Source organism: Sinohyriopsis cumingii, chromosome 15 (genome assembly GCF_028554795.1).
Source record: "Sinohyriopsis cumingii isolate HCF-2022 chromosome 15, ASM2855479v2, whole genome shotgun sequence".
NCBI classification, from domain to species: Eukaryota; Metazoa; Mollusca; class Bivalvia; order Unionida; family Unionidae; genus Sinohyriopsis; species Sinohyriopsis cumingii.
Window position 1 is genome coordinate 39,576,085 of NC_142975.1, and position 72,089 is coordinate 39,648,173.

General features: G+C 36.1%; 2 protein-coding genes across 3 annotated transcripts; one reads left to right on the forward strand and one right to left on the reverse strand.

Annotated features, from left to right (window-relative positions):
• Positions 1 to 18,117: 18,117 nt before the first annotated feature.
• Positions 18,118 to 21,869, forward strand: LOC149781658 (uncharacterized). Its single transcript, XM_089934772.1, has 2 exons — positions 18,118 to 18,709; positions 21,306 to 21,869. Exons 1-2 carry the CDS (start codon positions 18,616 to 18,618, stop codon positions 21,860 to 21,862), a joined length of 651 nt encoding a protein of 216 aa, XP_089790898.1. The 5' UTR covers positions 18,118 to 18,615; the 3' UTR covers positions 21,863 to 21,869.
• A 202-nt stretch (positions 21,870 to 22,071) lies between these two features.
• Positions 22,072 to 60,213, reverse strand: LOC149781659 (uncharacterized). 2 transcript variants are annotated; one of them, XM_089935733.1, is made up of 7 exons: positions 60,114 to 60,211; positions 54,072 to 54,136; positions 50,198 to 50,289; positions 49,333 to 49,422; positions 43,479 to 43,661; positions 35,501 to 35,564; positions 22,072 to 26,154 (listed from the first exon to the last, which is right to left on the reverse strand). In XM_089935733.1, exons 2-7 carry the CDS (start codon positions 54,109 to 54,111, stop codon positions 24,428 to 24,430), a joined length of 2,196 nt encoding a protein of 731 aa, XP_089791859.1. In that variant the 5' UTR covers positions 54,112 to 54,136; positions 60,114 to 60,211; the 3' UTR covers positions 22,072 to 24,427. The 2 variants fall into 2 exon arrangements, with proteins under 2 accessions (XP_089791859.1, XP_089791860.1); XM_089935734.1 differs by lacking the exon at positions 54,072 to 54,136 and having other exon boundaries at positions 60,114 to 60,213.
• Positions 60,214 to 72,089: the final 11,876 nt, after the last annotated feature.

Genomic DNA, 72,089 nt, shown 5'->3' on the forward strand with positions numbered 1-72,089 from the left:
GCTGGACCTAGCGGTTCTGGCAAAACAGAATTCGTCAAACGTTTGATCGAACATAAACATCATTTGATCGATCGGCCACCTCAACGGATCGTGTGGTGTTACAAAGAGTGGCAATCGGCGTACAGCCTCTTGCGAGAAAGTCAAGGCGATTCCATCGTGTTTGTGGAAGGCATTCCTAAAGAAGACGACGGCATCGTCTCTGACTCCCGTCAAACCCATTTGGTCACTTTCGACGACATGTTAGGAGAAGACGAAGAAGAAATTAAACTGTGGTTCACGCGCAAAGGGCATCACCGTAATGCCAGTGTCATTTACATCACCCAAAATTTGTTTCAACAAAGTAAAGCCCATCGCACCATCAGTCTCAATGCGCATTACGTGGTCTTGTTTAAAAGCCCTCGAGATAAATCGCAAGTGCAAGTCTTAGCCAAACAGTTAGGAACACCTTGGCTGACTCAGGCGTACGACGATGCCACTCAAACTCCACACGCCTATTTACTCGTCGATTTGAAACCTACGACTCCCGAGGATTTGCGATTTCGTACCCACTTGTTTCACCACTGGTGCCAAGACGGAGGGCCTGTCCTGTACACGTCTCCGTCCTCGACTTCATTTCACTCCGCATAAAAAAAATCTATAAAAACCTCAGACCCTTTTTCGTCTGTCTCACACAGTGTGAACATGACGTCCCTTCAGTCGCATCTTCCCGTCAAATTGATTCGTGCCTTGTATGGCATCAGTCGAGAAAAAGATCCACAAACACGAGCTCGTGTCTTAGAAGCTAGTCTCAAAGAAGTCTTACGATGGTTCACGGTGACGGCACGTCAATTACTCCAAGGAATCATTCAGATTCCTCATCAAACCAAACGCTTTTTCGATCGAAACAAAGTCGCTTTGGTACAACTGGCCGATCCCCGCATTGACACTCAAACCAAAAAACAAATCATTTTGAAACCTGAAGGGAGCGGTACTCTAGGAGGGGTCATCATTCGCTCACTCTTAAGATGGGATCCTAATGCCCCCAAAGTTATCCCCAAGACAAAAGTCCAACGAAGCCCCAAGAAGAAAAAGAAAAAGACCAGGTCCCCAAGAAGAATAACTTCTCCAGTGGCAGGACCCTCTTCTTACCAGACACCACCAGCACCCCGGAAAAAGAAAAGAAGCCCCCAGAAAAAGAAACAGAGAAAAAGTCCCCAGAAAAAGAAAAGTCCACAGAAGAAAACTAGTCGCAAGAGAGGCACTTCGGCCAGGACGCAACCTTACACTCGCAAACCACGACCTGCCACGGCAGTGACTGCGTCTCCGGCATCCTCACGTTCATCCACTTCTCCGTTGATGACACCCAGAACTGAAGAGTACTTGGAGACGTTGATCACACCAAGAACATCTCCGTTGATGACCCCCAAAAGAACTTCCCCAGTGGCAGGACCCTCCAATTTAGTGGCAGTGGCTGCTGCTCACAAAGTACCTTCTCCCAAAATCAAAGTCCAAGAAAGATCGGGCATGTTACAAAGTTTACTGGATTTGTCCAAGCAAGAACTGGCTCGATTTAGTCCGTTGCGTACCCCTGCACGACGTGTCATGCCTGTCCTCAAACTGATACGACGTAAAGACAATCAGTGGCGACGCGTTCCAGTATAAAAAGAGCCTGTGACCAAGTCGGGGTATCAGTGAACTTGTAAAAGATGTCACCTCCAAGAAGCCACAAAAGAAAGAGACAAAGGCAGACGCGTCATCCGACAAAGCGCTTAGCCAAGCATCGACATTACCCTAAGAAAAGACACAGTCGTTCCAAGAAAAAGAGGCGTCAACAAAGGGGAGGATTCCTTGGCGATTTTGGGAAAAACATTGTCACCTTTATGACAAAGCGATAGTCCCAAAAAAAGATAAAAGGGTGTGCGTTAAGTCATCGACGTTAGTGTCTGTTCGGTGAATGTCCCGGAACCCACAAGCAAAAATGTCACCCTCCAGAAAACCCCAAGGAAAGAAAAGGAAAGGACTGCCACCACGTTTAGCTAAACATGGGGACATGTTATCTGTCCTGTCCAAAGCTTCTCCACCCCTACGAAAAAAACTCATTCAAACGGCCTCCAAAGAGGTCATCGATACCGTGTGCGAATGTTGTTTGAACGTTTTGAAAGGCACGATCCCTTTGTCCAAACACCAGAAACAATGCTTAGGCAAACATCGTCACGTTCTTCGCCAAAGGATTCGAAAGAAAATTCCCATTCGTCAAAAAAAGAAGATGTTGGTCCAACGTGGAGGCATTTTACCTCTCTTGTTAGGCCCCATACTGAAAGGAGTCTTGGGAACCATGTTGGGAGGACTGGTGGGAGCAAGATAAAAAGGCCCTCGGAAGTCCCAAGATCTCAGAATCGACCCCTGACAACCCCATGGAAGGACGAAAACTAGCTTTAGTGCCTTACAACGATGGATGGAATACCATCGGTGGCAAGAACAACGCACCCCGCATTTACCTCCCAATCCCAATTTGAGCGAGATGTCCCAGTTACAACACGAATTGCAGTCCTTGATGGATCGCCAAGATTTGTCCGAAACAGAAAAATCGCAAAAGTACGGTCAACTCTTGCAACGACTGCAACTCTTTCACCAGAAAGCTTTAGACGAAACAGCTCTATCCACTTTGAAAGATTTTAAGACCTTGATGAAAAGTTCAGCACCATCACCAGTACCAGTACCAGTGGTCAAGACAGAAAAAGGAAAAGAAGAAGAAGAAGAAGGGTTTCAAACTCCACCAGAAAAAGTACGCAAGTTAACAACACCACCTACCTCCAGAATTGGATGGATTAAAAAGATGATGGCCACCCCTTCTTCATCACAAGAGAAAAAGAAAGTGAAGACAGAAGTGAAGACAGAAGTGAAACAAGAAACGATATCCCCCGCTCAGACATCCTCCTCCTCTTCAACACCTATTGCCGGTCGCACACGCAAAGCCTTGCAATCCAAGAAAATACCCCAAGAGAAAAAGAGTAGCCTCTTCCAAGAGTGGGTGCCTTATTAACACACAAACACAAAAAAATGGAAAAAGTCTTAGCCAGCACTTACTACGATCCCTCGCATCCTGCAGGTTACGCAGGAGTTCAAAAATTGTATCGTGCTGCCAAAACTCGACTGAAAAGTCTCCGTTTACCTCAAGTGCAACGATGGTTACAAGAACAAGCTACCTACACTTTACACAAACCCATTCGACGCAAGTTTACCAGAAGTCGCACCTGGGTGGAAGGCATCGATCATCAATGGCAAGCCGATTTAGCCGATGTCTCTCATTTGGCCAGCTACAATCGTGGCTACAAATATTTGTTTTGTGTCATCGACGTCTTTTCCAAATTTGCCTGGGTCGTGCCCTTGACTTCCAAATCGAGCAGCGAGTTAGTGCGAGCCCTGCAACGGGTGTTGAAACAAAGCGGTCGTCACCCTCTTCGATGGCAAACGGACAAAGGCACCGAATTTCTGAACCAAGCTTTCCAAAAAGAAACGTGACATTCATTTTTTTACCACCGAGAATCCCGAAACCAAAGCCAGCATCGTGGAACGTTTTCAACGCACTTTGAAAGAACGCATGTGGAAATATTTTACGCATCACCACACTCTGAAGTACATCGACATCTTACCACACCTGGTGCAAGCGTACAACCAATCTTACCATCGAAGCATTGGACGTGCCCCACAAGACGTGACTCCCGAGAACGAAGTGTTGGTGTTTGAGCGCCTGTTTGGTACGTCCCCGACGAGGGCTGTCCCCAAGAAAAGTGGAGAGTTGGTCGTAGGAGATTGGGTGCGCATTGGCAAAACCAAACGTACTTTCGACAAAGGTTACTTACCTAACTGGACGACCGAACTGTTTCGCGTCACTGGACGAGTGCATGGCCGTCATCCTGCCGTCTATAAATTGGAAGACATGAACGGAGAAGTACTCAAAGGAACGTTTTATTTGCCCGAGTTACAACGTGTCACCAAAAAAGAAGACGAAGTGTACGACATCGAAAGCATTCTCGAACGCAGAACCCGTAAAGTGGGCAAACGACGTGTCAAAGAAGTCAAAGTACGTTGGAAAGGATATCCACCCAGTTTCGATTCTTGGATCGACGCTTCGCAAGTCATCGACTATAAAAAGAAGAAGTGACCATCATGCCCTTTCACACATCAGACGCAGCTACGTCGACCACTCCTTCTTCACCTAGTTCTTCTGTGCAAGATTTACAAAAACAACCCTTGTGGGTGTGGTGTGGAGAACGTGTGCCTAAAACGCAAATCGTCTTTTTCTGCCAAATCTTCGTGGTGTATTGTGTCATCGGGGCAGCCATTGCCAATTTGAGTTTGCAACAAGGAGACAAACAATTGTGGACCATTTTATTGAGCAGTTGCATCGGTTTCCTGCTTCCCAATCCCTCCCTGAAATTCTCCTCGAACGGGAACGTTGTGTCTAGTGCCAGTGCCAGTCACCACTCCAACAACAACAACCACAACCAGAACCCCATTTTGGGCGGAGACACGCCTCTGACATCCACTAACCCCTCGGACAGCCACAGAACTCTGGAATTATGAGTCACGAAAACCAATTTTACTTAACCTTACCCAGTGACAGTTCCATGGAGGTGTTTCCCAACAACACGTTGTGCTGTTACACGGCTAAATTACCTCAAGCCATCCCGTTAGATCACGAAGCCCATTGGGAAGTGGCTTTACTAGAAATGATTCACCCTACACAGATCCAAAACATCACCGAAAAGCAAAACACTTTTGAGGTCGAAATCATGAACCAACAATTACAAGAAGCCATGAATGACATCGGGTTTTCAGGGATCACAAGACCATCCACCAGCAATCCAGCCTTCAAAATCTACACCTTCAAAATTCCAGCAGGGTTTTATTTTAGTGGCCAACATTTGGTGGACACTATTGCGGACAGGTTCGAGTTCACCTTTGGCAAAGCCCTGAACAGAATAAAAAAAAGTGTCACCCTGGAGTACCATAAAGTGGCTCGTCGCATACTGATGAAATTTCAAGATACCCAAACGTTGTCCATCAGTTTTAATCGTGACTTGTTTGATATTTTAGGTGGAGACACAAACATGGCTCCAAATTTTAATCCGAAGATCAACAGCAATACGGAATTTTACAAGTTTTTTCGATTCCCTGTAGAACTGAACCAAGGACTGAATTTAATGTTCGTGTACTCCGATGTGGTGGAGTATAACGTGGTGGGACACACCTCTGTACCGTTACTGCGTGTCATTCCTTTCAAAGTGGATAGTACCACGACCAGTGACCAGGAAGGTGGAAACACCTATCACGTCCACCGGGAATTTGTGCATCCTCATTATTTGCCGGTCAGCAAGTCGTATTTGGACACGGTCAACATTGCTATAAAAGGAGATTTGGGACAAAATATTCCATTCACCAAAGGAAAAGTCACGGTGAAACTCCATTTTCGAAAACGGTTCTCTCACGATTCGTAAGTAAGTCATGTATCCAGTGTACCGAGGGGTTGCACGACAGCGAGGACACGGTTTAGGAGATATGTTAAAATCGGCCTTTCGTTCGGTGGCCCCGGTGTTGAAACCGATGGTGACACGCGGATTGCACGCCTTGAAAGATGCAGCACTGACGCAAGGCAAAGAATTTCTCCAAAATGTCATCATCGACAAACAAAACCCTAAAGAAGCCTTCATGAGGGCAGGCAAAAATGTCTTGCTGCAAACGGGTAAAGACATTTTGGGCCGACGAGACACACCTATAAATGCCCTGCACGCTACCGAGTCAGGCATTCAGCAAGGACAAGGCAGAAAGAGACGACGAAGAAAACACCCTTTCACCAGACTTCAAGCTAGAAAGGCCAAGAAAAGAAGAACCGTTCGAGACTTAGACGTTTTCGATTATTGAGACACAGCAACAAAAAAATGATGCACCGAGAGTCTTGCGCTTGTTCCAAGACGGAACTGGATCTGTTTGCCATGCCCCCCACCATGATGACCATGCAAGAATCCCAATGGGTGGAATTTCACCCCGTCTCCTCATTGACCGATTCCGCTCCCATCGAGTTTGAAATCAAGGGACAGCCCGAAGATTACATCGATCTGAATAGCAGTTACTTGTACTTGAAAGTCAAAGTTCTAGATAAGGATAATCGTGAAGTAGCAGACACTGAGCCAATAGCTCCCGTCAACAATTTCATGCATTCCTTGTTCAGCTCAGTGGACTTGTACTTGAACAACAAACTGGTTAGCAGCAGCATGGATACTTACCCTTACCGTGCCTACCTGGAAAATCTCTTGACGTACGGAATAGATGCCAAGAATACTCATCTCAATGCCTGTGTGCTGTGGGAACCTGATGAAGCGAAGGCATTTGAGGAAACAGATAAAGACAATGACGGCTTTGTGGAAAGACGAAGCAAAATCCTAGGTGGAAAGAGTTTAGAACTGATGGATCGTTTGCATTTGGACATGTGGTTGCAAGAGAAATATTTGCTGAACGGGGTCAATGTCCGCTTGAGACTGAATCGTAGCAGTGCCGCTTTCCATTTGTTGGCTGATACTGCTGCTGGCAATCCTAAAAGCCAAATTTAGAGGCCAAACTCTACGTACGACGCGTGGAAGTGTTACCCAAAGTGGGTAACGACATCAGTCAAACGTTGAGCAGAACGACCGCCAAGTATCCCATCCGACGTGTGGAAGTGAAAACGTTCACCATTCCCAAGGGACAGCATTCTATGATCGAAGATCATCTGTTTCAAGGACAGTTACCCAAGCGTTTAATCCTTGGTATGGTCTCGAATTCAGCCTTCAACGGAGACTTCGCTCAAAATCCTTTCAACTTTCAACACTTCGACGTGAAGAAAATCGAAGTCAGTCGCGATGGCAAGACCTTGTGTACCCGACCTTTCGAACCTGACTTTGATCCCACAAAGATGAATTACTTGAGATCGTACTTGTTCCTGTACGAAGCCACCGGCCAGTTAGGAACCAACACCAGTCACGGCATTACGTACGACGATTACGCAGGAGGTTATGCTTTGTGGGCTTTCGATTTCACTCCAGACCAAGGCAGCGACGAGGGACATTTCCACCCTATAAAATCTGGCCAGATTCGTGTGGAACTTCAGTTTGCAAAAGAACTACCAGCAACAGTGAACGTCATCCTGTATGCAAAATTCGATAATACCATAGAAATCAACAGTTTGAGAGAAGTCATTCTAGATTATTAGAAACCATGGAAGACTGTTATCCCTCTTTACCTAGTGGAGAGACTTTGGAGATGAAATGTGAGGAGACCGTGGAAAAAGAAGAAGAAGAAGTAATCATGATGAAATCGAGATGGCCAGAACAAGAAGCCCATTTAGTCTCCTGTTTTGCCAAACACTTGGTCGACAAAATGACGGAATTGATCAAGAAAAATTGTTATGGATGTCAAAACGATCATCCCAGTCAAATTCAACACGATAAATGCCTGATGTTGAGTCAAGAAGAAAAATTGGACGAGTATCTGGACGAAGCTTGGAGTCTCATCTCGAACAAAGACGTGTTGCACCAGTGGCATAAAGACTTGCGTGAACATTCTTGTCCACCATTAACCACTCAAGAGATCCATCGTATCGAAGCTCTCCTGAATCAGAGTGAGGAAACAGAACGAATAACCGTTTATTCGTCAGACATTTTCAAGCAAAAAGTCAGGATCGAATTGACAACGTATTATTACCTGTGAAGAAGAAAAAACACACAAAACAATGGATACCTGGGAACTTTATTACCTTTTGAACCACAGTTCGTATACGGCTTCTTGGAATCCTGTCGTCTGTGCTAAAGATGAACTCCCTCATCGCAAACCTAAAGACCATCAAGCTTACGTGATCAACACGGACGACAGTCATCTCCCAGGAACCCACTGGGTAGCCGTCTACTTTCCTCAAGAAGGATGTGTGGAATATTTCGATTCGTACGGATTGCCCCCTTTGGAAGACGATATCATTGACTTTATGAGAAGAAATGCTCAGACTACCCGATTCAATAATGTGAAATTACAAGGCACAGATTCCTTGGTGTGTGGACAGTACTGTGTGTATTTTCTGCATCATCGAAGCCTAGGCTATTCCTTAGAACATTTAGTGACTCATTTTGATCCTCGTTCTTCTGCTAGAAACGATGTGAAAGTAGATCGATGGTTTTGTGACCATTATGCTTCTCTTTTGTCTCAAGCTAGGAAACGTAGTGTCCATCAATGGTCTAATGATTTCCAACAGTGGAAATCACAATTTCATTCACAACGTTGTCAGCCCTGTTTAAAGTAGATGGTTAATTGAGAAAAAAATGTTTGTGATTTGAAAAAAAATTGTTTGATGTTATAGTGTTGGATTATTGTTAAAAATGTTAGAGTTGTTGTTTAGTGTTAAGTGATTTTTGAATAAAAAATGTTGTGTTTTGAAAAAATGCTTTTGTCTTTTGTTTAGCTATAAGAATGTTGAATTGATGCTCTTTCATTTCTTACTATCCCTCGCATGAACGTTGCGGCTCGAAAAAACCGTGTGGGGGATGTTTTCCTTCACGTCCGCGCTTTGACTTTAAGAACCGGTTTGTTCCCAGTCTAACCATCCATTGTCGACTCATCCTCCTAAGAAGATGTGCTCCAAACTAGCTAAGCTCAACGAAGCCTACGTGAATTTGCATAGGGTCAGACACAGTCTGATACCGAAGCCAGAAGAAATAGAGAATGTGAGAATGTTAAAAATCACTGAAGACCTGATAGAAGAGCTCTTCAGAGAAGAAGTTAACAGGGAGAAAGAAGAATGGACAGAGAAGTACAGACTTCAAAAACAGCAGCAACAGCAACAACAACAGCAGCAGCAACCTGAAGCTGACAGAGGCTTTGTCGATTGCCGTATCGACACCAAAGAGTTCTTCTTCTCTTTCCGAAGAAGCAGACCTATCGCCAGAAAGTCTATCCTCAGAGGACATCGCATTCTTAGAAACTAAAAAAAGAATGCCATAGCAAACCAAAAAAAAACAGCCCTTTTCAGGGCTACCCAATACTCTAGAAAAGAAATAACTATTAATTTGCCAATGTGTGTAGGTAGGTTAGTGTGAAAATAAGCACTAACTCTTTATGAATAGTGGAAGTGTATGTGTTTGTGTGTTTGTAAGTGCTCACGTAACTTGGTATGGATAGCAGATTAAAATGATGTTAGTTTTTTTTGGCTGTTAGAGGTGTATATTTGGGGTTAGATTGGATTGCTTTGCGTATGTGGATAGTCTATTGAAGTGATTTATAAAAAAATTTAGAATAGTGATGGGTAGCATAAAAAAGTGAGTGAGTGTTTCTTTTAGGTCCGCGCGTTGTTGTTGATTTTGGTCACGATCTAGGTAAGATGAATTTTATGTTTTTAGGGAGATGTTTTCCTTCACGTCCGCGCTTTCAGTATAAATTGAAACTCGTTCGGCAGTCCAGCTACCCTTGTTGATTGATCAACACAGCCAGAAGAATGAATAGCAGAATAGTGAAACTGTTAGAACTCCAGATGCACCTGGAATATGACAGGCGCATAGTAAATGAACTATCAGCGGAGGCTATCGTAGAAGAAGCAAGAACAAAGAACGAAGAGGAGAGAAGACAGAGGGAAGAGGAAGAAAAGAAACTAGAAGAGAGGATGTCATACAATATTCCCGAGACAGAGGATTGGGGTGCTGAAGCGAATCATCCCGCCTCTGCACTCTCAAGACAAAAAGTAAAAAGAGACTGGAGTCAAAGATGCGTGTGCGGCGCCAGGCCTGGAAGGTGCAACCATTAGATAGGTGCATCTGGAGTTAAAAAACAGCCCTTTTAAGGGCTACCCAATACTCTAGAAAAGAAATAACTATCCATTTGCCAATGTGTGTAGGTAGGGTAGTGTGAATATAAACACTAACTCTTTATTTATAGCGAGAGTGTATGAGTTTGTGTGTTTGTGTGTTTTTGTTTGTAAATGATGAAGTAAGTTTGTGTGAATAGTAGATTATGGGTTTATTTATTGATTCTTAGCGTATGTAGAGAGTATAGTTGTGGTTATATTATATGAAATGAGAAAGAAGGGGGATGTTTTCCTTCACGTCCGCGCGATGTTAGGTCATGATCTAGGTAAGATCAATTTTATGTTATTAGGGGGATGTTTTCCTTCACGTCCGCGCTTTCACTATAAGAACCCACAGTGTTTGTTGTTCAAACCATTCTGCAAAGAATAAAAAGAAGATGGCTTCAAACCAAATGGACAAAATACAAACCTTGCAAGACGTTTTAGACAACTTAGGAATAATGGAACAGATGCTAATAAGACTGGTTGAAGACCATTATTCCTATAGTCCCCATCGTGTAAAGATGGAAATTAATAACTTAAGAAAAGCAAAGGACAAGATTAGTTGCGTTATGAAAGAGATAAAGGAGGAGAAGGAGGATGAAGAGGAAAGAATAAGAATACGCAAATGGAACGAAAAAATTGAAAAAGAAGAAGAAAATGAAAAGAGGAAGAAAGAAGAGGAGGAAGAGAAGAAGAAAGAAGAAGAAGAGGAGAAGAAAAAAAAGAAAGGGAAGAAGAGTGTAGGAGATAAAATAAGAACTTGGTTGAGAAAAAGAAGAAATTAGAAGAAGAAGAAAACCCAAAGGCCCTTTTCAGGGCCCCCATATTTCTCGAAAAGAGATAGCCTTTGAATTGCCTACCCCTTTTTTATTTTATTTTATTTTTAAAAAAAATAGAGACCCTCCCTGTTTCAATTTTACATAGACCCTATACAGTCCCAAGGGTTTTTTGGCCATGTTAAATTTACATAGACCCTATACAGTCCCATAGGTTTTTGGCCATGTTAATTCCCATAGACCCTATATTGTCCCAGGGTTTTTGGCCATGTTAATTCCCATAGACCCTATATGTTCCCACGATTTTTCTCCATGTTAAATTTACATAGACCCTATATGTTCCCAAGGGTGTTTTTAATGATAAATCCCATAGACCCTATAAGATCCCCCTTCACTACTAACATGAAAACAAAATGTGCTCTGCAATAAGGTAGATGCTACGTTTACCAGTCGCTGTTATTCTAAACAAAATTTTAAAAACGTAACTCATTTTTGGAACTTAATATTATTTTCCTTTATCAGATAATGATAATATTATCATTTCGGGATACATTTGATGTAAAGCATTATTTGCCGTTTTATGCGGTTTTGTAAATTGAGACAAATCTTAGTTGCAGACAGACCACCAATATGAAAAAGCACCAATACAGTTAAAACTTGCAGAAGCATGAATGAATATATGCCCCTCGTAGTACATATTTTTCAACTGCTACCAACAAGTTACAAATAAATATATCAGCGGAAGTATCTCATCATACACAGGCTTAAACTGTCAACCTTTTGTTTATTTATAACTGAATCGTAGGGCTGTTTATGACCCGTTAGAATTCGTGCTTAAAGTTTGATGCTAAAAAAGTATATCAATACTGTACTCATGCAACTCTAAGAATTTTCAGAGACGTGCACTTAGCGTCTAACGTACAGTTCACTGGCTTGGTTATTGCCTGTTGTTAAAACCTGAAGTTTGTCTTTATGGAATTACTTCAGAATACATGAACAAAAAAGAAAAGTGAAAAATCAGTGCATCATTCCTGTCGAATGGAGTATTTTATCATCATAGTCCTATTGAATTTTCAAGTTCAAGATTGTCAGAATCAAGTAATATAAATCAATTGCAGTGTTTTGCAGATGCGACAATTTACTTATTTAAAGACAAATATCATAAAAAGGTATAAACTAGTATACCCATATATTAAAAACATGACTCAAATAAACACTGTTACTACAAAGTATACATGTAAGGTTTCTAAATTCTTTTAATGAGATTCTCTCATTGAGGTATGTCATATAGGAAATAAACGTTTTTGAAGCTAATGAGCTGTTTCATGCTTTAAACCTTTATTATTCCTTTTTCATTGCATGTTTTACTTGTTAATTCTTGCCAGAGAAGATTCTGACCAAGCATTATTCTAAGAAAAATACATTCCATAAATAGGTATATATTGTACCACCAACCTAGTCAACCCACATTACCACGTTATCTGTTCCCTTAATGCATCTTAAAACACGAGTATGCTCATTTACACGAAAATCAGTATATTATAAAATGTTGAAACTTGATATAAAATAATGGTAAAACACATACAAACTTCAATTACACAAAAGTCAGTATATTATAAAATGTTGAAACTTGATGTAAAATAATAATAAAACACACACAAACTTTAATTACACGAAAATCGGTACATTATAAAATGTTGAAACTAAACTAACGGTAAAACACACACAAACTTTAATTCAAAAAATCATCTCTGACACTTAAAAACACAATCATGCAAATTCCCAATCTTCTCACAGTACACCACTCCCCAACTTGCACATACTTGATGAAAATGACCGTACTGTGTAGTGACACTTTAAACAAACACTCAGTATTTCTTTAACTGACACAGTATGACTATTACAACGAAAATACTTGTGATGACACAGCTTGAATTAACTGATTTAGTGCTATTTCTCTATTGCCAAAGCATTTTTGTATTACTTTCGCCATCTTGAATTTCTCCATTTCTATCGACCATTAAACGGTGCGTGTGTGCCAGGCCTAGTGTGTGGATCATCATGACAGGCGAGGGTACCAGGCTACTATTTTTCAAGCATTCCTTGCCTCATTTTTAACCTCACATTATGGAGTTTGTCCTATGAAATGTCCTTTTTATTCAGGAGAATATAACGCCTGATCCTCAAATTGGATATATAACAATTCACACATTTCCTGTGCAATAAAATAATGTTCACTGAACATTATATACCAGTGATATCTGGCATTGTACAGTCTGATTGCACCGCTAATGTTCGCAAACATTGGCAACACAATTCATGTTCCTAAGACTGGTCAGTTGATATCTTGCTTGAAATATAAAGTCAGCTCTGCCATACCACACACACACACACACACACACACACACGCGCGCGCGCGCACACACACTCATACACACACGTGTGTGCACTCATAATGGTTGTGACTTGCACCCGTGTTCATATGGATGAAACGTGTCTAAAAACTTAAACAAGATGACCATGTCATTAATTGAAATTATGCAGACAAATGTGGACAACGGTCCCCAGAGTACAAACGTAACATTACTCTACAAGAACATGTACAAGCGTAACAGTTCCCTAAGAGGACATTATCAAACATTCCCTAGTGTGCAAACATTGCATTTCTCAATAAAAAAAAATTCCAAGCAGTATCCTGTATAAATTAATTGTTGCAGGCCCCCAATATAATATCAAACAGTTCCCAGTGCGCAGACGCTGCAGTTCTCTAGAGAAAAAAAAAATATAAAACAGTTCCCAGTGTGCAGACGTTGCAGTTCTCTAGAAAAGAAAACCCCATTATCGCACAGTACACAGAGTACAAATGTTGCAGTCCCTTAAAATAACGTTATCATACTATCCCAATAAAGAACGCTGTTGTACACATTTCTGCCTCATCTCTCAAAACATAACGAACAAGATGACGTGCAAGATAAACATTTATAAGACGCACGCTGATTCATGTTTTTGTCGGCCTGTCATGTGACCTTTATGTAGACAAGTGATTCGCTTGGTCATGTAACGAAAGTAAAAAACAATAACAACTAAAATCAAAATATAAACAAGATTCTCCTACACTCAGTGCTGCGTTCAAACATGTGCAACATTATGAGCAAACGCCCTCCTTTCTCACACAAAATACATAACCCTTTCACTGTCCCCAAAAGGCTGTATTCTCACTAGATGAATTGAATTGTAGAAAAACATCGTTCGTGAAATGTTTAACAAACAATCTGATTAAAGTCACATCCACACTTTCAACATCCTTACAAATTTAAAGCTTTAAGACCAACGCCATCTCTTCCTCTGCAATGTCGACAAACAAAATTTTCTTCTGCAAAATCATTTCAAACTAGAATTATTACACTTTCTATCTGGCATTATAAAATCACCGAAATTTAAGGTCCACGAGAATGTTTTCGCTAGACAAGCGGACTTGAACATTCAGCGCTATACAAACCCCACACGTTTTTATCGAGAAATGTAAGCTATGTACCTGAAATTATAAGTTAACGAAATTATAATTCTAAATGGAGATAAATATAACGGAGAAAAGCGCATACCACAGGATCCTCTTAGATTTTTATACATTGGTATCAATTTATAATTATAATTTCAACACTAATTTTTTTATATTTTGGATCAACCGCAACCGTAATAGGGCCAGACTTAAATGGACAGTATAAAAAATGTTATTTCACTTTCATAAAATTAAAAACAAATTCTCGACAAACTGAAAGTGTTGTTCCGTTTTCTGATGCTGGCTGATTATTCCGTGTTTTATTAATTTTTATTATATTAATAGAACATTGCGGTATTTAGACCGAGAAACGTGCAGGGTTGTCTCGATCTGAAAAAAGTGTCGTGAAATATTCACATGTTACGAACCATGAGGAGGAAATATCACCTTGTTACCGGTCATACGACACTTGTAGAGAGCTTGTAGGCATCTCGAGTGAAGATCAAAGTAAGGTAATAGCAGGTATAAAGCTCACCTGTTTAATGTAGACTTGCAGTAAGTAAGTCAGCATCGACAAGAGGTGTGCGCTTCAAACAGGTAGGGAAATTTGTCTCTTCTTTCATACATAGGAAAACGCCATTCATATTTTGTAGCACCAAAAAGGAATATACATAGTGTCAAGGATCTCAATGATGTTGAAAGTTAAACGTTCTTTGAAGGAATTTAGTATCAAAACTTCATCTAGCAGCGAGTCCTATATAAAAATTACTGTAGATTAAAGAATTTTATTTAAAAAAAGTACCAAAATAACTATAGCTTTCATCAGATTTAATTGCTGTTATAATTCTTGCTGAAATGCCTGTAAGGATATGATATCATGCTCTCTCTCTCTAGTAACATCTAATCTTTTGGATTCAGTTGTTCTTCGTGTTTTGTTTTATTGTTGTTCTTTATCTTTAGTTTGTCAATTTCTTATTCCGATTTTTAAAACAATTGTAACACACGGGAAAGGCATTAATACATCGTTTCCAATCCCAAATTGCCACATATTCATCAATGAAATAGCAATGTCAAAGTATTATTTTTTAATTTAAAAATCTTTACTTGAGGTAATATAGTTGTTCTCAAAGTTCAGAAGATATAGCCAAAATCCTTTAGTGATAGTGGGGTTTGTTCTCTGAGCTTGTTTAATAAGTACATTCTAGCATTCTTGTTAAGTTAAACAGCTAATTTAGTGACATGGGAAGCACACAAATGAAATTGATCATCGTGCTTAAAATGTATGTATAAAATACTATATTATCGGACCGAAACCTTATTGGGAGCCCTCAAAATATTCTATTGTGCTAAAAAAAAAAAAAAAAAAAAAAATCCGCGCTGGGCGAATAAAGAATATATGTTCATAATATAGCATTATGTAGATGTAGGCCCAGTTTATAATTACATGCTTCCAATTTTCTGTTCTGAGAGAATCTTTTAGTATTTTGTGCGCCAAATTTGAGTTGTTTCTTTTTCCCATGTTGATAAAAAAAAGTCTCTGTAGTTCGACTGGGCAAATTCGCAAAATATCACAAGATCAAAAAGTTAATATAATTTCATTTAAATATGTAACGATTCATACCTATTCATACATATCGCATACATTATTAACTTAAAAAGGCTAGTCTCGATGAAAAATTACCTTGCAGTTTGATGGATCGATTTTTTAAATATTCTATGTCTGGACACTTTTGGAATAACGCGGTTGTAGAAATCCTTTAACGCAGAATTCTCGCGGTACCTCGCTGACGAACGACATAGTGCTTGCGATGTTTTGTCTTACTTTAACTTAGGAGCTTGTACGGAGGTTTTGATACCGAGTTGCTGTGGCGCCCACATGAAAGACGACATCGTGTTTGTAATGTCTTGCCGTGTCCTTTGCGTATTCGGAGTTATGATCTTGTACAAAAAAGTTTAACACGATTGGCCACGGCGCTCCGCGGACAAACATGATGCTCGCAATATCTCGCATTTTCCTCAGGTAAAGGAACGATAATAACAAAATCGCAATGGTGGGAACATATCCATCTGAGTAGAGCTTTGAACAGTTTTAATATGTGACACAGGGTCCAGTCCAGAAAGTGGCCAACGTTAGTCGCATAAATTTTACCTTTTTTGAGAATGGGTATATATGGTTTCCGGGTTGGGTTCTCGAAAGAGTCCAAACACAATCACTGTGGTGTGAATACATCAATATCTGTGCATGTACTCTCCCGTACATTAATACGGGATTATTTCAAAATAGCTTTGAGAATCTTTTGGATTAAATCATTTCTAAATGAAGTTTCAGAAACTTAAAATACAAATATAAAAAAGAAATTGGCCGTTCTAGTCGCAGTTTTATCAATTAGTAATTCCCATAATATAATCAACGTAATCCTATCAAATAAAATTAAATATATTATGCTGTGCTTATTTAAAATCATCTGACCCAAACACACGGTGTGATAGCCAAAATGGGTACATACACCACAAACATTGAATTCAGTTTTATCACAACATGTATGAATTAAGGGGTGACCATTGAGCTTCTAACCCTTCCCCCTTGTGAGGTGAAGTTACTTTGATTAAAACAGTCCATGGTCCTTAAAGGTTAACAATAACAATCTTCATTAAATTCATAACGGCTTAGGTTTAAAATTGTCGATTTGCATAAAGCTTTTCAGCGAGTTGACTTCTATTGCATTATGTACATTGTAGAAAATAATCCCCTCCCTTAAATAAACATATATAAAAAAATAAGCAAAACTTGCTTCGGTGATAGACTGATAATATTATACTATATCAAATTATCTCAAGTTCCGAATTAGAGTTGAAAAATAACAATCTGCAGACAATTATCGAAAGAGGGTGTCGATGGATAGGTAGAAAGATGTATCAGATTAGATTAGATAGATAGATAGATAGATAGATAGATAGATTGATTGATTGATTGAAATGTCTTGCACCAAGCTAAAACACTGAGATGTCGTTGCCGGCATCGACGAACCAAATCATGCTCGCTTTGTATGGCATTTTCCCAACCGAACATGGAGAAACAAATATGTTATATTGGTAATCATGAAGAAAAACTACTGACCAATCAGATGTCAGAAGTTTAAGCTGAATCTTTTTTCAAGCTTGTGAATTGTTGCAAACTCGGGGTCTGAGATTAATTTCTTTTGTCTGGAATTCAGCAATTTGATTGGATGAAATTAAGTCTAGAATTTAGCATCTAACTAGATGAAATTTAAGTGTACCTTACGTTTAACCAATAAAATGTGCCAAATATAGGCTTAACTGTTTAACCAATAAAATGTGCCAAATATAGGCTTAACTTTAAGAAACATTGGTAAAACTGTAGCTAGGTCAACTATTTTAAATATGTTGTTGTTGTTGTTGTTCTAGGGTTTAACGCCATTTTTCAGCACAAGATAGGCTATACATGGCGGCCAGTATAACTGGTGGAGGAAGAACTCTGGAAAACCCAGGGAAGAACCACCGACCCACTTTAAATATGTTGTGGTCAAGAAGCTCTAAATCAGGGTAAAACATATAACAAATCAAATGTGTTGCTTTAAGTATATACCAACTGAATCAACACGGAGTATTTAAGTAGGGGAAGAAAGTTTCATTTGCAAGATTCTAGCTTGCTTTAGCTAAAGCTCGAGGTTGTCAATTAGACACATTTTGCATTGAACTAGATCTAGTGTCCTGCTGAAAAAGTTTAAATACAGGACAATGTCTGTTAACTACAGCTCACATAGGAGTCTCTGCGAAACGATATATAGAACACATAAGCTTTACACCAAAATTAGCACCATTACTGGTTGAACTCTATCATACGCATGGCACGTAGCCCGAATCTCAATCATCTCCATTAAAACATATTATACACAATTATATAAAGAAGACAATCTAAATCCATTACTTTTCAATGATGTTACATCTATGAAAATGAAACAAAAATGATACAACAATATTAGCGTTTGAACCCAGTCACTATGGGAGCGGTTGACTGGTGATATATGCTATACAAGACATGCGCGGGTCCAGGTAAAGCAAGTTGTTCCTACACAAGTTGGCAATACGTCTGTGGTAAGAAACCTCTAGCAGAGAATAAGGGACAAATACTCAGAAGCCCTGACATTTTAAGCGTTTTCAAAGCATAATTTTAAGCAAATAACTGTAACGAAAACTTAATACAGGAAACCTTCCAGTTGTTTCGCGCTCGAACACATATTTAGCAAAGGGGAGGACATAAATCTTAAACTGTTTAAAGTATGTTAAACATTTTAATCCTGGATTCTTTATGGTTTCTTTCAAGAAAAAAATACTTTAAAATGTTTAAAACCATAGATGAAACATCTAAAAAACCTACGAATGTTGCACAGACATTCTAGAAACAGCATTCTAAACATTTTAACAGAACGGGTTACCTTGCCTTAACGAAGAATGGTTATTATTCCAGACTAATAATGACGGTATTGCTGTTCATGGCCTGTTGGCTGGTGGTGTCCGAGGCTACATTTCAGATCATCAAAGTTCCTCCGGGAGCCACAGTGGAGATAGGTCTCTCTCTCTCTCTCTCTCTCAATAAATTATCAATTGAATGCACCAATTCGGAAGTTTAAATTGTCACATCAGTATCTTAAGTAGACAAGTTTAAATAGTCCATTCCACTAAGTATCCTTTATAGACAACATAGGCACCCCCATATAGGGTGGGGGTGGGGGAGACCTTTCTCCAAGATTAAAAGCCCCCCACCCCACCCCACCCCGATTGCACCGCTAAACATGTTTTGGCATACATCCGTAAAACTCAATAGCTGACCACTACAAGTTTGCTCCCCACCACCAATAATTCTGCGGGCGCCCCTGCTCGACAAACTGAAAAAGTTCAACAAGTATCCTCTACAATATTAAATGGCTGTTAGTGTCCACGATTAAAGGGTCAAATGATTATCATTTACAGACACGATTAGTGGTACAATGAGTATGTGTTATATGTACAAGTGTCATTCTACCATATTGCTTGAGAAGTGCATGCCCTAAAAAACATAATTCTTTCAGTACATCAAATATCATCCAAGTCTGATATGTACTACATCTATAGAGCCAGATTTGTAAATTTCGAAATTTCCACGATTCTAACTTTATTTAAAGTGCTAAAATATCATAATTTCTGGAATTTAAACATGAACTTGAGTTTAGTGCATCCCAAATTTTGTCAAAAATATAATAACCAGAATACAATGCAAAGAATCAGGGCAAGCATAATGCAGTGCAAAAAACCACAACAACAAGCATACAGGACAAAATTCAATGATAACCAGAATATAGTAGAAAAAAACAACATTACAACCAGAATACAGGACGAAATATTATGATAACCAGAATACAGGACAAAATTCAATGATAACCAAAATATAATATAAACAACACTACCATCAGAATACAGGAAAAAATACCCTGATAACCAGAATGCAGTGCAAAATACCATGATAACCAGAATGAAGGAAAAAAACATTGTGATATAACAAGAAAACCATGCAAAACACCATGATAACCAGAATAAATAACAACATTCAAAACACCATGATAATCAAAGTATAGAGCAAACTACCCTAATATACTACAGAGCAAAATAAAACAGTAACCAGAATACATAAAAAAAAATTCCACGGTAACCAGAATACAGTGACACACACCATGACAACTTGAATACAGTGAAAAACACCATGATAACTAATATACTGGACAAAATGTCGTGATAACCAGAATATAGGACAAAACATCATGATAACCAGAATATAGGACAAAACATCATGATAACCAGAATATAGAACAAAACATCATGATAACCAGAATATAGGACAAAACATCATGATAACCTGAATTCAGGGCAAAACACCAGGATAACAGGAGTCAAGGAAATATCACAACAAGAATATATAACAAGTCACAATGAAAACCAGAATACTAGGCAAAACAATAACCAGAATGGTACAAAAACTTATAACTAGAATATAGGACAGAATTTCATGATAACCAGAATACTGGGTAAAACACCATTATAACCAGAATATAGGGTAAAACACAATGATAACCAGTATATAAAGCAAAACACTATGGTAACCAGTATATATGGTAAAATGCCATGATAACCAAAATACTGGGCAAAACAATGATAACCAGTATATAGGGCAAAATACCAATGATAACCAGAAAATAGGTCAAAATACTATGATAACCAGAATACAGGGCAAAACATAATGCTAGCCTGAATACAACAAATTTCAATGATAACCATAATATGGAAAAGACACCATGATAAACAGAATAAAGGGAAAAACACCATGATAAACAGACTCAGGGCAAACCAAGGTAACCAAAATACATTGTAAATTGTCATGTTAAAATAGAACACAATGCAAAACACTGTGATAACCAGAATAAATGACAACACACCATGATAAACAGACTACGTTGTAAAATGTCATGATGAACTAGAATACAGTGCAAAATACCACAATAACAAGAATAAAGGGCAAAACTCCATGATGACCAGAATACAAGATAAAGCACCACAATCACCAGAATGCAGGGCAAAATTCCATAATAACTAAAATATAGAGCAAAACAAAATGATAATCAAAATACATGGCAAAACACCATAATAACCAAAAAGCAGGGTAAAGTAACATGATAACCAAATTATAAGTCGAAATTCCATGTTAACCAGCACACAGGACAAAATATGATAACCAGATTACAAGGCAAAATACCATGAAAACAAGAATACAGGGTAAAATATCATAACCAAAATACATGACAAAACATCATGATAAGCAAAATACATGCCAAAACACCATAATAACCAGAATGCACAGAAAAACAGCACGATAACCAGAATATAGGGCAAACACCATCATAACCAGAATAAGTTCAGGCACTGTTTGACTTGGAATTAAGTGTTCTTCAGTACTAAGTTCAATACCATCATCAGATGAAACTTTAGATATGCAAAACCAAGTAATATTTTTTAAAGCCGCTTGCAATGAAATCTCATTACTTATATTGAGTGATCAACATCCTTAATGATAGAGCTTTAGTTTGACAACATAAAAATAATTTTTCTTTTTGTTAAAAGGTTCTTTCTTTTATAGAACCCCCTGAAGTTGAGGGTCCACCGCCAACTTCTTCCCCCATGAGTGGAGCAGGTACACGCATGGATGGAGCAAGTCCTATGGTGGGCAGAGGAGGAGAACCAGTGATGGGTGGGGCAATGCCTATGATATCAATGCCCCAAGCAGTGACAGGCATGATGGGCCAGCCGATGAAAATGATGCCAGACAGAGCTATGGAGATGATTGGAGGGCATACGGGCATGATGGGACCTATGCCTGAGTCAAGGATGGGGCCAGTAATGGAACCAATGCCAAGACCAATGCCTCCTATGACTGTGATTGACATTCTGACAGCAATGATGGGGGCGATACCCCCTCCCATGATGCCTGGTGGGCAGTCCATGCCAGCCCCAGAGGAGCCATGTTCTTGTGCTGCTCAATGCTGTTCTATGCCAATGGAACCAAAACGTCATCTTCCCATACTTCACCTTCCAAATGTCAACCATGTTGGCTGTTGTGGTTGCATCAACTGTCCACCATCACTGCTTCCTGCTGTGGCTCAGATGTTGATGCTGATACAAACAAATCAAATGTAATATTAAATTAAAGCTCATTAAAATACTTGTTTTTGTGTAATTATATAATCTCTGAAAATAATATCCATCTCTCTGATAATAACATTAATGGATAAACAGACCTGAAGACAGGCAGTTAAATCACAGATAGATGACATTAAAAGAATAGAACAAAAATCTGTTCCTATGGGTACTAAAGGACATGGAAAAAAACAAATCAACCACACTGCTCACCCTTTAAATAATTTAATCAATATCGGAAAATATATGCATTCAAAAAGACAGCTTTATCAAATTAGTTATAGCAACACAATGCAAATATTTTGCAATTAGAAAGTCATTCTCAGAATAAGAATTTCCTGTCCCCTCTGAAAACTTACCTAAATATCAGCAAGTGAGCACCTACCATGTTAGCAATATGCATATACAAAGTTGGTTGACTTTGACACTAAACATTCTTTAGAAACTGACCTTAATGCAAAACTGATCCAGGGTCACAGAGTACGAAAAATGTAACTATGACACAAATTTGGGCAAATAATACTAACCTGAAAATTGCATGAAGCATGAAACCCACTAAACACAAAAAAAAATGTAAATGCAAATCTTAATCAGTCACTGATGCATGAAACTTAAGTCACAGTTACCTACATTGGGTGAAATGGTATTGCTCCACCAAGATGCATCTAGAGACAAGTTTGCATTACTATAAATAAAAAAATGAAAGAGATCGACCTAACCAGAGAACTTTTATACAGGTGTGCCCAACAGATGGATAGATAGATAAGGGTAAAAATATTTACATGTTTTATCAAAGTTAGTGCCTGATGTAAGACGGTCTTGATGCATCGTAACTTATACCTAATGCAACTGATTTTATCAAAAGTGTAGAAAAATGAAGGAAATATATGACTAAATTTGTGAAGTATAACTTTCTGGGGGACTAACTGACTTTACAACTGAAAACAGTTAGGATATTGTCTTCTGGTAGGAAAAGAAATACAAAAGTCCCCCCTCTAATTGTACTCAACATGCTACCAAATACAGAAACGTGGAATTCATAAAAAGTGACAAACAACAGTTTTCAGTAAGATATACAAGACACTTGAAAGGGTATTATCTTCATACAGTGAAATACAGATAATATTATCACTGCACACAGTTAACACAGATAATATGATCTCAGTACACAATGAAATAAAGATAATATGATCTCTGTACACAGTGTAATACAGATAATATGATCTCTGTAAACAGTGTAATACCGATAATTTATTTTATGCTTAGCAGTGAATTACTTGATTTTGTAATTAAAATAATATTGATATTTCACTGTAGTGAAAAAATAACAATATTTTTTCACTACAGGAACTACTTTTTGGGTCAGAACATACTTACCTCCCTTTGATTTTGCACCTTAGCAAATTAATAATTAATAATTAATTATTAGCAGATTAATAATCCCTGTCTGTTATCCTTGAAACTTGTAGTTTGTTATTCTGGAAATATCAGTTAATTTTTATCAATCTGATGTGGAACTAATTTTGTGCGCAGGTACACAGAGCACAGCAGAACATGTACAGTAAACAGCTGACATTACCGTAAAAAATCTGCTAATTCACTGTGTCACAAACTTTAGGTAGCCAATGTATGTGAGCATAAAATAAAAAGAATATTTGCTTGAAATGAGTGAATAACGGATACATTTCATCTTGTGGGTGAAAAACTCTAGCATTTTCACTCGTGGCTATGCCACTCGTGAAAATACTGATTTTTCATCCACTCGATGAAATATATCCGTTATTCACTCGTTTCAAGCAAATATCCTCTATATGATCTCTGTACACAGTGTAATACAGATAATATGATTTCAGTACACAATGAAATAAAGATAATATGATCTCTGTACACAGTGTAATGCAAATAATATGATCTCAGTACACAATGAAACAAAGATAATATGATCTCTATACACAGTGTAGTGCAGATAATATGATCTATGTACACAGTGTAATACAGATAATATGATCTCTGCATACACTGTAATGCTGATAATATGATCTCTGTACACAGTGTAATACAGATAATATGATCTCTGTACACAAGTGTAATGCAGATAATATGATCTCAGTACACAGTGAAATAAAGATAATATGATCTCTATACACAGTGTAGTGCAGATAATATGATCTATGTACACAGTGTAATACAGATAATATGATCTCTGTACACAGTGTAATACAGATATGATCGCTGTACACAAGTGTAATGCAGATATTAAATATGATCTCTGTACACAGTGTAATACCGATAATATGATCTCTGTACAGTGTAATACAGATAATATGATCTCTATACACAGCATAATACAGATAATATGATCGCTGTACACAAGTGTAATACAGATAATATGATCTCTATACACAGCATAATACAGATAATATGATCGCTGTACACAAGTGTAATGCAGATAATATGATCTCAGTACACAATGAAATACAGATAATATAATCTCTATACACAGCATAATACAGATAATATCATCTCTGTACATAATGTAACAGTGACTTAATACAAGCATTATCATCAGTGAGTTATGCTTTTCCCCGACATATCTGCCAGTGTAGTAGCTGCCTGTTTTTCTTCATCTGTGTTCATTAGCTGGATCACTGCACCATCCTGCTTAAGAAGCAGTGAATTCTCATTTCTCACAATTACTGAACTACTACTGTTACTTCCGACAAGTACTGTACTGCTAGTTTCAGTGTTTTCTTGATCAGGAATTGAAAATGAAATTTGTTCCCCAAAGTTAAGTGTTCCATCCTCTAGCACTACTGCAGAATTACTTGTTAAAAGTAAACTAATTTGATTGTCATCCTGAGCTTGATCCGATTCAATATTGTTATTACTTCCTGAGCTGTCTCCTGCAGAACACTGATGTTTTTGGCAATCACTGAATGTTGGAAATAAAAAGTTACAAGCTGCACACAAGAAATATGTATTGTGGTCCAAACCCTCAAATTTTCCTGCTTTCTGGGCACATGTGTGCTTTTTTAGAGATGAGGCTGCTGTGTAAATTTTTCCACAATCTTTGCAAACATGTTTTCCAGTATTAGTATGCAAGGTTATATGACTATCCAAATTTGATTTGAATTTAAAACCTTTGTTACAATGACCACAGACAAATGGACATTCCCTAGAGTGAACCATTCCATGCCGCTTTAGACCAATTTTGTGTGCAAAGGACATGACACAATTCGGCTCCTGACATTTGTAGGGTCTCAACCCAAAGTGTGTATTCATATGATCTTTACATGCAGCCAGATTGTAAAAGGTGTGATTACAAATGGAGCATCTGTGTGGAAGACTGCGATTTTCTGGAGATTTATGACTCTCCATATGAAGTTTCATTTTTGTTCGTTCAAAAAATTTCCATTTGCAGATAGGACATTCATGATTTCTTAACCCCAGATGACGCTTGAGATGAGTTGCCAAATATCTCTTCTCCTTAAAGGACTTGCCACACTCTTTGCAAACATACCCACCAAGATCACCCTCTGAAGTTTTGTTAGCATCCGATGTATTGTCCATGTCTTCTATGGAAATGGGGGCAATCACATCGACCAGCAAAGGACTTTTGATTTTTTCCCTTAAATCTGATTCCTTTTGACTTTCATCTATCTCTGAGTATTCCTCCATACTTTCTTCCATCCTTTCATATGTGCTAGAGTTTGTGGAAACAGTATCAACACCACCTCCTGTGCTTAATGTAGTTGTTTGTGTACTACTTTCAGTCTGAACAGACACCGAACTTTTCAATGTGTGGATTGGTGCCAAGGAACTCACAACCTGAGGTGCCTCCACTGAAAATGTTGCTGGAATATCAGTATTGTCCATTTGATCCTGACATACAAAATTATTTTCTAAACCAGTCTTTTGAACAACTAAAAAACTTGAAGTCTGACCTGCTTGTGAAGCACTTGATACCTCAGAAGAAAATGAAATTAACTTTTTAGTAGGGTCTGGATTATCAGCTCCCACAACTGGTGATAAAACAGGAGTATCTGCTGATGCTGTCAACTTCATTTTGCCTTTAACTTGTTTTTTAGTATGCATATTTGTCAATATTTCATCAGCACCTCTAACTGAACTTGTCAAATCTGAGGATTTAATGAGAATCTGTACACTTTTCTTTCCTCTTTGGACATTTATTGGTATCTCAGAATTTTGGGGTTCAGCCATGGTGGTGGTGGGTTGATAGGCTATTGCTTCTGTCTCCTCTGATAAAGTCTTCTCTGCATCTCCAAAGTGACCTTCAAAGTAAAATATAATCACATGACTTGAATTCAGAGTGGCTTCAAAGTAAAATATAATCACATGACTTGAATTCAGAGATGCCTTCAAAGTAAGATATAATCACATGACTTGAATTCTGAGTGGCCTTCAAAGTAAAATATAATCACATGACTTGAATTCAGAGTGGCCTTCAAAGTAAAATGTAATCACATGACTTGAATTCAGAGTGGCCTTCAAAGTAAAATATAATGACATGATTTGAATTCAGAGTGGCCTTCAAAGTAAAATATAATCACATGACTTGAATTCAGAGTGGCCTTCAAAGTAAAATGTAATCACATGACTTGAATTCAGAGTGGCCTTCAAAGTAAAATATAATGACATGATTTGAATTCAGAGTGGCCTTCAAAGTAAAATATGATTACACAAGGTGAGTTTGGAGTGGCTTTCAAAGAAAAATCTAATTAAATAAAGTAACTTTAGATTGGCCTTCAAAGTAATAAGGTGAATTTCTGTTAATTTTCATCTGGGAAATGGAGAATGGTTCTGACAGTTTGGAAATAATAAAATCTCCCACATGTGAGATAAGGTCTGTACCATTGATGATGTCTGCATAATCCTTGGTGCAAATCCCCTGGAGAGATTCTTCCTACTCTGCATACAAAGTTTCCTTTTACACGTATATAGTATGTACTATGAAGCAGTGATATCACAACATATTTATAGCAAGATTTTATATTCAGAGACCATAAATAAATATCATAGGATACACTTGATCTGCGGTCTTCAAGTCCAATGGTTACAAAATGGAAATGGTAAGGGCACTTTATATCAAAACAGCCCCTTCTTTTCTGAGAAGGGACCTTTGTTCAGTCTCAAAGTCAACAATTTTTATAATTTAATAATACAAATTTACATAAGATAAAACAATGTGAACATATATTTTTCCTATCCGTATGACGGAATGCAGTGATTACTTTGTACACAGACATTAAATGTTAACCATGAAAACAACAATAATTATAAAATAATAATAATAACTACAAGGGAAAAAAGAAAATATTCCATTTATAATTAAATTCCTATCACCACATATCATCTACATGGTGACTTAATAAAAAAGATATGTGTTTCAGTGTAAATTATCATAATCAACCAAATAAGCACAACAACCAGCAGAAGTGCCCCCCATCTCCCCTTTACTTAATTTTTTGGTCTTTTGGTCAAAATTTTCAGGTAGTTGATCTAATTTCCATCTTAGAGGCCTTTTCTGACCCTAAAATATAAATGTGAATAAAAGTCACATGCATTTTATTACTAGATTTCTTGAGGCGTTACCCTCTGCGGATTTTTCATATAGTGTGCATTTGCTGTGGTATGTACAAAAACCTGGTTATATCTATTAATGTGTATATATGCTGTTTGTGTATGCTTCTGTATGTATGATAAACCTAGTTATCTCTATTGTTGTTTGTATATGCTTCTGTATGTATGACAAACCTAGTTATCTCTATTGCTGTTTGTGTATGCTTCTGTATGTATGATAAACCTAGTTATCTCTACTGCTGTTTGTATATGCTTCTGTATGTATGACAAACCTAGTTATCTCTATTGCTGTGTGTATATGCTTCTGTATGTATGATAAACCTAGTTATCTCTATTGCTGTGTGTATATATGTCTGTGTGCATAATAAATCTGGTTATCTCAATTACTGTTTGTATATGCTTCTGTGTGCATGATAAATCTGGTTATCTCTATTGCTGTGTGTATATATGTCTGTGTGCATAATAAATCTAGTTATCTCTATTACTGTGTGTATATGCTTCTGTGTGCATGATAAATCTGGTTATCTCTACTGCTGTGTGTATATGCTTCTGTATGTACAATAAATCTGGTTATCTCCATTACTGTGTGTATATGCTTTGATATGTATGATAAAACCTGGTTATCTCTATTATATTGTGTATATGCTTTGATATGTATGATAAAACCTGGTTATCTCTATTATATTGTGTATATGCTTTGATATGTATGATAAAACCTGGTTATCTCTATTATAGCGTGTATATGCTTGGATATGTATGATAAAACCTGGTTATTTCTATTACTGTGTGTATATGCTTGGGTATGTATGATGAGACCTGGTTATCTCTATTATAGTGTGTATATGCTTGGATATGTATGATAAAACCTAGTTATCTCTATTACTGTGTGCATATGTATAGTGCAGCTGAAATAGCATTCTCTGAAGTGGCAGACCTTGACCAAGAATTGAAAAAGTAAATCCAATGACTTTTCAGTATGTATGGTCTTAACCTAATGATACCCTGTTATGTAATGTGTCATCCCCATGACTCTCCTGTGTATACTGTAAATACTATTCTAACCATGTACTTATTTCATGTATCATCCGTGCAAAGGGGTTGGCCTTTTAAAAATGACAATTTACCTCAAGTATTTACATACTTATCCAAAAATGAAACAATCCAATAAAACCAGTACAACTACTTCCTGAAGATAAAATAAAAATAAAAGGCAAGGTGTGTGCAACACCAATGTTATTAATAACAAAGTAGGAAAGCTTGTACACTTCTCCTTCTTCCAATTAGGTACAAAACCACACTATGGTGTATTTCTGTACCATGTAAAATTGCACAGGCTGAGCAAGAATATCATGTCCTGGTTAAAACCTATGTACAGTGCAGTTAAAAACAGTACTTTAAAGCTTAGCACTGCACTGCTGGATGGCTCACACCTGTGATTTGAAGATGTCCAGGGAGGCACAATTAACTGCTGTCTATGACAGAGTGCTCCAGAGTCAAATACCATCTGGAAAGAAGGAGTGCTTGTAAATGTTTGTCCTTCCAAATAGGACCATGTATTTCTGGCTGTGGCTGTGCATAGATTGTGTTGGTATTAGGTATCATAATGGTACATCAACAAATTTGTGGACAATCTGGAACCTCATTATGACTCTGCCTTATACTCTTCTCTCATGGAGGGCAGGCAACTGAAGCTGTTGTAGCATAGTTGTAACACTGCTAGTTCTGTGTTGATCTCCAGTAAAAAAAACATGCCGCTATGAGCTGGACCATCTCCAGTTTGTTGACGTATTTCTTGGTATGTGTATCCTATATTACTCCTTCATCTTCCATGATGGGACAGACAAGTGTCTTATAGCATACTCTTTATGTCTTGGCTGGAATTTGGAAGATGTTTCTCGGTATAAAAGCTACAGCCTACTCAGTGGCACTGATGTGTTTTCCAGCTTAGAGATTTATGGATTCTGAGTCTGAGGTATTTTGCAGTGTCTGCAGTATCTAGTGTTTGGCCATAGATGTTATATGATTTGCTAATGCACTTTCTCATATTGGTAACATCGAGAACTTGACAATTTTGGGGACAGAACTCCATAATCTAGTCCTTTTCCCAGTTCTGAAATTTGTCAAGGTCAGCTTATTGGACTTAGCATCCTCTACTTAATCTTTCTGTACAGAATGCAGTCATCAGCAAAGGGACATGCAATGGATTGCTTGGATATGGGTTCTGGTAGGTCATTAATGTACAGTAGGAACAGCTGGGGGTCCAAGAACACTCTCCTGATGAGCTCCTGACTCTATGGAGGCTATTCCTGAAGTTGCTCCATCAAGAACGGCTTGCTGAGTTCTGGATTCCACAAAGTCTTTTATCCAATGGTGTGTGCAGCCCCTGATGCCATAATAATCAAGCTTGTAAAGCAGGTGGTGGACCTTATCAAATTCCTTAGAGAAATCGAGAAGGATGATATCAGTTTGTTCAATGTTGTCAGTTGAATTGGCTGTCTTGGAGAGTGAGAATTGAGATTCACATAATCTACCTTTGGGGAACCCATGTTGTGCATCTGACAGTATCTTGTTAGAATCCAGGGGCTTAATAACAGAGTTTGTGATAATGTGCTTAAGGATTTTTCAGGTTTTTGTAACTGGAGGCAGGTCAATGGTTCTCTGCTTTGTTTTTATCTCATTTATTTAATATAAGGAGGACATGCCACAGTTTTCCACTCCTACGGTATAGTGCCACTATTGACTTATGCCTTGAAGAACAGAGTGAAAATCGCGGAGTTCAGCTGCTAGTTCTTTCATGAGCCATGTTGGGAGTTGATCTCGTCCTGTAGCCTTATGTGGATTTCAGACACAGAGATGTTATCCAACACCAGCTGGGATTATGTCAATATGGTGCATCTTGGTGTTTGGGCCGGAGCCTTTGTTCCTCATCATGGAGGTGTTCTTCTTGCTGAAAGCTTAGTTGAACCTTGTGTTCAGGATGTTGGCTTCAGTTTTGCTATCAGAACAGGTGATCCCATCTGAAGCTTTCAATGAAGCAACTTCAGTATGGTCACACATTTGCTTTTTTATTAATAACCAAAATTGTTTCAGATTGTCACTAGATTATGAATCTTCTATAATGTGCATATAGTTCTTATTGGTGAGTTTGCATACTGATCTTCCTTTTTTGATTTCTTTGTATTTGGTGATATCAGTTAAGTTTCCCACCTTCTTGGTTCTTCTGAGGAATTATTGTTTCTATGTGTAAGCCATTTAAAAATATGTGCTAACCCACAGTTAACTATATCTTGTAGAACTCATCTTTGGTGATATTCCTTGCTCTAGTAATCTCTGGAGTGAAGACTAAATATCATCCCACATTTTAGTAGCAGAGCTGAGAGAAACTTGTTGAAATTGAGCGACTGCTGTTTCATGCCATCACTGTTAGCTTTCTGTCCCATTTTTTTCATTGATATTTTGGCAAATACTGCATCTATGTTATTGGCAGTGGGTAGCCCATCCTGATCAATTATGTATTCCCGCTTAATGGCAAGAAGGACACCACCATATACATCCATTCTGTCCTGGGGCCCCGAGTGGTCTAAAGCGCTCTCCGTTATGGATCACTGCCATCTCATCTCTGTCTGCGTGGGTTAGAGTCTCGGATTCAGCTAATGTGGGTATGTGAGAAAGTTTGCCAGTAGCTTCTCGTGGGTCAGTGTTTTTTTCCGGGTTCTTCCTCCACTGTTAATACTGGCCGTCATGTATAGCCTATCGTGTGCTGAAAACTGGCGTTAAACCCTACAACAACAACAACAACCATTCTGTCCTGTGGCAGAATTTCAGAATCTGGTGGGAAGATTTCAGATGAATTTATACTGCTATTTAGTCATTTTCAGGTGCCTATTATGACATTTGGGTCACTCGAGTCAATCAAATTTCAATCTCATCAGTTTTATTCTTAGCATGTTAATATTATATATTTTGATATTGTTCTTCTTTACTCTGTTCTGCTGTTGTGACAATAGGAATGAGGTATGAGTAGGTTGCCCAGGATTTCTTGCCCGGTCAGAAGATAAGCACCATCATACATACTAGGACTATTACAAATGGAATTCAAATTGAGAGATGAGAATCTGTTGTAAGTACTTGTAGTATGAACTAATTTGAATGTTGAGAAATTTGGCATACCAGATCTATCACAATGCCACAACATGTTATTTAAAGTTGTGTAAATGGTGTCTGGCATATGCATACAGTCAGCATGATACCACCAATGATAACCATTGTAGGCAACATCTTGCTGCTTCCAGTTTACTGCCCAATTGCATATCTGGCATGGGTTCTTCCGTGTTTGTTTCTAAAAGTGCAGTGAGCATAAGGGCTAAATACCCATCCATCAGTTTTCGACTAGGGTTTTCAACCTGTTCAAGCAGGTTACATGGACACAACCTTGAATAAAAATACTGCTGGAAACAACATTGTATGACAGGTTTTAGGTCATAATAATCATCCTGAAAATCCAGTAGGTCTCTCTTGTCTATGGAAATGCACACAAACTAATACAAGAGTCAATAAAATGTCAGGTTTCCTGTTCACAGTTAATCAGGAAAAGAATTCTGTCTTGATGTTTACATTTTCACTGTGAAACTGGAAATGGATTGAATATGATCATAATTATCAGAGACAAATGAAATTCTACTGGACAGGTATAAATTGATTTTGATTGTCAAATTCAGATTATTGCTAAGCCTGGGTGTTTTTATGAACTGCTGCTACAAACTATACTGTCCAATATACTGACTAAACAGTCCAATATACTGACTATACCATCCATTATACTGAGTATACCATCCCCATCCAATATACTGACTATACCATCTAATATACTGACTAAACTGTCCAATATACTGACTAAACTGTCCAATATTCTGACTATAACATCCAATATAAGACTATACCATCAGTCCAATATACTGACTAAACTGTCCAATATACTGACTAAACTGTCCAATATACTGACTAAACTGTCCAATATACTGATTATAACATCCAATATACTGACTAAAACATCTAATATACTGACTATAACATCCAATATACTGACTATACCATCTAATATACTGACAATACCATCTAATAGACTGAATAAACCATCCAATATACTGACTAAACTATCCAATATACTGACTATACCATCTAATATACTGACTAAACTGTTCAAATTACTGACTATACCTCCCAATATACTGAATATTCTGTCTATACACTATGATGGAAAGAAAGGTTTTTATGAGTAAATGACATGTCTCTTATTCAGGAAATGTTTATTCTGCCTACAGCTTCTCAACAACTTTTCTGTATATTTATCAATTTTATATTTCATATGTAACTCACCATGTACCTATATAGCCAGTCATGAATTGTTCCTTCAGCATTAAAATGAGGCTTACTACATGGTTGTCATGTATTATGGCAGGCAGTGATAGACAGTGGTAGTTTAACTTTTGTACAGTGACTAAATGTCCAAAAATGAAATGCTTTCCTGGAATAACTGTATTTTTGTGTCCAAAAACAAGATCACTTGATGGATTTCCTCTGCAACTTTTTAATCCTAAATTTCATGCTGTAAAAACTGACATTTGCCACTTGGCATGATTGTATTTTAAGTGTAAATTCTGCAAGAAAATGTGAAACATCATCTAGTTGTATTGTTATTTGGTTTATTATAAAAAATGGCTTATGCCTGGAATATTTATGCTTACAAGCAAAGTCATCATTAGGGTTAGTGAATTTCAAAGAGATAAGCATTTCCCTGCTTGCAGTATTACACCTTTTAGTCTTAAAGTTATGCTCTATGAGGACATACACCTGTCTCTGTGTTTAATCAGAGTAGAATGCCATTTTTGTAAATTAACCAACTGATTCCAGTTTGCAGGCATGTGAAAAATGACATCATATTTATAAAGCCGCTAAATCTGCAGTTCAAGAAGGCAAAGATGAAAGGGACAGAGTAACCTGGCATTTGAGGAGCAGGTTGGGGTGCCTCTCTATTTCTTTCTTGTCAGAAAACTGAATTTGCTACTCCTAGGTAAGATCGATTTATGTAGCCCAGTACAAATTTCAGGAGATACATGTGTAGTGAACAAGAAATTCCATTCAATATTTGTATGTAAAATTGTATCTTTCTCAAACAAACATTATTCTTCCAAGTTATCAGTTTAACAGATGATACTGTAATGTATTTCCCCCATTCTGTATTTATATGAACAGCTGAATCTTTCTCAACCAAACATTCTTCTTCCGAGTTATCAGTTTTACAGTATCATATTGTACAGTATGTCCCCATTCTGTATTTGTATATAAAGTTGAATCTTTCCCAAACAAACTCTGTTCTTCTGAGTTAACAATTTACCAGAACCATATGTACAGTGTGTCCCAGTCAATATTTATGTACAAAGTAGTTGTTGTTCTAGGGTTTAACGCCATTTTTCAGCACATGATAGGCTATACATGGAGGCCAGTATTAATGGTGGAGGAAGAACCTGGGAAATCCCCGGAAAGAACAACCTACACTCAAGAAGCTACTGCAAGCTTTCTCACATACCCACATTGGCCGAATCTGAGACTCGAACCCACGCAGACAGAAGTGAGATGGCAGTGTTGCGTAACGGAGAGCGCTTTAGACCACTTGGCCCCCCTCTTATAAAGTAGTACCTTTCTCCGACAAATGTTTCTGATCCAACTAATTTGTTAATCAGAATCATATGTATGTTATGTGCCCAATCTGTATTTATATATCAAGTAATGCCTTTCTCAACCAGACTATTTATTTTATCCTATTTATATGTTTACCAGAATTGTTGTTGCAGTATGTCATTAATCAGTATGTGTCTATAAAGTAAAGCCTCTCAACCAAACTTTGTTCAACCAACTTACCTGTTTATCAGAGCTCTACGAACAGTATGTCCCCAATGTTTGTGGATCCTGTAAAACCCAAACTTGTTCAAACATTTACTCAACATTTTTGTATCAACTGACAATAAACTCACATTATAAATGTCTGGAGATGGTCCTGATGAATCAAATATCCAGATGCAATTTATTCTGCTTATCAAAGATCCACATTCAAACTGAACCCAAATTCCTATAAATATCTGTAAAATATTCTCTAATGTTGTAATTCTGTATATAATTTCTTAAAAAGAATTTAAAATTAAGTCATAATAAGTTGAATTATCCAAGAAAAGCATTGTTCAATTCTGAGAAAAGACTGAAATTTCTTACAAATATTAGCAATTCCTCAACTCTTTCACGAAGAATAAAATAACTTACAGGAGTACAATTTTTTATAGTTTTCATCTTACTATCTACGGTCTATATTGAAAAATCCCAACTTAGTGAAAAGTATCAAGATAATGTTAAACCTAAATTTAAGAAGGATAAGGCCCCAATTTTGCCAAAGTAAGTCTTGTGTTTATTTGTAGATTTAAGACATCTGATTGGTTAATCTCAAGTCAGACTTAAATTTCAGCCAATCAGTTTGTGGACATCTAAAATCGAGAACTACCATATGAAAAACTATGTTAACAACTGTAGACACCCCAAATACCGCACCAACCTGACAGAAAATGACAATGCTATCTGCTCCTTATGCCGCTCTCTCTGCCTCAAAAAACCTCCCCACTCACCTTCCAAGCCCTCCTCTGCAGATCTAAAATCCTTACCGTACCTTCTCTAAAGGTTACTATCCTTACATTTGTGGTACTTTATTAATTCCATATATCTGCTTCTTCATTTATGTAATGATGCATGTTGATTTCTATTTTTTTATGTTTGTCACATTTAAGAACTATGATATCCTACGTGTTGTTTTCTTGGCAGTATGTCCTTTGGGTGCAAAAAGTGCCCCATGTTCCAGTTGTTGTCCCTTTTGCTCTGCTAAAACTCACAGCATGAGATCTGTATACTATCCAAGCATAACAGGAATTATACAAAAAGACTACTGTATAGTGTGGTAGCCTTACAGAACAGAGTCTGTCAAAATAAGAACCATACCATTCTTTCCTAAGAATGCACTTTCTTGGTCTGCCGCTGATATACAGCTGTTCTGTAGGTAACTCTGAAAAGTTAAATAATAAAATAGAAAACACTTGAAACATAGAAATTTAAAATATCCAGATGTTTACTCAATGACTGCACGCACAGCTATTAGGTACTTAATTTGGAAAAAAATCTGAAATTCATTCTTTCTCTTTTTCTGTCTGATCTCTAACCTTTTTGGTTAAAGGAATATCTTAAAATCTTCCAAGTGTCTTCATGAACTTGAGTTAAGAGTCACATGATTTCTTCTTGGTACAAACAGGTGATCTGGTAATTTAAAAATAAAAGTGGAATTTTTTATCTGTGCACAAATACCTATTGTGAAAGCAACCGAGGTGGCTAATGTGATGCATACATACTAGCATCCATAAGTGGAAAAAACAGAAATAAGATTCATTATAAAGAATGCAACTGGAACATATATAAGTATGTAAATGACCTGTGTGAAAATCTCTGCTCATTTACAGAGTAATTTGAAATGGAATAGCCCTATAAGAACTTTGTTATGTATAAGGCCATTGGCCCAAAGAAAATATTATACAATGAAGAAAATATATAAAGGAGATGGACGCACATGGGCATTTTCTAAGTCAAAGGAATGGTGCTAAGTCACATAATCCCATGAATATGACAGAATATACATAACTGCACAATTTGTAAAGTATTTTTCCTTAACTGGAAGGTAAAATATATAAACTTTGCTGTTTTTGTGATTACCTCTTCAGATGTATTACAAAGAAAATTGTAAAATATTTCAAACGATGGATATTCTTAATAGTACTTTGGATGAAACTTACATCGTCATTCTGAGTTGTTGTTGTGGGGTTTTAACAACATTTTTCAGCTGACGATAGGCTATGCATGGCAGCCAGTATTAATGGTGGAGGAAAAACCTGGGAAAACCCCAAGAAGAACCACCAACCCACGAGAAGCTACTGGCATGCTTTCTCACATATCCATATTGGCCGAATCCTGGACTCAAACCCACACAGACAGAGGTGAGATGGCAGTGATTCATAACAGAGAGCACTTTAGATCACTCGGCCACTCAGGGCCCCTTCATTCTGAGTAACCATTGTCTAAATTACATGATACATAAATGAACATTATCAATATTATGTGATATCCACACAAAACCAAACCCTTATTTATAAAGTAGCTAATATAATTTGCCAAAGTTATTCTTCTGTCTTTCATCCTGTAACATCATATAGCATTTCCTGGGATATCTACAGCTAGACACATGCAACAATTTACACCAGTATTATATACATGTAATAAAATACTATACATATTATACTGTCCACATCCACCAAGACATCCCATCTTTGAAGATTGTCTTCCATGAGGCAAATAAAATTTACAGAACTGCTGATGGTATTTCCCTAAAAATTTTTATATATACTTGTATCCCTAAATCTCTGATTGGTGTTGTTATTTTTGTTTTGGGTTTAAAGCCATTTCTCAGCACAAGATAGACTATACATGGTGGCCAGTATATTTGGTGGTGGAGGACACCAGGAAACCCCAAATGGACAGAGCTGAGATGGTAGTGATCAGTAAAGGTGAGATGCTTTTGACCAATCAGACCCCAAAGCTCCCCAAATCCCCAATGAATAGAGGAGAGTGAGCTTACCGTATTTCATGTTATTTTTCATACATGAAAAAAATAATTATTAATTTCAGTGTACAAATAATTATATGTAAAATAAATAATTATCATTTGATGGTACTGACCAAGTATGAAAAATAAAGGGATCGTACCTGAACAAGTTCTATGGAGCATGCTACTCGACAACCTAACGGCGCAAACGTACAAAGTAAATGTAAATTTTCTGTCTCATTCTGCTCTCAACTCAAGAATCTAATTACAATAAAAGTAAAAGCACTCAAAACGATTCTTGTTATTACTAGTGAATAAGAGAGAGAGGACTATGTCTCAGTGTGCAAGCTCATCTGCATTTAGAGCACATGTAGCTGTTGTGTAATGTTGGCAAAATGATTAAGATGGTTTGAATATGTATTAGTTATGGGTTTTATTTATAGGTAAATTGTACGTGACAACATGAATCCACATTGTTAAGAAATTAAGTGCAACTTATATTTTTACAGCAACAATAATCTCATTATCCGATTGCAATGCAAAATATAGAACTAGAAATCATGTTTTAGTTAATGCATGTGAGTGCGCGTTCATGTGTGTGTGTGTGTGTGAGAGAGAGAGAGAGGTGAAAGAATTTTTTCTTCAGAAAACAAGACCGTATTTATTCAGGGTGGTTTTTATTTTGTAGCTTTTGCAAAGAGAAAAAAAAAAGACTATTTTCAGTTACCTGATGATTGTGATAATCCTCATGTATTACAATCCTACTATGTTCCATTATCAATAAACACCACTAAATTAACAATTCATTCTTGTATTAATTATGACGTACATTGTCACAACAACCACATGGCTACGCAGTGTTATTTACACGGTAATTAAACATGCTTAGCGGTTTGGTTATCCAGTTGAAACCATATTGAGGGCAAGAATGGACAGATGAGGTCAAATCAGCAAGGATGCCAGTAGGGAAATTAGGCTCTCTTTCGGGAAATGAAAATCTGTCAATGTTCTATTGAAGCCATTGTCCATAAGGCAGATGTTAAAAGGACAAGCGATCATACGCATTACCTGTTAATCGAACTCACCAATAAAGATAATAGTGGGGTATATCGTAGAATAGATTTACAATAAAATGTTAATTATATCCAAGTCAAAACAGAACAAGCACTTAAAAGACAGCATGTGTATATAGATATGAATCGATTTAACAGAGTCTGTAACTTTCAAATTTATAATGGAAAATGTCAAGGTTTTATATTTTATATTTGTATGACTATAATCAAACAATAAGACTAGTTGACCAATGGTCTGTGGTCTTCACTTTAGCATGTACTGAGATGTAATTTTTGTTGGTTAAGAAAACATCAAGGGGCTTCCAAACTCGTTTTAAAATCCACGTGATGTTTTGTTACAGTGACGGACTTAACAAGGAGAACTAATTAATGATAATACTTAAGGATATAGTCTGTGAAGTCCTTTGTCCATTTGTTAATAAACACCAGTAGATATAGTAATGACATTAAGAGAGCTTATGCACATGGACACCCGCAGGATCTTTTGCTGTGGGAGTGGGGGGTGGGGAGGTCAAACAGTCAAGGCCAGGAGAGTTAGTATAATAAGCAGTCTGAAACTAAAGCTGATATTTACTAAGCATTTTGAACAGAATCTTGTGACATATTTTCAGCTTCATTTGCATGATTAAACTTGTTGGAATATTTGGGGGGGGGGATCTGCCCCCCACCTATGCTGCAGGCGCCCATGCTTATGCATCAATCTTTGTATTTTCTCACCAATAACTATTAATTTTTTTAAAACCAAAATGGTATCTTTCATCAGTTTTTGCAAATGTAAATATTGTTAGTAGAAGTTTTATGTCCAATAATTTAATGGATTTTTTCTATCAAAAAATACAAAATGATATGTACAAAAATTACGATACATTTAAATAATTATTATTTTGATAACTGGAATGTGTATGAAATATTATAAAGTATGGAAAAATACATGAAATACGGCAAAATACAAACATTACATAATCTGAACACAATGTTTGGTGATGATGACTCGAGTTTTATTAATTTCTAGAATTGAAGTTTATTAGAATAAAACAGTACTTGATTGGGTAGGACATGATGGCACATGTCTGCGGCATGATGCCCCAGTGCTAGACATCACTATAAACTGCCACACTGCAAACATCATAGCGATATGACTCAAATTGTTAAAGCTATGTTAAAAATCCAAAACACACACACTAAACCTTGAACTCTAATTCTAGTACACATCTCATTTACTATTTAAAAATCTTGACAAAAGTTAGGTATACCTCAATCATGGGCAAAGATCAAGCACACAATATAAATTAAATAGCCCTAACACAACATGGAGTATCCTGCAATTACAAAACTTAACTACAACTTTTATTTTTGTTTTAAATAATTCAATACAGTTTTATATGTTTTGAAAGTATTACTGAATGATGGCAATTCATTTTGACAAAGTTAATTTCATCCTTAATTCGAGCTTGACTATTTTAGAACAGACAAAATTCTTGTGAAATAAAGAAACATGCACTGAAACTTGTGGAAAGATGATAGACTGGAAATAAGAAATGAAGAAAAGAAAGAATCACAGATTAATCATAACTGAAGCATGGATACAAAAAGGAACAAAAAAACCCCCAGCCTATTCACAAAGGAGGTAGGATTGTTAATGTCTACATTACATTAATGGTATAAAATAAATAATAGCTTGTAATTCTAATGTTTTTCCCAAAAGATTTTCCACATTTCTTCACTGAATCAACTTATCAGAAGTTTCTGATAAAGAAGGAACTATCTGTATACTCTGATGTTTGGATTAAGTAAAGTATTTTCAGTTTTACAAACACAAACACCGATTTAAGGGAGGTAACTCTCATGAATATAAAACTGATCCTAGGCTATGTATATACACTTGTAAAATAATGGATATGAATAAAAGTGTGACAATGATGTAGACTTTCTATAATAAAAACAGAAATAACATAATATACCATTCTTCAAGTACCAAAAAATGCACATTTTATGCACACCCTAGGAGTACCATGAACAGTACATTATATGTTCACGTTAGGAATAAAATGAAGAACACATATGTACACCCTCGGAGTACCATGAACAACACATTAAATGTACACCCTATGAGTACCATGAACAACACATTATTTGCATACATACAGTGACAGTACCATGAACATCACATTATGTGCCCACCATAGGATTTCCATGAACAACATGTTACATGCCTACAAACAATAAGAATATCACGAACAGAATATTATATGCCAACTCAATTTTTAATAGTCTTCACCAGTATCAGGGCAGTACCTGGATTAGCTGTTTTTACTGGTATCAGGACCATACTTGGATTAGCTCAGCTTTTACTAGCATCAGGACCGTACTTGGATTACCTCAGCTTTTATTAGTATCAGAACCATACTTTGATCACCTTAGTTTTTACTAGTATTAGGACAATACCTGGATTACCTCAGTTTTTACTAGTATCAAGATAGTACTTTGATTACCTCAGTTTTTACTAGTATCAGGACCATACTTGGATTACCTCAGTTTTTACTAATATCAGGACCATACTCAGATTAGCTTGATTTTCACTAGTATCAGGACCATACTTGGATTACCTCAGTTTTTACTAGTATCAGGACCATACTTGGATTAGCTGTTTTTACTGGTATCAGGACCATACTTGGATTATCTCAGTTTTTACTAGTATCAGGACCATACTTGGATTACCTCCGTTTTTACTATTATCAGGACCATACTTGGATTAGCTTGGTTTTTATTAGTATCAGGACCATACTTGGATTACCTCAGTTTTTACTAGTATCACAACCATACTCAGATTACCTCAGTCTTTATTAGTATCAAGACCGTACTTGGATCACTTCAGTTTTTACTAGTATCAGGACCATACTTGGATTACCTCACTTTTTACTAGTATCAGGACCATACTTTGAAAAAGGGCAACCATTCTTTAAGAATGCATTATAAAACAAATTTTGCAGTACTCTGATATAGATCATGATCAAATATTTCTTTCTGTTGTCTGCAGTAACAATTATTGTAATGATATTTCCATGCAATAAATAAATATTTTAGAATGAAACTTACTTCTTGTGTTGTTCTAACCCCACTTCAATCTCATACTCTCACATCTCATAGTTGTAAGAAATGAGAAGACACATAACCAATTTTTAAGACCCTAGTATGAGCCCAGGTCTTCCTTGAAAATTTGTGTAACAGTTGTTTGTACTGTTTAATAACACAGAAAAATGCAAACATACCAAAATTTGCAACCACATTATGTGGCATAGATCCTTAGAGCCAAATAGCCATCAGATACAATTTCTAAATAAGAAAATAGCTACCATCTGTTCTAATTCACGAGTCCATGGCCCCACTTAGAGACATTGCCCTGGGACAACACTGTTACTACTCCATGGCCCAAACTTGGGACAACACTGGTATGACTCCATGGCCCAAACTTGGGATCGAGAAATGGGACAACACTGGTATGACTCCATGGCCCAAACTTGGGATAGAGAAATGGGACAACACTGGTATGACTCCATGACTCAAACTTGGGATAGAGAAATGGGACAACACTGGTATGACTCCATGACCCAAACTTGGGACAACACTGGTATGACTCCATGACCCAAACTTGGGATAGAGAAATGGGACAACACTGGTATGACTCCATGACCCAAACTTGAGACAACACTGGTATGACTCCATGACCCAAACTTGGGATAGAGAAATGGGACAACACTGGTATGGCTCCATGACCCAAACTTGGGATAGAGAAATGGGACAACACTGGTATGGCTCCATAACCCAAACTTGGGATAGAGAAATGGGACAACACTGGTATGGCTCCATGACCCAAACTTGGGATAGAGAAATGGGACAACACTGGTATGACTCCATGACCCAAACTTGGGATAGAGAAATGGGATAACACTGGTATGACTCCATGGCCCATCCTTGAGACAGAAACATGGGACAACACTGGTATGGCTCCATGGTCCAACACTGGGAGAAAACCATGGTACAACAGTGGTCCATGAATAACGAGAAGTATGGGATCATCTACTATTCCAACTGTTAAGTGAACTGAGTGAGGAGTTCATGCAACATATAGAACAGAAAAGTACCCTTTATATTACATCCTTCTAAACCCCATCCAAGGACATTATTCAGGGAACATATGTAATGGATCGAAGGTGAGGTTTGGATCTTGTAATATTCCAAATCTGTAAGGAATTGGATAAATATTTCATTGAAATGTAAGAGATGAAATAAATAAAAAATGTTATCAAAAGGTGTCCTACATAATGATCCTAACACCAACACCCTAAATCCTAAGTCCATTAATAAAGTGAAATTATGTTCTATTCCAGACAATAAGTGAATTTTGTTCTCAAAATATATAACTAAAAATTTATCCAAAACTTGAAAATGTGTCCCAAACATAAATGTTGACCTCATGATCATACTCAGGAGCATGGCCCAAAAGAAGTGGTCCTGAGAAAAGGGGATAATGTGATGATGTTCTATTCCAAACTTGACATGAATTTCAAAAGTGGTTATGAAAATAAAAGGTAAGAAAAAAACTTGAACACAAATGTGCACCCACTTGTAACTTTTGAGACCATTGTCCCATTTAGAGATATATTCCAAACAAGAGCCGAATAGGTGAATGGATTACAGAAATGTAGGTGATGACAATTTGTTTTTTTTATAGAAAAAGAACATTCTTCAAAATATGCTACCATCATAATTCCAGAAACATGGTCCAAACAAGGGTCCAACCCTGGCATAGCTGAAGGAAAACAAGTGATTACAAAATATTCCATATAAGAAGTGAATCAGATAAGGTGTTAATGTGATAATATGCTGAAAAGCTGCTCATACAATCCAACATGGCTGACCCAAATACTGTAAGCCCACATCAACTTTTTAAAATCAGAAAATAGGGTAGTGAAATGATTTCTTAGTACATTTGGATGCCTTGGTCATTTGTATCTACATCTAAACACCTTCAATATATCTTAGTACATTTGGATGCCTTGTATATTTCTTAGCACATTTGGATATCCTGGATATTTCTGAGTACATTTGGATACCTTGGATATTTCTGAGTACATCTGGATACCTTAGATATTTATGAGTACATCTGGATAACTTGGATATTTCTTAGCACATGTGGATGTCTTGCATGTAATTTATGTGATGATACAGTATAAACAGTATAATTGTAGGACTTTACCTGAAGGATGTTATAAACCCTGTTGATAGCCACATGACTTCCAAGAATACTAAACTGCTCATCTTTGGAAGTATAGACTCTAACTCCTGCATTAAGCAATATGTACATCAACCAGTTTTTGGATTTACCCACTGTAGAAAGGATGTCACTAACTTTCACGATGGCTGACACTCCACCAAAAATCTAAATAATTCAACGAATATTGAGTAATTTATTTATGAAAAATATGAAGACAACAAAAGTTTAGACACATGAAATAAACTGACTTGGTCCCAGTCTGAAAAATTTACCTTAATTTTTATATAAAAGCTAATATAGCTGTTACCGAGTCATTATGTCTCATTTCTAAAGGGACATATGTTATGACTATAGGGTCTTAAACTACATAAAAAGAAAGCCAAACCAGCAAGTTTTGTATAATTGAACATTAACTCATTTCCCTAAAATACAAAGTGAAAGAATTAAAAAAACTAAAATCATAAAAAGTTCTATCAATTCCAAGTAATCTGAATGATTTCCAAAGGTATTCTGAATGACGTCACTACATTACTGATGTATTAACAGTAGAGAAAAAAATCAGTGATATAATCCCATAATATCTTTAAATGAATTCACAGTAATCCCAGCAAGCTATTAATTTATGTCTTTGAATGAATTCATAGTATTTAAATACAGCTATTATATACCCAAATAGTCTTTAAATTAATGTTGGAGCACTGTAATTCCAATGAATGATTAAATTAAATAAATGAATAAATCCTTTAATATGATTCTTCCAAGACCAACAGTGCTACCATATTTCATGTTATTTTTCATACATGAAAAAATAATTATTAATTTCAATGTACGATAAATTATATGTAAAATAAATAATTATCATTTTGTGGTAATTACCGTGTACAAAAAATAAAGGGATCATACCTGACAAGGCCTGAGGAACACACGACACTCGACAACCTAAGGTACAAAACTAATGTACAAAATCAGTCTCATTCTGCTCAAGAAAAATCTGTTGTTATTATGAGAGAGAGAGAGAGAGAGAGAGAGAGAGAGAGAGAGAAATAAGAAAATAATCTTTATTGTTCAGTTACCTGTCAGTTGTGTTATTTTTTACGTAAACACTACAAGGGCACTATTATATTCCATTGGCAATTAAAACCTGAATAAATAGTTTTGGTTGTAATTATGAGATCCATTGTCACTGTGCCACATGGCTATGCAGAGGTAATATACATGCTAATTAAATACACTTCACCTTTAGCTTGGTCTTTTCCAGTAAATACTAGATTGAAGACCAGATTCACCTCTACAGATCAAATTATGGAGGCTCTACGTAGGGAAATGAGGCTACCCATGAGGTATTGAAAATGTGTACGACAAGTCTATTAGCTCAAGAAAAATATTAATTTACTGATACTTGTTCTGAAGCCAGTTCAAAAAAGGGCAAATGATTTTAAGAGAAAGAGAGAGTGAGAACAACAAAGCAACGTGTATACAAAAATATTTTTAGTGGTGATGGGATAAAAGTCTCTCCCTTTGGCAGGGGTTTGAAGAAACTTAATAATGAAGACATACCCAAGCTTGAACAGACCAAGATCTTTGAAGATATTAACTACCGGTATATATAACTCAAACACACAGAGTCAATGACTTTTGCATTTATGATTAAAAGTAACTGGGTTTTTATAGTTTTTTTACTGCATTACTATATTGAGCCAATAAGATTAATTGCCAAATGGTCTGTGGTCTTCGCGTCTTCCTGTATTAAGATATTATTATTTTTACTAGATAAATAAACTCAAATGGCTTCTGAACTTGTTTTCAAATGCGTGCTTTGCTTTGTTACACCGACTGACATAATCAAGAGCGCTCATTAACGACGCTGTCCAGCTGTTGATGAATAGCAGTATATACTGTAATGACAACAACAGAACAAATACATCAATCATTATATTTTCTTGCTGATACAAAAGACGAAGGTCAATAAAATGAATGTGAATAGATTCTCAGTTAACAAAACAGTTGCCCTTTCTGAGTAAGCTGAGCAACGGGCTTTCTACACTCTTATAATTGGTGAATTCTTTGGAAATCTTTCTGTACATTTGAAACTTCAACACAGAAGGGGCATTTTTCAGATTTCTTGGAATTATTGGAATTGAAAGGACTTTTAGGAAACAAGAATTCATTCACCATGCTGTAAGTTAATTTAATTCTTTCACTTCTGTATTTTGAGAAATAAATTATTTTCAATTATGCAAAACTTGTTTGTTTTGCTATTTCTTGTTGTGTAGATTAAGATACTGGAGTCATAACATGGTATTGATGGCAAAAGTAAAAGATCAATGAGCAAAATTAACATACATTTATTACTTACCCCACCTGGATTCATGTTTGGTGACACACTCCTTCTTCAAAATATCTTAACCAGTTGAAAATGAATTGACGACTTGTGCCTCAGTTAAGAACATGCCCAAAGTTAGTCATCACTCATAACCCTTGCTTAGCAAAACAATACCCTGGTCATTTGATGTACCTAAATCAAACTTTGGTATATTTTTGAATCCATTTGAAATGGGAACATGTCTTCAGTTTGAACAAAATGAAACAAAAATAATGGATAAATAAAAAATAAAAATGCAACTAAACCAATGATTTTATCTCTTATTCTAGGCTGTAAAATTTAAAAGGCCATACTTTTTTTTATCACATTGGCAAAAGTAATCTTCACAGAAGATCGTTTTATGTACGAAAAATAATAGGATGACCGTAAAAATATTACATTTTGTGTATGAAAAAATGTGATAGAATTAATTAATTATTATTTTTATGGCTTGATGGTGTACAAAAAATTAAAGGGTATGAAAAATAACATGAAATACGGTACATAGAATGTCTAATTCTGCATAACAGTTCACTTATATAAAAAAATGACATGCAACAGCAAATTGCGATACAAGATTTTGAATTAATACATGACTCATCTTAGAGTACAAACTGTGATCATAGGATTTTTAGCAATAAAAATGTTTTTAACTTAAATGACCCTTATACAAACTATTATCATGAAAATAATATGCATAATATAGATATACACAATACCTCCCCTCATAAAGAAGAATTCATGTCATAAAACTTTCTTGAGCATATTTATCAAACATATAATTAATATTGCATAGGAAAATGACTGATACAATATATAAACAAAATAATGCATTATATTATTTTTACACACATTAAAGTGCATCAGCAATAAAATTGTATATTTCATTGATGTGCCTAACATCAATGTTTTATGCTTGTAACATCAAAATTCATCAACAACCAGTGAAGAAGCTGAACTAATATACACTTCAGGCAAGGCCAATATTAAAGCTAAACATTCTCAAGCATGCAATAATTCCTCTGGTGCTTATTCAATATTTTTAAATATAGCATAGTAGATGATCCAAGCCATTGTTGTCTTCCTGTATTAGTACTCCACCAACCCCTTAATTACTTGTATCTACAGACATTTTAAATGATTTACTGAAATCAGAAGCTGAAAGAAATGGTGCAGTCTTGAGTATGGCCTTAACCTTATCAAACACCTCCTGACATTTGTCCGATCAATGAAACGTTCAGCAATCATGGAAATATTAGAGCGAAGTTCTGATAATATTCAGCCATACCCAAAAATTGCATTAGTTGTTTCTTATTGGTATGCACAGAGAATTTAAAGATAGCCATAACCTTAATGTCTATAGGATTTATTTGACCATGTCCCAGAAGATGTTCTAAAAATGTAACACAAGCATAGAAAGAGACACTTTTTTGAATACTTAAACTGATTGTTAAATTTGCATCTCTGAGCTAATCAAAGAATTTGCAGACGTTTCCAAGTGGTCTTTCCAGAAGATATGATTTTGGGGCTCCAAACTCTAACAACCATGATTAATGTAATTCAAATCTTTGTTGCAAAGATCATACAATCCCAGTGCTCTGGCATTCAGCTTTCTTATGAACTCACCAACCATATTTCCATCAACTTTCCATTTGATAAATGCTCATTTCCACACATTTCTCAAAATAATAACCAAACTTTTTGTGTCCTGTTCACACTCAAAAACACGAAATGCTATGATTTGAAAGTAAGCTTCTTTCTTTTCATTTCCATCAGTGACCATTATGTGAAGATTCATTGGACAAGTAGAAACTATTGACCAATCAGAATACTCTTTACAAAGATTGTGTGTTAAATAATGTTTGGAAGTAACACTTTACAAGGATTACTGAGGAATGAGACCAGACAGACTGTTTTTTAAAAATTGGATTGGAGATTCTCTTATGGAGAAAAGTGGAATTCTTTTTTAAAATTAAAAAAAAATCATGTCTGTTCTGGGTGCTATAAATTAAAATGTCATCAATGTAAGCATCACCATTACCAATACTGGATGATATTATGTTCATCAATCATTGGAATGGACTGTGGGAACCTTTCATCTAAAATGGAGTAACCTTACATTGGTAATGCACATCTGAAGTCGTGAATGCTGAAATTTACTCTGCTCTTTCCTTAAGTGGAATTTGATAGAATGCCTTCAAGAGGTCAAACTTGGGGACATATTTTGCATGTCCAATTCTGTCAATGCAGTCATCAATTCTGGGTCCTGGAAATGAATCTGTCTTGCTGACACTGTTTACTTTTCTGTAATGAGTACTCATACAGAAAATATTATCTGGTTTCGGCACCAGAATAAATGGTGAACTCCAGTTACTTTTACTTCGTTTGATGACACAATCTACTATTATTCTGCTACATGGTTCATCCAATGCACGAATATGCTGCAGACGAACCTTAGATATCGTCTGATCTGTTTTTCTCCTATTTGACAAGACAAGATTTACAGTATTTAGAAACATTATTTACAGTATTTAGAAACATAAATAAAACTGATTTAAGATCTTGTGATTAGTCTTAATGACTCCTAAATGATCGGGCAATGGAGTTTCATTGGCTAGACTAAGACTATCCTGTTGTTATGAATTAGGAACAACAATTTTACAGCTTACGGTCCACTCATCAACAGCGGGTACTTTAGGTGGCCTCCATTTCCCCATAAGGACTACATTTTTCACAAAATAACAAGTTGGTACTTCTGTGGCTTCAGTTTCACTAATAGTCCTTTGCAACGAACAGGAGGTCTAAGGATCTTGTTCATGTGAGACAACTAGTGATTGTCTTTTATCACCATGAGTACAACTGAAAGAATGAATAGCCAAAAGAGTGTCACTATCATCATGACCTCTTGATTGATCCATACTATGAGCAAAAGTGACCTCATTAAAAGACTGATCTATAAATGTGTCAGCTATCCTGATCAACATCATTCTCAAAGAGCTATCTCTGACATAGCTCTAGTAACTGCAAAAGTTAGGATTATTTGGAATTTAATTCATAATACTGTGTAGGAGTATCTTTTGAATTTTCACTTTCTATTGGGAAATAATTTTGATGATTTTACTAAACTTGTTGGTTGTGTTTCTCTCTTTTCATAGTTTAAGACCTAGAGTTGTAATACAGCTTGATATCTACCAAGGCAAGCCTGGATTCAATGGCTTAGTGTCCCAGTGGAAAAGGTACAGAGATCCCATTTCCTTGGCATGATAAAACTAATAATGTGATAAAAGTATTGTTCAAATAAATGAATCAACCAGCCACATATTAATTATAAAAAAATGCAATTAACAGCCATGAAAAATGACTGATTTTTTTTCAAAATTAAATTGCTTTTTGGAATTGTTTATGGTCAATAATAAGCAAAATCTTGTAATTTATAAAATAGTAAATCACGATGGTTATGAATCAAGTCAATACCGGGTCTGTGCGGATCTCCTCTTCTACTTCAATCTTGCTGAAAGATGTTTGTTGACCCTCTAATGACTCTGTGATACCAGTCTGAACTATCTGTTTTGAAAAAATAAAAATAAAAACAGGATTCAGAGTTAAATATATTTGTCTGCAACGACTCTTGACCTTGGAACATTTGATTATCAACCACAACAAAAATTCTATATCAAATGACAATGATAGGGTGATCATAATTTTGTTTTGATAAAATACATCTTACAATAACATGTACTTAAAATTTGGACTTTGAAAACCAGAAACAGTTCAAACTCTATCAAATGGTCCTTGGACAGAAACTTTCCTAGATATTCAACTGGTAATATCTTCTGTCATGCAAAATATGCATCATAGATGAAAATAACATATGTGTCTGCTGCCTACGTGTCAAAGAACATGTGTTATTAACAGTGATAGTACTGTTAACAAGTGACTGTTCTTACACACACTTCATTCATAAAACTGATATTCATGTGGATATCACTTGTTGTAAATATATAAAAATTCTAGACACTTAAACTTGGAATTTACGCCTGTGAAGTTTAACTTTCATCAAATCCTATGTTAAAAAATTATGGTACAAAACAATGGAAGTCCATATTAACTGAAAGCTGCATTGACTTATTTTATTTTTCTTGGAAGATTTCTTCTCAAATATCAAACAGTTTTAAAGAAAGAAAATGAAAATCATTTTTATTTGACTCTGTAAAATCATACTCAAATAGCTGGTCACACGTCTTTTCTTACCAACCAACATTTATTCAGATGAATGGTCACACCGCTAGTAAGGATTATTCCATATACTTTAGTTTTACCTTTAATAAAAAAAACTTACTGGTACTTCCTGACTAGACGAGCTGAATCTTGACGTTTTTCTTCCAGTTCTTGTCTCCATGGCAATCATTTTAGAATTAAATGGCATCCATCCTTTAAAAAAATTGATTTAGTCAACTAACATATATACAAATGACAAGTCAAGGAAACAAGTTCTGGAACATTAACATATTTCAGAAATATGACTATTCTAAAGAGATAAGCTTTTTACTTGACATACATGGATAGTTTTTAGTGCTGTAAATTAGAACAAGGCATCACATGGCTTTCTACAATGAAATAACCTTTACATTTTTTTATTTTGTTTGCAAGAACCTAGATTTAAAACAATGGTGTCTATAAAGCTTATAGTTTTGACAAGATATACAAAACCAAGGATTAAGAAATACTTAATCTATACACTAAAACTGTTCTTGTTGTTGCTGTTGTAGGGTTTAACACCATTTTTCAGCACATGATAGGCTATATATGGCGACCAGTAATACTAGTGGAGGAAAAACGTGGGAAAACCCCGGGAAGAACCACCGACCAACGAGAAGCTACTGGCAAGCTTTCTCACATACCCACATTGGCCGAATCCGAGACTCTAACCCACACAGACAGAGGCGAGATGGCAGTGATCCATAATGGTGAGCGCTTTAGCCCACTCAGCCACTCGGGGCCCACGCTAAATCTGCCTCGTTTTGGAACATCAATATCAGAATGAAGCACAAAGGAAAGGTATCAAGTAAAGTGTTTCAATTTACTTCCTTTGTTGATAAAATTACCTTTAATTTTATGCTTCATCTTTATTGCATTAAAGCAACACAGATTTTGAAATAATGCTACGTACAAAATTCTAAGAAATAACAACTTGTGTCTTTTTTATTGCAAGCACTAGTCCTTTAATGCAGAACATTGTCTCTGATAGTTATGATGGGGGTGGGTGATGATGTTTCAGTGCCCTAATATACAATACCCAAGAGCTCTGTTTTGCCTGCTTTGTTGACCACACTATGATCATCCATTCCAGTACATGCTTTTGCATTTCATGTCAAGTGAAATTTATATAAAGAGGGACATTGTAAACAAGCATTCAATCCAGTTTTATGATCAGTCTGTGGAATCATGTTTAGTTGTGTTCAGATATAATTCAAGAAGAATTATTTATCTAAATTTTTCATTGGAATTACAATGTGCTCATTGATGTTTTGGACTTAAACACTACTTTGAGATTATTGAGGACTCATTCAAAGACATTCTGGATTTTATATCATTGTGATACATCGAGACATTCAAGACTTGGAATTCATTCAGAACATTCTAAACTTTTGGAATTGTGATAGGACATTTATGATTATTTGGGATTGAATTATAAAGTTTTTATCTCTTAAATGTTCCCTTTGTGACTTAGAGAAATAAATTGTTGATTTTACTAAACTAGCTGGTGTTGCTTCTATCTTTTTCATAGTTGAAGATCTAGAATTGCAGCAAATGAATACATGGCTGCTGTGTGAACTGGGCTAGATATTTCCTGAACTATTACACAGTAATGCAGACATGTTAAACGGAAGCTGTGCAAATAGTCTTATGCAGATGACGTGCTGTGTCAATAGTCTTTCCAAAAGAGGTGGTGTCAATAGTCTTTCCAAAAGAGGTGGTGTCAATAGTCTTTCCAAAAGAGGTGGTGTCGATAGTCTTTCCAAAAGAGGTGATCCAATTAAGGTATAAGGCAGCTGTACAAATAGACTCAGCCTTGCACTACCGATAGTTACAATATAGACTGCCAACCGTACACAGTAGTATCCATATTAAAATGTCAAACCTCTTTTTATGCTAAACATCCCAGGGAAAGGTCAGGCATTAAACAGTATCTCTTATATCTGAACATGGACAGAAAAGTGACTACCACAGCTGCTAGTGCAAAGATTTTCCTCAGTATACCTGTTGCTGAATTGAGCTGATCATTGGTCCCCAAGACTGCAAAACAACTAGACAGAAGTGACCCAATGTAGTATTTCAGATGTCAAAATTTGGGCCATGCTACTCTAACACTAGAGTGAACATATGAAGTTGCCCCTGTGATATTAAAGAAATGAAAACCTGCTGAGAATCCTGATATCATTCACTAAATGAAGCAAGAAAAAGGCCAGAAAAGTATCAAAACTAAAGTCACAAATGGGAAAAAACCCAATGAGAAGATGAAAAATCTAATAAAAATTATGAAAACTGTATTATGTGTAAAAGATGGCAGCCAAATGACTTTCACCAAGGCATTGAAAATGTCATACAATGTATTGCATGTCTACACTGTGAACATAACAGGAAAATATAGAAAAAAATCAGTTCATGTTAGTTCTCTTCCACGTATGTATTTATGAGGATTGGTAAAACATGGAAATATTTTTTAATAAAAATATTCACAACCAAACTCATTGAGGAATCAATCTACCAAATTAAGAAAACTGAATATTTTTCATCCTGTACCTTTACTAGGAGTGGAACATTTTTAGTCTACCAAAATTTGTTAGTATTCCTTAAAAGTGATCATATAGTGAAGTGCAAAAACATACTGAACATGTACCAGCAAATCATTATAATGGAAGTTTACTTAATGGAATTTATGTCTCCATATCTTGCCAAAAGTGTTTAATACATAAAGATAAATGTTTTCAAATAAATTTTATTTGACTGTTGGTACAGTTGAGTGCATGTTCTGTATCTGCTATTGCTACTCAATGCTTAAGTGTACCAACTAACTGGACTGCACTGGTTATTTTAAAGTATGCATTAACACCGTCATACAAGATCCATTACTGATTGCAATAAAATATTATTTGTTGTTCTAAAATTTAACACTAAAGTAGTTTTAATAAAGTCTGTTCATTCCTGATTTTCATTCATTTGCATCTTCGTTAATCATCACACAACTTCCAGATGAAAATTATTGGTCGCTATGGACTCCTTCTATGTCCAACCGGCACTAAAGTGAATAAAACTGCAGATGTAGTGTCAAATCAATATTAGTGCTGGGGGTAGTTAAGATATTCCCAATATGTGGCGCTTTGATTGTGACATCACAGCATGTGAAATTCAATCTAGTTTACACTCAATCACAATTATTTGTTGCCCATGTCTACAAATGCCATACTTGAACATGGAATTTGTCATATGTATGTCTCAGGGCATTCTATAATGATCTTCAAAGTAATACTGACTAATGCAGAGTTAAATAAAGCAAATATCACCAATTTAATGCATGTATACTAAAATTCACAAAAACAATAATCTTTGCTAAATTAGTTGTCCTGCACACTTCACCAATATTGCCTATATGACCTGTATGTCTTGTACTTTAAGATACATGACCTGTATGACTTGTACTTTAAGACACATGACCTGTATGTCTTGTACTTTAAGATACATGACCTGTATGACTTGTACTTTAAGACACATGACCTGTATGACTTGTACTTTAAGATACATAACCTGTATGACTTGTACTTTAAGAACAGTATACTGCTTATTAACTACAACACTGTACCCTCAAATTATATTGGGACTGATCGGTGTCCAAAAATAGTATTAGAGTCTTATACTTGGACATACTTTGCTGAAGAAAAATACTAACATAGCATAATGTTTTTGCTGATGATGCATTTTCCCTGGTCACAATATTTTCTGAATTTAGCTATGATCTATTGGTGTCACGAAGTGGGAAAATTAAAGTTCTATGCTCCAACCACTTATTTGCAAATTCTGAAAACAGGTAAAGGAATTTCAATTGGTGACTTGTTTGAAGAATTAGCATGAATAAACTGACTGCATTACATCATGACGCATTTTCCTCCAGACACTCATTATTTAGTGTAAGTACAGACTCCACAATCTCTTACTTGCTTGTCTGCTCCAGTCCTGGCAGATGACAGATGTCATGTGATCAAGATGAGATCTGTTTATACTGTTGATAAAAGTTAAAGCATGATCAATGACGGCCATTTTGGAATTTTTCATTTCCCTATGCTGCTTAAGTCTGTTGTAAGGGGTAAACACAGAAGTGACTGATTCCCTCAGTAATTAATAGATGCCTTTAAAATATGATAATTGAAAAGAAAATTTCCCTAGAAAAACCCAGCAAAGTTGTTTAGTTTACCAGCTAATATCCAGAGGGATTGAGTCGAAAGAAAAGTGAACACATGTGAAAATATTTAAAGTTTATTATTACAGTATCCAACTTAGTAGAATAAATATAAAATGTGACAGTCAATGACTGGAGAGAGTGTTTAACTAGTGTGACAATTTTCCAACAAACAAACATAATATTGTATACAAAAATGTAATATATAATGTGACTGGCAAAAACTGTTTACATATTTCACTTGAAACTAAATACGAGTCATGAGTCAACCTCCTTTTTTCACTTCTATTACCAAGTGTACAATTTTCCATACCAAACCAAATGTAGCAGAAAAAATCTGTTAACTATTTATTAAATATGAAATTAAAATTTTTGGTAATATTTAGATGTATTTATATACTGGAAAAATACAAGATGCTGGGATACTATAGTTCATTCAGTTCAGCATGACAAATAATACAAGATGCTGGGATAATATAGTTAATTCAGCTCAGCATGACAAATAATACAAGATGCTGGGATACTATAGTTCATTCAGTTCAGCATGACAAATAATACAAGATGCTGGGATACTATAGTTCATTCAGTTCAGCATGACAAATAATACAAGATGGTGGGATACTATAGTTCATTCAGTTCAGCATCATAAATAATACAAGATGCTGGGATACTATAGTTCATTCAGTTCAGCATGACAAATAATACAAGATGCTGGGATACTATAGTTCATTCAGCTCAGCATCACAAATAAACCACTAAATTCTGTTGGCACACAAAATATTTCAACACCATTTGAGCTGACATAAAAAAGCAACACCAACCATTTAATACATGTTGACAAATTGTGGTTTGTTCACATATAGTCTGCTATGGTGGTCCTGGAGTTGAGGAAGAGCCCACGTTTGATAAAGAGTGGAAATGCTATGGGAGCAATCATTTGCAAAAGGCTGACAAACACTGCATTATCAATTTCTCTTTGAACTATTTTAAACTTCTACTTAATGTCGGCATATGATATGGTTTGTCTAATGAAAATATTTCAATTAAAAGAAAAAGCATTTCTCCATGAGAATTACATCACCTGTCATGCCTTCCATATATGTATAGGAATGCAACTCCCAAGAAATCACAAGGGAAGGAACTATATCACAACTGAAGGCAGCAGAAATGAAAAGATCACAACTCCTTTGAAGTACATGTCAGTGAGGTTGTGCATGTGGATGGATTTTAAATTAACAAGTAATTGTTATTCTAAAATTTAATACCAATATATGTATAATCTATTCATTCCTAATCTGACAGCTGAATGCTCTGCACTTTGAATGTCATCACAAAATGTCCAGATGAAAATTGTTGGTTGATATGGACCTTTGCAATAGTGGCTAAGTACTTAACTGGGACACGACAAGAGGATGACAGGTCTAAACATTACCAATGCACGGTACTGTGAATCTATTCCAACATATGTTGTTTTCATTGACAGATCATAGACCAACATTAACTCTGGTTTACAGTGGAACAAATGTCTTCCTTGATTCTGCTATGCACTTTTTCAGACATTTTCATTATGATCTTCCAAATAATAACGATCAGCACTGAGCCAAATAAAAAAAATAATTATCATTGAAATGTATGTGTATTCAAATTCTCAAAACTGATGCCCACTGCTGAAATAATCAGTACTGGGTGCATATATGACCTGTACTTCAGAAATAATTGATTATTGCATGTGACCATGTCACCCAGTTCCAGCATGTATTAAATAATTATAGGTTACTGCATTTGTATGGGAAAATATAAACAAGTTTTTGGATGGAATACTGCACGACCTTGGGAGTGCAGTATATCCTTCCAACAAACCGAGTTCATATTTTCCCATACAAATGCAGTAACCTTTTTATTATATGCTCATTTTAAAAAATTCTACCCAAGGTTTAATTATATAAACAAAATACACTACAAGAAACAATGTAAATGAATGTATGCCGCATTCCAAACTAAATACACAAACGCAAATTCATCATTACACAAATCAACATTATTACTGTGCACATAACTCTGTCCAGATAAATTTGAACTTAGTCACGCGCTCGACATAACTTTTGAAAGAAAATGGCGTGTCTAGCTAAAATTTAAATCTGGAGTCATATTGTGAATGAATGTGCATTGCAAAACTTTTCCATTTGATCTGGAATAAATAGATTTTGGTATTTTTCTCGATTCTAGGAAATTTTGTGACTATGGACTGGATTTGTATGTGACAATTCCATATGAAATACATGAGATTGAAGAAGCTAGGGAGAAGCGCACTGAACTCTGCAAATGTGTTTTTGTTTCTGTCATTGAATGTTTGAAATCATAATGTGGGAAAAATATGAAGTCTTTCAATTGCAATTATCAAAAAGACACTGGAACTTATGCTTATTTCATTTTGAGTGCAGTAAGGAGGATGTAATTGCACTTATCATCGAAATTACAGCACAATTTTGAAATCTGAAATCCAGATTGAAAACCTATGACATGGCTCATGTAATTCGGATTTGCAGAATTAAGAAAATATATTTTGAGGAAATTCTGGATGTAAAACTGTAAGTATATTTTATTTTGCCATTCTTGTCACCAGGTAAAGAAGAGAGTATATGACTTGTCACTTGCATGTTATTTGTAAGGACCTTATCTTGCGTCTGTTATATACTGTAGCTAGCCTAAATCAGTAACATTGTATCAACACGGAATGTGCCAAAGCAGCTGGGATGTGGCAGTCCACGAAACACGTTTTAGTTCATTCAGAAACAAGTTTAAACAACCACAACATAATGAGCCTCTTATGCAAGTGTACATGATTTGTGTACAAGTCAAAAATGCTGGCGTCTGCGTCCTTTGTTTGTTTACAATAGAAAGTAGTTCCTTTATGCAAGTGAATACTATATGTGTATTGTCGCATGGATTCAATATCAGGTAATACTGCATGATTCTGACAATGTAAAGTTAACGGAGAAAGAAATGAGCATATAATAAATGATGTTTTGTATCAATGCCAATGGTGTTGAGACCATTCATGCATGAATCAGATTAGATAATTTTATCTACATTTTAAGTTGTCCTATAATGTATGATGTTGACCCTGATATTTATGATACAGATGGGTCTATACATTACTACAGTGTCACAAGGGGGTCTCAAACACTGTCAACTTGTTAGCATTTCAAATCAAACTGGAGTTTCTTTAGCGACCGTCTTTATACCTCTGCATGGGCAAGTCTATATTTTCAAGAAACAGATGTGACATGGTTCATCATCTTTGATAACCTCAATAATTCCATACAATCTGGAGTTATATCTCTTTAATATACGAGTTCCTCCTTTTTTATTTTTCAATATTTTTTATAGAAATAATGAAACAAGACATTGCAAATATATGATGAGGTCGAGTTTTTAGAAGTGGACTGTTCTAAAAACCAGAAAATGACAGTGAGCAGTCAGTCTACTTGTTTACATCAAGAGCTTCAGTTTGGTTTGTAACACCAGCTATAGTATTTGCATACCCTTCCATATATTTGTATGCCCTGATTTAAAAAAATAGAAGGCATCAAGGGCATAAAAAATGCCCAACACGAAGTCATTGCATTCACTGAGCTGTAAGTTCTAACCTGATTGTCACCAGCAGGTCCCAAACACTGTCAACTTGTTGCCGTTTTAAATTAAATGGGCACGGTAGCCATTTTTGCTTCAGTGAGCCTATGTTTAAAGCAAAAGATGTGATGTAGTTAGCAGTCTTTGATAATCTCAATAATTCCATACATTTTGGAGTTAAATCTCTTTGAAAGCATGTATACAAGAGTTCCTAATACTTATTTGTTCAATTTGTTTCACAAATACTATAACTAGACATTGCAAATATTGGACACATGATGACAGTTTTTACAAGAATAAACAATTCTAGAAACAAGAAATGGAGAGCAAGCAGTCTGTATGCTTTTTTGAATTTGGAGCTTCCATTTGCAATGAAACACCAATAAGTCAACAGTATTAGGGACCCCTTGATGACAATCAGGTTAAAAATTATAAATCAATGAATGAAATAAGGCTTATTCTACAATGCTGTCGGGCATTTCTGCACACCTAAGGTTTTCATCTCCAATACTGAAGCAAAATGCTCACCAAATTTGACCGATTGACAAAAATAAAATACTGCATTGCTTAGCAATGAAAAGAGACAATTGTCACCAGAATATTGTTCAAATTAATATTAATTCTGGACACATGGGATACCACCCCATTGTTTTCATGATTCACAATATGTCAGCCTATTCTGCACACAGCTTTGAAAAGATATGTTTATCCATCAGGCTATTGAAATGAAATACATTACTTTGGACTGTTTCTGTCTGCATTTCAGTCAAGTAATTAGGTCAAGTTTATAGCTACGGGTAGTTTCACAAAATTCAACGTAACAATGCCAATAAATGGCAAGATATATTAGGCAAACTAAACCGATCTGTTAAATTTTTTATTAAAGTTCAACATTTTATAACAAATAAGCTATCATGTGGAAGAGAAACAACAATGAATATGATGTAATGTGTTTGCGATGTCTTGTTAATGGAGAAGAGTTGCTAAACAATTTTAAAAACAGACTATACGCCAGGGAATTTCTTGAAAATGCTGTTCTAGCAACAAGTTGACACACTGGGTAGCAGATGATATTGTACATATGGGACAACTTCTTGCAAAATTGGAAACTTGGATTAAGATGCAGAATTTTTTAAGGTATACATTTCCATCTTTTATATAATGTCTTTATTTCTAAGACTGTAAAAGATACATAGTAAATAGGATTTTCTGGTTACAGGTTTAAAAAGGTCATGGAGTGGGTCTTTATGTTGACATTTAGAAATCAAATTTTCATATGCCTTTTGAGTCGAAATTAGGGATATTTTTTTACACTTTATGAAAATCACTTTTCTTAAATAAAATACGATCATTCTTTCTTGATACAAAATGGATTTTTGACCCAGAATAGCATGTGATCCAATGTTTACAGAAATCACGTATTGTTGTGCAGAATTACATTACACGCAGAATTGGCTGACATAGTGGTATTTCTTATCTCCTGGGTGCTTTTCGTTTTTAAAATAAATAGAGGGGTACAAACAAATGGTGGGGGTAAAAATACTCTAGTTGATAGTGATAGGTACCTCCCCCGGTGACATTCAATTTAGAAATTATAAACTGATGAATGCAATGACTGTTTTATGCATTTTTTTAAAAATCCCTTTCTGCTTTTCTTTTTTAAACATCAGTAGTAATGGTGGGGTTTACAACAAAAATACGGGAGGTATGCGAATATTATATACATATTGTAATGTCGGCAAAAGCTTTCGGTTCTTTGATACTTTTCACTTAAATTTATGTATTACGATTCGCCGTTGATCGTACTATACAGTATAAATTTCTTTTATAGACCAACCGAGTATAACCGAGTGACGTCATTACATGAATTTTACAAGAAACATGTAAAACAAATAATCTGTACAACAATCACGTACATCAAGCTTTATTTTGATGAACGTAATTATTCAAATACAAACCATAACTTCATAGTGTACAAAGATACATACACAGTAAACTTAAATACTTGCGAATTCTAGGTGTATTTCGGGTTTTGAGTATATTTCGGTGTTGCTATTAAACGCACCTTAACAGTACAACTATTACTATTGAGTTATTGTTTATGTCACTCGTACTGACAGAAGAAATAAAAGCCATGTCAGTTTGCTCTTCCATAACATATGCTCACTTGTTTAGTGCTGAAATACAATCCTAGCAACTACACCAAAAATTGATTTTGTCGCATGCATGCTCGCGTTAGATAAACATGAAGGAACGCGACATAACATGAGATAACCGGTTTATAATCTTTTGGACTGCTCCGCAGTGGTTTTAAAATATAATTTGGAACCAGTCAGTTTTAGATTTGCCTAACATTCACTGCATTGAGTGCCAGGAAGAACTGTGCGGATATAAGTGTCTTCACTGATTCAAATATCGGCAGTTGACAGGTTTTATTGCTGCTGCTGCGGCTTATAATAATAATAATAATAATAATAATATAAATTTAATTTAGCTTTTCACTTTATTTACACTGGTGCCTACATATGCCCTAAAACTGAATATATAAGTTATATCTTGTTTGTAGTAAGGCCTGCCTATGCCTTAACAAGTAATATAAAAAGTATACCTTAATTGTAGTAAGGTCTAAATATTCCTTAACAAGTAATATAAAAAGTATGCCTTAGTTGTAGTAAGGCCTACCTGTGCCATAACAATTAATATATAAAGTATACCTTAGTTGTAGTAAGGTCTACCTATGGCTTAACAATTAATATAAAATAGTATACCTTAGTTGTAGTGAGATCTATCTATTCCTTAACAGGTATTATAAAAAGTATACCTTAGTTGTAGTAAGGCCTACCTATGCCATAACAATAAATATAAGAAGTATACCTTTGTTGTAGTAAGGCCTACATATGCCTTAACAAGTAACATAACAGTATACCTTAGTTGTAGTAAGGCCTATCTATGCCATAACAATAAATATATGAAGTATACCTTAGTTGTAGTAAGGCCTACCTATGCCATAACAATAAATATATGAAGTATACCTTTGTTGTAGTGAGGCCTACCTATGCATTAACAATGCATATATAAAGTATACGTTATATGTAACGATGCCTACCTATGCTTTGATTTTTAAACCTGATACTCGAAAGAGGACTATTTCCAGATGTTTGGTTTGATGGAATCGTTATATCCATTGATAAGTCTGGTGGTGGGGATTGGACTGTCCGTGTAATATCCATTTATAAGTCTTGTGATGGGGAGAGGACTCTCCCTGTTATATACATTTTAGCCTGGTGGTGAGGAGCGGACTCTTCCTGTAATATCCCTTTTTAAGGCTGGTGGTGGGGAACAGATTCTCTATTCTTTAGTCTGGTGGCGGGGGAGCTGACAATCCCTAAAAATGGATAGTTCCCAAATGAGGTCATCAGCAGCCATATTTGTGGTATGCTGGCAAGTTTACCGTTGAGATGGTATGTTCTTTCGAAGTTGATATGAATTCATTGAATATCAAGACACTGTTACATAAATAAACAGAACTCAAATCAGGTTTCCTGTTAGTATCTATATTTGCACTTTATAAGTTGATTTCGATTGAGTGTGCCTTGTTCAAGATGGTAAATTTGTATGGCCGGATATAGGAGAAACTGCCAGGTTGCCCATTGTCCATGTAAAATGGGCAAAAAGGAAGCATATAAAATGCTTAGAAAAGGAAGCATCTAATCTAATGAGAAAACCTTTGTTAGCGGGCTTTGTGGCACCTTTTAGCGTCTTAGTATTTTGGATCACGTTATTCCGCCTCTGTGTGTGTATATATATATATATATATATATATATATATATATATATATATATATATATATAATACTATCATTCAGGTTAGAAAATTTTGTAGCCCTACTCTACGGAGATTCGAACCCAGGTTCGCGGGTAAACGGCACCCATCGCCTTGCCTGCACACACGAGCCCATATTCCCTCACGACTAAGCGTACATCACCAAAAATGACGATACTCAGTCGGTGTTATATGCACTCGTGTGCAGCAGACGACCTAGTAATCTCTCTCTCTCTCTCTCTCTGTGACTGCAGTGGTGGCGTGTTATGAAGCGGTATTGCGTGAAGACGTCCCCTTGCAAGTGAAGCAGTATAACCACCCACAGGAGCAATCACATTTGGTCGTAGTTCGCAGGACTGGAAAGGGTCAGGCCGGGGAATCTAAAAAGTGTAGGGACTAGGTCTTTCGTCGACCAGGATACAGGCGCTAAAAGGCTCGTCCAAGAAACGCGGAAATCTTACGACAATACACATTTTAACTGAAGATATTTCTTCTATCATTTCGCGCGGTTTCTCTGTCTCTCTCTCTGTCTCTCTCTCTCTCTCGATCGAGTAATGATGCGCGGCAGAGTTGGCGACTCTGCTATGTAGTTGTGTTTCTGAGACCAAGTCAGCGGCACAGTTGACCGCTCTGCGACCCAGGCAACGTCTCAGCGACCCAGCGACTCATTCGGCAACCTAGTCGACGACTCAGCGATCCAGCGACTCATCAGTCAGCGACAAGACGCCAGTAATAAGACGGTATTCCGCTGAGGTAGAAATCTGTCGTACTCTGGAGAGCCATTCTTCGGACAGATTCAGCCGGGTATTACTCCAAATACAAAGACGTATCCTAAAGAACCCGAGATAACGAGACTCGGGATAGTGTAGCAAAGTGAGTTTCCGCTACAATACGCATTTACAAGTCTGGTGGCGGGGATATGACTCTTCTTGTAATATCCATTTATAAATCCGTTGGTTGTGATCGGACTTTCCCTTAAAAGCTATTATCCAGTGACAATTTGAAGCTGTCCCGTTAAATTATTCAGAATCAACACTGGTTTTTTGTCTTCTTGCAATATACATGAAGAAAACTAAGCTAGATTCCAAGAAAGATACCCCAACCCGATCATATATTTGAAAGTGTATGCCATTTTACAATTTCTGAAATTCAAAACGAACACCTATTCGTGTTGTATCAATGTTAGCAAAGCTTTTGGTTCTCTTTGGTGGACTGATATTTGGATGAATTTTGATCTGAAATAATGTAAACTGTAAGCTTCTTTTTAATAGAATTGTTCATAACTGTCATCTAAGCATGAACTTTTATATCATGTTTGCCGAAGAACTGTTAATTCCCCCCACCCCACTGTATCGCCGATCTTATTTTCACCCTTTCTTGACTCTCTGGAATCTTTTTGCAAAAAATCAATGTTATGGAGTGAAACTGGAATTCGTAGGTTTTGGAGGTCAACGTATCTATATGCTGAAGACACAGTGCTATTAGGGATAGATGCAGATTCTTTCCAATACGATCCTAATACGCATTTACGCGTATGTTAAACTAAGAAATCCTATATTAACTTTATAATAACAATGGCCTTGATATTTGATACAAGTAACGCTGATAACAAAATCATTATATTTTGGAGGTTATATTTAAAATGTATTTAAATGCTCTCTTTATGGGACGAATTTACGTGCCCTAGTGTCCCTCCCCCACCCCCAAAGAGTAGATTTTGTAAAGCCATGAAAGACAGCATTTAAATATCGTAAGAAAGCAATGCATATCCTAATTAAAAGGACACTTCACTTGCACTCCAATTTCAATTACAACTTTCTGATTATGAAATTTTCTCTGTCATATCCCATGCTCGTGAAACCATGCACAATGAATTCCTCAAGTACAAAATCAAACTCATGAAAAGCAGGAATATTTATACGCTGCAGCATATAATGAAATAACATTTTCAAAACCTCACAAACAAACAAACAATGCAAATTAAATATACAGAACGATGTACGTACATACACATTTGTAAATTAAGCATATATTACATTTCATATATTTACACATTTATGTATCATGTATATGTTGAGACCGCTCTGGTGGCTTAGTAGTTAGAGCATCCACTTCGAAGCGGGAGCTCCTGGGATCGAACCCCAGCCGAGTCATACCATAAACTTACAGAAAAGGTACTAACAGTTGCTTCGTTAGGCGCTCAGCATTGAAAGGTTAGTGTTAGGACTGGTCGGCGTGGTGTCAGGATAATGTGACATAATGCTACATGTCTGCGGCATGATGCCCCAGTGCTAGACATCACTATAAACAGTCACACTGCAGACATCGAAGCGATATGACTGAAAAATTGTTAAAGCTACGTTAAAAATCCTAATCACTCACACACACAAGTATATATTGTACTACTTGTACTAGCACATTTATGTATTAAGTATATTTCACACACGATTTACTTACACATTTATGTATTAAGTATATTTCACGCATGATTTACTTACACATTTATGTATTAAGTATATTTCACGCATGATTTACTTACGCATTTAAGCATTAATCCTTTATTTTACATGATGTATTTACACATTTATGTATATGTCACAAATGATGCATACAAACATTTATGAATTAAGAAGCATGTATTACACACACACACACACACACACACACACACACACACACGGAATATGAATTTCTTAAAAATATTACAGAGAAAGTCAAATTGTTTTCTTTTCACATTTAAATTGACTTTGCTGGAAATTTCGTTGTTCTCGTTTTCTTTTTCTCTCTGCAATTATTTTAGTCTCTTCTCATTTTCACTTTCCCCCTCCCCTCCTTTATATTTCCTCTTTGCGTTTTCCTCTATTCTCTTTCTCTCTTTTTCATTCGAATTTGCATTTGCCTCTCTTTGATCTCTCCCTCTCTCGAACGCAAATACAAGAGATATAGATAGTGTACGTGTGTGTGTGTGTGTGTGTGTGTGTGTGTGTGTGTGTGAGAGAGAGAGAGAGAGAGAGAGAGTACAATCAGTCATACAAATGAGTCAAGGATGAACAAGGGAAATCGTAGCGGCTACTGGACATAAAAACGATAAAATATCAATAAACAGTTGATGACAAGGTCTGCGCATCTATCACAGAAGTAAGCGATAACATTTCTGGCGTTTAGGAAAATATGAATAGATGATTCCTAATTCTACACCATGAGGATGTAAATGAGCTAGAAGATAGGGGTACAGAAGCTGATATCATATCATTAAGCATATAGCTTAAATAATTAATGGGGTATAGAACACACTGGATATCATATTGGCGCCCTAACAAACATTTCTTGTGTACTTTTTCCAGATAGAACCAACAGTTGAGATACATAGAAGATGAAATTTTGCAATTTGATCATTGCTAACAAAACCCAACAAGTCATCATTCCTATAAGAGCACTGACAAAATTTATTTCAGACAATGACTTATGTGTAATGTATGCTCGGAAACGATAACAATATGAAACCTAAAAATACCCCGGTCTTGTATAAGAAAGGAACACGTTCCTATTGAATGAACAGCAGCAGCAGGGAGGATGAACGTCCCAGTTTTGGAGCAAGTCTTTTTTTAAAATAAAATTTCCAACGAAAAAAAACAGAAGAAAATACAAGGTCAATAACGTCAAACTGAAGCCTCTAACCAACCGATATTTTCTCTAATTGGGTTAGCTCGTTTTGTTACTTTATCTTCGTCACTTGTGTTTTCAAAATGTGTATGTGTGTTTGTCTACCCACCCGGATACTCCTTGTTGGTCGTCACCCTCGCTGCTGCTGTCTCTTGACCAAAAATTGTATCAAGACCTTCACGATATCGCGACCGAAAAATTTATCGTGTCAAATCGGTGTGGGGTACCTTGCGCACGTAAAAAGACGCTTTTGAACTTAATCATATCCATATCCCCCGAACACCAGGTCTGATGAATTATTTCGCAGAGCACGTGAATCGACTCCATTAAACACAACTAAAATACTGCAGTTATCTCTGATTACTTTAGGAAGTTTTGTAAATCGCTGAGTAACACAAATCACGTCTCTGATTTGTGCCTGCCTCGAGAAAATATCCGAGCCGGATTTGATTGTTTGTCCAGCATCATATCATCGTATACTACGAGATTATTAATAAATCCATCGAGGTCATCCACAGATGGGGATTCATTAATATCGGTGATAAAATTAATACTATCATTGCCATTCTCGTCCAACAATTTTTCGTTTTCATTACACTCTTTAAGCACATCGTAGCATCTCTGATCATTTATAGATGGTGCCACTAAATATAACTTATCCCACTTGAGCCATCTCATTATCAGATTAAGCAACAAATGCGTCTTACCAGACCGAGATGGACCTATGTTAATTGCTCTGATATAATTTGGTAGCGATTGATGATGTTTGACTGACTCTTGCTTTCGTGTCGTTAAAAAATCAGTGATATCCATATTGTACAAATATAATAAATAATATGGATTTATTTTGTGTTCGTTGCAGAGCGCCCACCCCACAAGTGGATTCGCAACAATAATAACAAAAAAATAAAAAGCGTGCCCTTACAGGTAAGTGTGTGAAATGTGGTACGAAAATACAGATTTATCTTTGGACACAAAGTGTCTGGTGGTGATATCGCTGCTTCATTGGAAAAATTACCAGGAGCTTCATGGGCTAAATACCCAGGAGAAAAATATCTTCATGGACAGAATTATTGTAGTCCTGGAACCGGACTTGATATCCGACTTGACGAGCGAGGTCAACCAAGACCTGGAGAGTATCCAATAAATGCGATTGATCAAGCATGTAACGTTAATGATGTAGCGTATAAAATTAAGGATTTAACGATATATTGCAGACGTGAAGTTGATTCACTGGTTAAATTACATTTAAAAAAATTTATTAGAGAAACAATTGCTAGTTTCCTGGTAAGATCTGCGATGAAAAGTAAACTAGTGCTAGGGGCCGTTAATTAATCAACAAATTATCATTATTATAACGAAGTCGATTTATTTTAGTCCTAGAGGATATTGGAGGGGTAGAGCAGCTTGTAGTAAACTTGATGATGCAGCAAATGTCACACGTTATGTTGCTGCAAAATGGTTTGTACGACAGGCAATATGGCAAATGTATCTACCACCACCCACACAAATTAAGTACGCACACTTCGTTGTCAGCACTCCCAATGAAGTTCATCAAGCAGATATTTTGTTTTTACCGGATGATACTATTCAAATTGGTATACGTCAATCACGCACATACAAATACGCGTCGACTGTCGTTGACATTGCAAGTAGATATAAAGAAGCAGAACCACTATCAACCAAAACAGCAACGGAAGTTGCATCTGCTTTTGAACTAATTTATCAACGAGGATCAGGAACACAAGGTGGTCTACGATGGCCACAGTTGCTACAGGTTGATCCTGGCAAGGTATTTATTGGTGCAGTATCATCTCTGATGACAAAAGATAACGTTAAAATCAAATGATGGCATATCGCAATTCATCGCGATCATGCAATTGTTGAACGATTGTATAGAACACTTGCTGAGTGATTGTTTGGATATCAGTATGTGAAGGAAATAATTCAGAAAGACAAGAGATTTCGTGAATGGATTGCAAGAGATCCAAGTATAATATCTGCATTAAATAATGAAATTACTCGTGCAATTTCTATGAAACCCATGAATGCGATCACAAAATAACACATACCAATACAACAACATGACTCCTTTTCAAAACAAACAGTACTAGGTAATGTGACTGTAAGATATCTAGATGAAACTGGTGAACTTGAAGGTGGTAAAAAAGAGCAACTGATCCTATCTGGAGTGTGACGACACATAAAATTTGCAGCGTGGTAAGACCCACTGGTAGACCTGCAATCTACAGAGTAGATTCAGCTGCTCCTCAACGCGAAGTTGTACGATAACAATTACAAGCAATTCCTGAGGATACATAATTACCACCGCATTCACTTTTGTGAACTTGCGCCTCGACGTCGATTACATTCAAAGCAGGTCAGCGTCACATTTTAGCGTGTGTGACCAAGACTACTATTAAGTCAATATACGGTAAACTGTCTTGGATTATTATCTGAATACTTCCACAACATTACTGTGTTACAGCTCGCATAATGATTATTCTGTCGTTGTTTCAATGTCATTATAAATTCAGCATCGAGATCAAAGTCGCGCTTATTATTTTATAACAATGCTTGTAACTAGCTGATTGTTTCCTTACTACATCATCGCCATCGCTAGCAGTTTGATTATTATTTTCTGTGAAGTCTATGATAACCCTCCTCAGCTGAGATATTCTTCAGATTCGAGTCACTGTAAGATAACCTAATTTGACAACTCAATACGATTATCAACAATCCAAATATTAGTATCATAAATGTCTAATCCTTGTGACGGTTGAATCGTTATAGCATATCCTAGCGTCCGTGGAGTTTCGTCCATCGTTAACGTCCTCTCAACATCACTCACATGAACTAAAACAATATCATTTAAACCAAGACTTTTTGTTGCTACCGCAACCTGGAATTTCAACGTCGATATTTTGCCGTCGAGTATCTGCTGAGCGATAACACAGCGGTACAGATAGATTTGAAAACTTTACTTTACGTAACAGAAATAATTGTTGTTGAAGTGTATCACGAACTATCTTTCTACTTGCAATTAACAAATCATTTAGTCTCCACATATTCCGAAAAGTCATTCATAGGAGTTTCTGAAATCACTTCACTCATTTTTTCACACTTAATTTGATTTGGTTGTAATCTGATTAATTTCTTAAGCTCTCTTAATTTTAGATCAAGTGCTCTATGATCATCAGTTATTTCCTCATAATAATCTACGAATTTTTCAGCTATTTATGTGAAGACCATCGAACAAAAGGTTGCGTTTGACCATGATCACCACACATTATCACAGCAGTATTGTTTATCAACAACCATTTAAGAGATATTTTTAATGTCTCCAGCTCACTGGACATATTTCATCCCAGATAATTTTTGGAATGAATTTTCTCCCACCGGAAGACACTATGATAAGTATGAGATTTTACCCCTTGATGTTTCATTTCTGTGGCAAGTCTATGTGTAGGGGTTAACATAATTATATCAAATCCACGGAATAATTCGATCACACGTGTTGTTTTACCAGAACCCCCCGAATCGTTAAGCTAAACAGTCTTATGTCTGATCTAAGGATCATATACTGATGGTGTTGATGACAATCTTGATATTTGATTATTTTTGTAGTAAATATATTTGATTTCAACATAGGCATATGTCGAATAACTAAGTATCTTTTCTTGTTATATGCTCCATTTGCACCATGGTGCATCAGAGCCGATATGTAGTTGTTCTAGCAATCCTGTATTTTTTTATTGATATAAAATTAAACTGTGGAGACTCTAGGAGCAGCATCAGAAAACCTGTTTATCATTGATGGTACATATATCGAATCGTTCCCGAGCAATGAAGATCTTAAATGAGTAAACTGCAGTGACTCGCCATCAATGTAACTCACAAATGTACCAAGTTAAGTTCCGTCCGATAGGTTAACATTACTTCGATTTATAAATGTGTTTCTCTCCGTTGTATCAGCAATTATAAAATCAAGTTCAGCATCATCTATAATTAATCTTGTACAATTACGTTTATCATCTTGTGATCTTCCTTGCGTAAATTTGCCAACTATTTTTCTGCCAAGATTTTTCACGAGTTTATTCTCAAAATCAGGTATCTCAGGATTTTCATCATCAGATTATTTCTTTTGTTGTGGTAAATAAACTTGTTTCTGCGGACTATATGATATAACTGCTTCATTTACATTCAAATATATCAATATTTTTATATCAAGCATATATCGTAATAAAAGTATAAGCCTAATCGCGTTTACTAAAATTTTCTCCAAACCAAACAATCACAATCGGATGAAGGTGTTTCAAAGCAAATTCGAATGACTCCATACAAGATAATACAGTCAGTAAAAATCTGGTAAGGGTCCGTTTATCCCAACTCTGGTCATCTCATGTGTCAAATTCTGTGAAAGTATTTAGAACATTCTCCCATTCCGAGAAAACTTCAAGGATAACATGCAACCATATCAACCGAGATAATATCCTTATACTCGTATTTAATATTTAACAATCCTCCGTGTCCGTATTCGATACAACTGCGTTGGATATCTTTGAAATTCCAAACGTGTTGGTTTCCATGAATTTTCCTTCTGGGCAAAATGAGCAGCAACTGACGGAACAGTAAAACAACTTTTCAGTAGTTGTTCAGCATCGTCATGGGTATATTTCAACGCAAGATTTTTCATTTGTTCGTGGAGAGATTCTGTGCGATAAATATCTCAATTAGGTCGTACAAATTGATCATAGTTTCCACCATCGGAACATTGAAGCAGCCACAAGCATACATGACTGCTTTTACTAATATTTCTTATAAAATCGAGCATATCACCGTTATAGAATTTAACAGTTCGATTTCGTGAAAATATTGTTATAGCCGAAGTACACACATGGGCATTATGATCAATAATATATTTCGGAGTTCCTTTCGATTTATAATTCGATTCGTACAAGATCTCTCATGTCATAGTTTTATCATTATTGGAAATTTTAGTTTCTTTATCAGTTCAGCAACGTCTTTGATAGATGCTCCGGTGTTTTTAACTGTTTCTGCCCACTCATTTTTTTTCTCCGTCTTAGATCTGTTAAACCGTTTCCACGTATCGCGTTTGTGAAATGTTCTGTAATTCGCTCGGCTATACAATTCAGCGTCGAAAATTTCATTTTAGGTCGTCAACGCTAGGTTTATTATTTATCGGATATATTGCATACATAAGTGTAGTCACATGATACGCTCGGCCATAATTACCCAAGCAAATTAAATAATCAGCAAGATTAGGATTTTTATTTTTATTCTGATATTATTTATTCAGATTATATTATTTATTCTGATAATAATATTTATTAGAATTCTAATATTTATTCTGATAATAATATTGATTCAGATTATAATATTTATTATGATAATGATATTTATTCAGATGATAATGATAATTATTCAGATGATAATAATTATTCAGGTTCAGATCTAATTTTATTCAGATTATAATATTTATTATGTAATTTTCTGTTTTCAGTAGTATTTTTACTATTTTGATTATCATTTACCTCATCGAATTCTTAAATCTGACTGATTTTTACAATTTTGAATTACATATACCCCATCAAATTATAGAATATAACTGATTTTCTTAATTTTGAGTAGCATTTTCACTACTGTGTGTTAACGTTTAATGTTAAGTGAATTATCACAAGAATTTGACATTCTTAGTAGCACATTATTGGACTTGGAAGAATTATACGAGGGGATCGATTCATTAATTTATTATAATTCGTCGGAAGTCCGTGTTCTAACATTCATTTAAAGACGTTTGCATTACCAGCTGAATTGGAATTACCGTTAATTCATCTAAAGACATTTTAGGATTGTATCAGTGAGTTTTTTTTCTTCTGCTCCAGTTGTCACATCAGTACCATTCGGAATACCTTTGGAACTTATTTGGATTATTCGGAACTATTAGAATCGATATAACGTTTATGATTTTAGAAATTGATTCAGCATAATCTATGTTGTATTTAAATCCTTCACTTAGTGTGTTAGGGAAATAAATTTTATTTGCCAATGAAACAAATTATGTTGGTTTTTTCTTTTTCTTATTACGTAAAGACCATAGAGTCGTAACACTAGCCAACGACCTAACTTAAAATTTTAAGGGACACGCGAGCTTCTCAGTCTTTTTTTATCAGGTACTTTGGCTTTTCCTGAGAAAGTGTTCCATTGTGTAAATTTTTCAATTAATTTAGTCTCAGGACACGTGACAATTGACACAGTGAGTCCATAAGCATCATGGGTACTCATTTATTACTAGGCCATGACCTAGCTGGGGATAAGGTTTTGGTTAATCTAATTGCAACTGACAAACTATTCAGATCAGAAAGCTGATCATGTTGAGACTGAAATCACCGATTTATACTTTGCTTGTGCAGTACTAGAGCTATGGCAAAAAAAGCTCTTGATAATTATGTTGATCAGGAAATTATTCCTTTAGATGACAAATTTACTGGTCAGTTATTTATGAGGTCACGTTTGCTCCTCTTATGGATCAATCAGGAGGTGTTGGTCAAAATGATCCTCATTTTACTACTCATTCTCTTTATTCTTATCAGGGTGACAAAAGCAGATCACTCATCTCAAAGGAACAAGATATGA

Bases quoted from the DNA above. Each gene is read 5' to 3' on its own strand.
- LOC149781658 (XM_089934772.1), top strand. From the start codon at position 18,616: ATGACGGTATTGCTGTTCATGGCCTGTTGGCTGGTGGTGTCCGAGGCT. The intron at 18,710-21,305 runs GTCTCTCTCTCT...TTTCTTTTATAG, and splicing joins GGGAGCCACAGTGGAGATAG to AACCCCCTGAAGTTGAGGGT.
- LOC149781659 (XM_089935733.1), bottom strand. From the start codon at position 54,111: ATGACATCTGTCATCTGCCAGGACTGGAGCAGACAAGCAA. The intron at 43,662-49,332 runs GTATTGACTTGA...TGAATTATTTAG, and splicing joins AGGAGATCCGCACAGACCCG to ATTTTTGGTGGAGTGTCAGC. The intron at 35,565-43,478 runs GTAAAGTCCTAC...TTAACTTTTCAG, and splicing joins GGGTTTATAACATCCTTCAG to AGTTACCTACAGAACAGCTG.